This window comes from Cupressus sempervirens, chromosome 9 (genome assembly GCF_028749045.1).
Source record: "Cupressus sempervirens isolate cs-2001-9-10 chromosome 9, ASM2874904v1, whole genome shotgun sequence".
Taxonomy (NCBI): domain Eukaryota; kingdom Viridiplantae; phylum Streptophyta; class Pinopsida; order Cupressales; family Cupressaceae; genus Cupressus; species Cupressus sempervirens.
Window position 1 is genome coordinate 495,612,435 of NC_143126.1, and position 72,089 is coordinate 495,684,523.

Below are 72,089 nucleotides of genomic sequence, written 5' to 3' on the forward strand. Positions count from 1 at the left end.
CTGGATGATATTGATGAGGTCATATGGAGACCTTATAGGTTTATAGAGCCATGGGTAGAGGATGATGATGAGATGGTGTATTTCTTTAGTCCAATGTTTTTTCTTGGTTGGATTCCTTCTATACTAGAGTATTTTTTCTTTAGGTGAGTGGTGAGGTAGTTTGGTTGGTGATAGGGCATGCCATAGAGGACTTCACATTATGCCTAGGTTCAGTCAGACAGAACAGTGTGGGGTTCAACACTGGAGTATGAGGCTTTTTTGGACACCTTTTTACAAATGATAGACACACCACAGCCTTGGCCTTTATGAGATGGGGTAGCAGATGCTAGGATGGAGGGGGATTATACATAGTGGTTTCAAGATCATCCTTTATGCATGGTGGTTTTGAGATCATCCTTTCCTAAGGTACACAGATCCAGCCGAGCTGATGCCTAGTATTGATGAGCTGTTAAGTGGGGGAGAGGATGATGATGATGAGGATGGTCTAGGGAGAGGTAGAGGGAGGCGATGAGCTAGGGTTAGAGTGGGTAGAGTATGGGGGAGATGAGGCCAGGTAGTCATGATGTTACCATAGAGGGGAGTGGCATGAGGCCCAATGCAGGGACCATTGGGTGTAGGGAGAGCCAAGGATGTCTGCAGTTGAGATGGTGCATAGGTGAGAGGAGGGATGGTTGGGTGGGATGATGGAGCAAAGAGGATGAGGGCGAGATTGCTAGAGGATGTCATGTTTGTCCACTGATAGAGACCACAAGTGCAAGGACCTATCAGAGATCTACCAGGTGCACAACCGTAGGTGCAACACTAGGTACTACCAGAGGCATATCCACCAGAGAGGTCTAGGGGATTGATTGATTTAGAGACTCAGGTGAGCACCATAGAGGCTCAAATGGGTGAGGTGTTGAGTACCTTGCAAACACTCATAGCAGTGATTACACTAGGACCACTGCCGCCATTGAGGATAGATGGGGCATCCTCAAGTTAGATAGTTATGGTTGCACCCAGTACACCATCTACAGAGGTGACATAGTAGGCACGACGAGAGGATATAGGTGCCCCTAGTGAGCAGGGACCATCAGATCAAACAACCTCATAGGGATGAGGTTATATGATTGTAGTATGGCCTCATTTTTCATTGTGTATGAGTATTCTTAGGATGTTTACTAGACATTTATGCTGATGAAATTATTTGATCCTTGATTGATGTACTTGCATGTTATATGATCATGTGATTTTCACATTGATGTATGTTTCTATTGTTCATGTGATTGTATCCTTCTGTAGTACTATCTGATTGTCATGTGGCTTTATGAGATATCTGAGATTCTTTAATGTTTTAGATGTGTGCACTGATTAAGCCATGAACTTATGTTGTTATGTGATTGTTTGATGTGATGATTATGTTGACAGTGGATGCGAATGTGTATATATATGTGAATGATTAATGTAGATGATAGGTTACTGATGATGTAATGAAAATGTGATGTGATAGCATGAACGTAATAAAATGAAATGAAATATGAAATGGAATGACATGACATGAAATGAAATATGAAACTAAATGATCTGAAATGAAATGAGATTGGATAACATGACATGTAATGTAATGAAATGAACTGAATAGTGACATGAGATGTAATGAAATTAAATAAAATGTGAGATAATGAAATGTAACTCGAGGTAATAAAAATTATTGGAAATGCAATATAATGTAATGAAAGGAATGATGATAATGTGATGAAATGAGTAATGAGCTAAAATGTGCAATGAAATGGGTAATGAAAATGCAATGAAATGAGTAATGAAATGGCATGTAATAGACAACAAGATGAAATGAAATGAGGTGAATTGAAATGTGATATATAATGAAATGAACTAAAATGAGGAATGAAGCAAGGTGAAATGTAAGATGTCATGAAATGAAGTGAGTTGAAACAAGAGATGAAAATGGAATGAATGACGTAATGAAATGAGATGAGTATGAACTAAAATAAGATGGGTAATGAATGGGAGGGAATAGGAAATGAAATAAAATGATATGAAAAATGAAATGAAAATACAATAAAAATGAAATGGATCATGTAATGACATGAAATAAAAATGAAAATAAAAATGCAATAGGACATGGAATGAAAGAAAATAAGAGAGGTAACGAGATGGAAGATGGAATAAAATGAAATGATATGAGATAGGAAGTGAAAATGAAACGGATGATGAAATGGAGTATGGAATGGAAATGAAATGGATCATGAAATGAAATGAAAAGGAAATGATAATACAATTGTTTGAGTTTCAAAGGCTTTGAGTTGGTATGTCAATATTTGTATTTCAAAAGCCACTAAATGAATGGATGAAATGGTGAAATGAAAGAGAAGGAAAATGAGAAACGGTGATGCAATGAATCGGATGAAAATGGAAGGTGGTTAAATGAGATTGTTTGAGATTCAAAAGTCACATGAAGTAGAAAATGAGGTGGTGCAATCTAATGGTGAATGTATGACATGTAATGCTGGTGTGGATGAGGTGAAGAAACAAAGTCCATGAGTGCTCATAAACCTATTGATGGTGTTGCATGTGTTGTTTATAACTAGTCATGAAATTGCTAAGTAAATGTCAGTGAATTGTAACCTAATTGTGTACCAACCATTTGTTTTGCAAGGAACCCAAGATGAAAAATGAAAACTAGATGAATCCAACTAACTGTCACTTTTTTAAAGAAAGGTAAACTAATTGTCACCATAGAGTGTGTGATAAAAGTGACTAAGTACAACCACCACTAGCTCAGCTATAGTGATATGAATACTTTGTCACGCCTAGGAGTACCAAAAAAGAGGAATAATGTACAAGAAAACATGACAATCATTAAGAGACAAAAGCTATAACTGTAGAATAACAAAAATAGGCACGCCAACCAGTCACATGTCAAATAAAAGACCTCACCTAAGGTAATCTACAAAATTGGTCAAGGTACACATGGTGCTCCATCCAAGAGGAGGCTCTTATAAATGGATACCAATAATGTGTGAAACCAAAGGATCATAGGGATTAAGCAATGAAAGACCAACAAAATATCATGACTTTATCTCAATACCTCTAGTCGAACACATCATTAGGATACTAAAAGCACGTAATAGCATAGAAAACCATTACGTGTGAACCAAGCATGCTTCTAGTTGTGTGCAATGGTATCATTTTGTTTTGTTTGTTTCGTTTAGGTCTGTGAGAGAGTAACCTTGTTGTATCAGGTGGATGAAAAGGTGTGGGATGTGTTAGTGATGATCTAGTAGTAGAATCTGGTGGGCGGTGTGCATTGACAAAAATTTGGGTGACAGAATGTCAGAGTTGAAGGTCAAATGTACCAGGTACCAGTGTAGTAGGGTGCAAAGAGTGGATACGAGGAAGATTGGTGTAGAATGAGGCTTAGGTTAATGATGGCTATAAGGAGGTGGATAGTGTGATAATGAATCAAGGTAAAGTGTAGAGTAGAATGTGATTATTAGAGAAAACAAGAAGTGGTGGGAATCATGCAAGTTAAAGTATGTTGGGTTCACCAGATTAGTCATAGTGAGAGGGGGATTCTAACCAAGGAAGGTGGAGGAGGCAAGGGCAGAGATTGAAACATGTTAGGTGATCTTTCGAGGAGTGGGTGGATCAACCTAAACTCCAAGTGTTACTTTCGGGTCTAGGTGAGACAAGCTAGCTAGCACAAAGGTCAATTCAACCCAAAGAGGTGGGAATAGAGGTGGGAGAAATGCCCTTGTTAGCTTTAATGATGTTTTTTGAGACTGCAATGTAGCAAGCATTGCAAGAGGTAGTAGATGATGGGCCAAAGATGCAGGTGGAGGATAGTCCATCTAAAAAGACAAAGAGTATGTCAAGAGCAGAGGAGGAAGTGGAGGAGCTAAAGTCTACTGAAAAGTCTGTGGGAGAAACTGTGAAGGCTGTGGGAGGTGTTAGTAGTGGTGAAGTATTGAGTGGAAGGCAACAGTGGATTAGTCTCCAGACACCAGGATGAGGTTAAACCAAAGGGGGAGCAAGTGTTGTAAATGTGGGGGAGTTATAGCTAGAGGTAGGGGATAGTGATCAAGCATCACAAGACATGGAAGGATTACAAAAACTATTGGCAATAGAGAGGGTGTGAGCAGAAAATGTAGAACAAGAGGTCACATTTTTGCTAGGATTGATGGAGAAGGGTCAGCAAGATGGAGTGCAAATAGAGTCAAAGAAACTACAGGCAATGATAGATGCAAAGTGGGTGCAGGTGCAATCACTAGAGATGGAGTTGCATGTAGAACATGAGCGAAAGGAAGCAATGCAAGAATGCAGGCCGAACGATCAAAGTCATAATGGTTGCAAGAATCAATGAAGATGGTGCAAGTAGGTTTATAGAGCACACAGAATGAGCTAGTGTTATTACAGTCACAGTCTGAGTCATTTAGGGAAGCAATTGTGAAGGCTAACACCTTGGTGTTGAAGTTGTAGGAGCAGTTAGTGCTAAGTGAGGGGAAGGTGAGGTAACTACAATAGCATTTGGGTGAGGTGAAAGCAGACGTGGAGCATTAGTGAATGATGACTAATCAAATGTAATAGGAGTGGGATGCAGCCCAACGAGTGATCATCGCACAGGGGGTAAGCAAGATGGTGGAGAATGTGTTCATGGAAATGCACCAAGTGGCCAAGGTACACCAGGAAGCTACTTATTAGATAGGACATTACTATCAGGCATTCCCACATGAGGATTGATGAAAGATAGCTTATAGATAAAGAATTTACAGCTTTGTTAAACACGTTATTACGTGGCAAAAGGTTTCCAATTCCTATGGAAGCAGTATGGACATGCCAAGAGTTGACACCAAGAGCCTCTTCATGTGGAGCTAGGCCAGAAGAGACACCATTAATCGAACATCCTGTGATGCCACCTCCTCTGAGAAGCCAAAATAAATAATCCACTAGACATTTTTGGGATGAAACATAGTTAATGCTATCATAGGGGAATAAAAAAGTTGATGTTTTCTATTGCGGCATTTTCATGTGTATTTTTAGTATTTGCAAAATATATTTGGATGTTTTTGTGATTTGTTTGGCAAATATTTGGATGCTTTTGTTTTTTTTGGATAAATGTTGGAATTGTTTAACTCTCATAAAAATAGGAACAATACCATGCATAGAGTGAGGATAACTGTGATGGGCTAGCAAGAATGTCTATGTACATATGAATAACTAGTACAAACAATAATAATGCCAACAAGAGGACGTTTCTCTAGGGGTGTGATGAGACAGGAATTCTTGGGGCCTATGAAAAGGTGTTGGGGGCCCAAAAGAGGACACATAGGTCTCAAGTATGAAAAATAGGGCCTTGGAAAGATGTTTTAAACCCTAGAAAGGCATGTTGGGGCCTAAAAGACATCAAGGGTCTTGAAACATGGCAAAACGGGGCCTATAAAAAGGCATTTGGGCCAAAAGAGCATTTGAGGGGCCTAAAAATGTGCTAGAGGGGTCCAAAAGGATGCTTGGGCCTTGAAAAAGGTGTTAGAGGGACCTAAAAAGGGCATTTTAGGCCTAAAAAGGCACTAGATGGGTCGAAAAAGGATGCATGGGCCTTGAAAAAGGCACTAGAGGGGCCAAAAAAGGCACTTTGGGTCTAACAGGACACTGGAGGGGTCCAAAAGGATGTGTGGGCCTTGGAACAGGCACTAGAGGGACCTAAAAAAGGTGCTTTGGGCCTAAAAAGGCACTGGAGGGGTTCAAAAAGGATGCATGGACCTTGAAAAAAGCACTAGAGGGGCCTAAACAAGGTGCTTTGGGCCTAAAAAGGCACTGGAGGGGTCCAAAAAGGATGCACAGGCCTTGAAAAAGACACTAGAGGGAAGGCCAAGCTCACACGCTTATGCCTACTTATTCTGTACCACTAGTTGAGTGAGGATAAAAGAGTCTGACAGATATCTGGGCTTTCAAGGTAGCATTGACATATTTGTTGAAGGAGGCTAGACTAATCTTGACCACTGCAACTTAAATAAGACTAATAATTTGTGGGGAATTGTTGCTCTTGACAAGAGGAGGGAAGCAAGGGCACCTCTTGCACTATATGCATTGTGTCAAATTTTCCAAAGTCTGACAAAATGTTTCAAGACATTACGATGCTGCTTCTTAATATTAATGGGGCATAGCGGGAGCTTATGTCTTGTTGTATAGCCAAATTGAGAAATTGAGAGGAATTTTGGGGTGTTGTTGACAGGAATTGCCCCCATTTTGAATGCTTTGGGCTAGTTGTGAATTTTTAGATGATTTTTGAATTTTTTGGACATTTTTTATATATTTCTCAATTTTTGGATTTTTTTGGTATTTTAAAGCTATTTTTAGGATTTTTTGGACATTTTTGGAAACTTTTTGAATTTTTTTGGTGTTTTTGGATGATTTTTGGGTTTGCAGGGGTGAAATGGAGGATGTGAGCGAGATTTGGTGGAATATGGGGGTGCCAGGACCATGTGAGGTACCTAAAGAGGCAATGAAGGAGTTTATAATGCTGAATGGGTGGACTGAGGGCTATGAAAAGCATGGGAAATCATTGGGCGAGGTGGATGGCAGAGATGTGCATTTATTTTCCTACAATTCATGTCTATGGTATCTCAATACATAATTAGACTCTCTATGTTACTGAATTTTGGTGTTCTCCATTGTTGCTAAATTTGCAGTGATCCCCATTATGGCTATCATCCTAGCTATTTCCACCATTATGTATATTCACTCAAGGAAAAGGGCTTTGATTTGCTCTTGTTATTGTTATTATTATTGCTGTTATGAGCTCTATTTCCCTTACCTTACTATTGCTACCATACTGATTATTTTTGCTGCTATGAATCCACCCTTGATACCAAAAGATCTCAGAACTGTAACCCACAAATGTTTCTCAAGGGCGTATGTGTGAAATTAATTCTAGATCGAATACCAGCTTGATAGATTATACTAGCTTCTCAACCCCAAATAAAAAAATAGTTTTCTGCCAAATATCTCCAAATAATTCAACTGTAAATGCTGCCCCTTTCTCTTATTCCTATCTTCTATTAATTGCAATGGGAAGCCGCGAAGAACCAAAATGTGTCTCAATGATAGTAAATCAACCATTCAATTGTAGCCCTTTTTCAGCATTGAAGGCCTTGTGTTTCTTAGGGAAGCCTAAAAGTGCTATCTCTTGCCCCTTTTCAAAAGTGGCATTCTTACTTCTTTTGTACCAATTTTTTTATTAAAAAAATTAATTTTTTTTTTGGTTTTTTTTATTTTTTTTCAAAGCTTTTAGACATAAAACTGTTTGAGATGGATGTTGTTGATAGGTTCTACTAATTTAGTACCATCACAATATAAAAGTTGGTAGGTACCACTCCCAAAGGATTATGTGATAAGGTAAGGACCAATCCAATTGGCCTCCCATTTCCCTTTCTTTTCTTTTGTTTCTTGGTTATTGGGGTTTTCTCTAAGCACTAGGTCACCAGTCTGAAAGACATGAGGTTTGACCTTTTTGTTATAATGCCTTGATAATCTATTCTGATACACTTTGAGATGGTCATGGGTTGTACGTTAATGTTCATCTAACAACTCTAGCTATTCTAGATGGCCCACTCTATAACCCTCGTCTGATAGGACATCTTGAAGAGTAACTCTCAAGGATGGGATCTCAACTTCTAAAGGGAGACTAGCCTCATAGCCATAAACCAAAGAGAAGGGTGTCGCATTGGTAGGTTCCCTAACACTCATCCTATAGGCCCAAAGGGTGAGGTTTAACTATAGATGCCAATCCCTTCTAGTATCATTGACTATTTTGTTGAGGATGTTGATGATAGCTTTGTTCGTAGCTTCTACTTGGCCATTGCCTTGGGGATAATAAATAGATGAAGAATGGTGTATAATGTGAAATTTTTAACATAATTCATCAATTATTTGGTTTTTAAAATACAAGGCATTATCTATGAGAATTGCATGAGGTATGCCAGATTGACAAATGATATGGTTGAGAATGAAAGAGAAGATCTGCTTTCCCATAGAGTCTGCAAGTGGCACTGCTTTGACCCACTTGGTGAAGTATTCAGTGGTAGTGATAATCAAATTATGCCCACTAGAAGAGGGTGGATGTATGGATCCAATCAAATCAAAACCCCACTAATAAAAAGGCCATGGCATGGCCAAAGGATTTAGCTCTTGGGCTGGTGCATGAATAAGGTTGCCATGGATTTGGCATTTTTTGCAGGTTTTGGAAAAATCAATAAAATCCTTTTCCATGGTGGGCCAAAATTATCCCATTCTTAAAATTTTCTTGGCTAATGTGAACCCATTGGAGTGTAACCTACAAATCCTTGCATGGACTTCTTGTAGAGTGACTCTAGACTCATCTTTTTCAAGGCACCTATTGCTTATTTTTGCACCTTGCCAATATTTGAATTCAAATACAAACCCCACCTAACGGTCACTATCTAGTGTAATATTATTTTAAACGTCCCAAAAATATCAAAAAATTGCTAAATGATCAGACCTTATGATATATTTTTGTGGGCCCGCGAGTTCTTCATCATTGGATCAATCCAGATCGACGGATGGTGCTATGTCACTATTGAAAGTTGCACGTTGTTTTGCATTAGTGACATAGCACCTTTTAGCCACGTGTCAGGTGGGTCCTCCTTTCTTGCTTCTTCAGTGCCAAGTTTAAACAGATCTACGATGGGCACCATGGCACTATCAGAAAATCTCTATTCCTCATCGTTAGTGACATAGCACCCAAGCAAAAAATAACATTACGGCAACATCAGGAAGGTGGGTCCCAAGTATACCCCATCAAAGATCATGATGAATTTTTTTAGACAGGTTGACATGTGGCTAGTTTCTATTGGTTAGTATGCTAGTGGTTAGATCTATCTTGCTCATTGTCAGATCAGTTCAAATCTACGGTGGGCGCTATGTCGCTATAGAAAGCTACAAGAATTTTAACCATAGCGATATAGCACCTCGACGATGCGTGGCACGGATGACATAATCGGCCCACCCTTCTCCAAAGAAATATTATGGCTTGTCCTCAATGGCATGTTGTTAGGTGCATCATAGTATGATGGAAATTTTTCATTGGTCCATTTAGCCAGCTTGATGCACAGTTGTACAATGTATTGATCACCATAGATCTAAAGGAAATCCACGACAGGTGCTATCTCGCTATTGAAAGTTGTGAGGAAAATATCCATAGTGACATAGTGCCCTTTCACCATGTAGATCAGTGGGGCCGAGTGTTATGAAACTATAGGGGTGGTACTAGTTCGAGCCAAGTCAAGCGCCAGGTGCTGAGGTATTTCGTGGGCCCAAAATTTTGAGAAGAAAGCACAGTATTATGGTGAGTCTTCACGATCGTCAGATCTAAGAAGATCAATGGTGGGTGCTATCTCGCTATGAAAAGAAATGAGGATGTTAAGCATAGTGACATAGTACCTCGCTAACATGTGTCTCAGTGGGTCTAGTTAAGGCATTAATAGTTAGTGGCTGGTAGTTAACGTGACTGTCGTAGTTGGAGTTTGCAAAGTGGCACGATTAGTAATGAAAGACATGGTCAACTCAGGAGGACCCACACAAGGTGGCATAAAGAAATAATCTTGTTGGTCCACATGGCTCATCCTGCTTGTAGAGTTTAATTGACTTACTGACTCTGTTGATTCATGCACCAAAAATGATAAGAGATCGAGGTTTTGTGTGAATCTGATCTTCATGATCAATTCCAACCATTAGAAGTGAATGCGAGACAAGGAAGAACACTCCACCTTCAATCCAATCCATCTACTTGGTCAGAGCACAGTTATGGCACCCCTTCTATCTTCTCAAGGCCCTATTTTAGTTAAAAATTAGATTTCTTCAGATCCCCATGATTGTTCTCTACAGGACTTAATGGCAGGTGGTTGGGGAGTAATTACAGTTGGAGGGAAAATTTCATTTATGCCTAAACTATAAAGGCAATTTTTGTAAATTAAAAAAAGGTTAATCATTCTCTATTGTTCTCTATTGTCGCTCTGCAATTCTAGTGTAAAATTCCCTTTGCCTCTGAACTGCATGATTTTTGTCTTATCTCTTTCAGCCATTGGTGTGAAGTGCAAGAACTCTTTGCCTCCACTAGTTTTTTGTGGAAATCATTAATCTACATGACTGTATCTCCCTGACTTATGAATGATAATATAAGTGAATCTCTCTTCCTTGTGTCATTCATCTTGGTCTTCTGATTTGCATGTGATTATTAGAATAAAACAAGTCTAAATGTGTATATCCTTAGTTTCATTCTGGTTCAATAGTGCATATATGGGTAGAGATTGGTTTGAACACTCTATTTTGGTGCATCACCTCTTTAGACTAGATTAGGTAGATTTTCTTTTATGCTCTCCTTCTCCCTTTTCCTCTTTAAGAGTAGTTAGGTGCATCCTAATAGTAAGAGGAAGTTGGCCTTCTTCAGAGACTCAACCTCACAATTCAAGTCCCACAACTTGGAGGTTGTTTCCATGTTTCACGAGGTTGTCCTCATGCATAGGCTTTGGACAAGCATGCAAACCTAAGTGACAACAGTTTTTGGCATGCCTGGTGGGGTATTTAGTCAAAAAATTTGAAGTCCACTGGTTAGCTAGTTGATCCTGATACACTAAGGATTTGGGTGTTAGTCTTAGTGCTACCAGCCTTTGGAGGCATTCAATCAAACACCATGGTGACTCTAGTGCAAATCTATTGGTTTCAAGAAAAAATGGTGTTGGTATGTAAAGATCATCTTTGATCTTTTGTGATTTTCAAGTTTTCTATGAAACTGCAGCTTTTATGAAAACTTTGTTATGGATTCATTTCATAGAAATAGTCATTATTCCCACCCATATCATGAAAATTTATTCCTTAGCCCTCATATTTCCAATTTAAATCTCCACCCCAAGCTGTTTATAGCCAAGCTACTCAAAATTTTGACCCTCCACCTGCTTCTACTCCATTAGTCCCAACATCCCTAATTGAAGAACTTATTGGGATTCGAAAGAAAGATGGATTCATGGGATAGGAAGATAGATGAACAAGATGAGTAGTTATTGGCCTGGGATAGACAACTTGAGGAGATTGATGGGCAGCTTGATGAGGTTGCGAGGCATCAAGAACTTGAGAGACAACAGGAGGAGATGGCCTACTAGGCCTACCTCCAACATAAGGAAGAAGAGAGGGAGAAATAGAGACATTTTGAGGAGAACCTTGCAAGGTAAATTGTTGCAGCAAGAGAGGAGGAAATGAGGCTCCAATCAAATCATTTTCAAACCAAAGAGGTAGATACCCCCCCTTCTCCCAAATATGTCATCCCAAGCTTTAGGAAGCCCCCTCCCTTACAAGAGCCTACTATTGCAGCCCCTCCATCCCTTGTAAGAGAGACTTGGACTAGTCATGAACCTCCCAAGCTTATCACTATTAGGTTATTTCCAAGTGGGCTGGTTGTATGGACTTTTGATGGTTTGAATAGAGAGTTTTGGGAGAGTGAATCCAAATCCATAGAGATTCCATGTCAGGAGTTGCATTCTACTATGGAGAACAAAGAGGAGATTGCTGAGCCAAAGGAAGAGGACCCAATCCTCTTATTTGAAGAGCTTCCCTCTTTTGCTGAGGAAAAAGAAGAAGATAATAAGGTTGTTCCTCCCTTTGAGGAACAAGTCATGGCTTTTGAGCCCTTGCTAGTGAATGAGGATCTACTACAAGTTGAGAAGGAAGAGCATCTTTTGTTGCCACAGACAACCCTCTATGATGTGGGAGATCACACCATACCAGTAGATCCAAAGGAAGTGGTTCATCGGCAGCATCAACAAGATGTGGAAAAAAATCAAGAGGAGGAGCCACTTCCAAACCAGTTGAAGACTACCATTGTAGAGCACAATCAAGTGGTCAAGGATGATTCCTCTAGCCCTACACCATCAAGAGGGTGCCCCATAAGGTATCTAGCTCTACAAAAAATTAGCAAGTTTCCCCCAGTCATGCTCACTCCAGAGCATGAGGAAGATTATTACAAAGAGGAGCAGGTATGTCTTACTCCACAAGGTAACACCCCAGTGCTAGAAAGCTTCACTGTTTTAAGCATTGGGAAGGAGGTTTTTCATGTTGCAGTGTACTTGTCATACGTACTGATCCATTTGGCTACCCTTTTGCATGGAACAAGAAATCAATTGGTGAGAAAAGGAAGCTATTTTAGAAAACCAGTTAATGGGTTTGTTTGACCCCTCTCCTTGTATATACTTGTACATAGTTAGCATTGTTTCATTTCTAGTTTGTTTCCTACTTTTCCAAGAAGTGCATGAGAATAGGATTGTCTCTGTGAGATAGCAAGTTTTGAAGTTTTGAAGGCTGCAGATGGAGGAGCTTCGTCTCTAGTTCCAGTTGCAGAGGCAGGGGTTTCAGGGTTTTCCTCTCTGAGGTAGGGTAGGGTTTCATAGTGCTCAGAATCTGCATGTTTTCTTACAACTCTATAGCCTAATGGATGCTTCAGGCCACTGGCCATATGTGTAGCAGGCTCGTATCACCTGTGAGTCACTAGAAATGTTGCTTATTTTTGTGCCTCGCCAAAATTTGAATTCAAATACAAACCCCGCCCAACGATCACTCTCTAGTTTAATATTATTTTAAACATCCTAGAAATATCAAAAAATTATTAAATGAGCAGATCTTATGATTTCTTTCTACAGAGCCGCGAGTTCCTCATCATTGGATCAATCCAGATCGACAGAAGGCGCTATGTCGCTATTAAAAGTTGCAGGTTATTTTGCATTAGCAACATAGCACATTTTAGCCATGTGTTAGGTGGGTCCTCCTTTCCTTGATTCTTTGGCAGTGAGTTTTGATAGATCTACGATTGGTGCCATGACACTATCAAAAAATCTTTGTTCCTCACCATTAGCAACATAGCACCCAGATAGAAAATAACATTATAGCAACATTAGGAAGGTGGGTCCCAAGTATGCCCCATCAGAGATCATGATGAATTTTCTCAAAAAGGTTGATGCGTGGCCAATTTATATTGGTTAGTATGCTGGTGGTTAGATCTATCTTGCTCATTGTTAGATCAATTCAAATCTATGGTGGGTGCTATCTTGCTATGGAAAGCTGTGAGAATTTTAACCATAACAACATAGAGCCTCGGTGATGCATGGCACAGATGATGTAATGGGCCCACCCTTCTCCAAAGAAATATTATGGCTAATCCTTGGTGGCATGTTGTCAAGTGGGTCATTGTACGATGGTAATTTTTCATTGGTCATTCAGCCAGCTTGATGCGCAGTTGTACAATCTGTTGATCACTATAGATCTAAAGGAAATCCACGGCATGTGCTATCTCACTATTGAATGTTGCAAGGAAATATCCATAACGATATAGCACCCTTTTTCCACATTGATCAGTGGGGTTGAGTGTTATGAAACTGCAGGGGTGGTACCAGTTTAGGCCAAGTCAGGCAACAGGTGTGCTGAGGTGTTTCGTGGGCCCAAAATTTCAAGAAGAAAGTGCAGTATTATGGCGAGTCTTCATGATCGTCAGATCTAAAAGGATCAACAGTGGGTGCTATCTCTCTATGAAAAGCTACAAGGAGGTTACACATAGCAACATAGCACCTTGCTAACATGTGTCTCAATGGGTCCAGTTAAGGCATTAACAGTTAGCGGCTGGCAGTTAATGTGACTGTCGTAATTGGAGTTTGCAAGGTGGCACGGTTAGTAATGAAAGACATGGTCAACTCAAGAGGACCCTGCAAGGTGGCATAAATAAATAAGCTCATTGGTCCACATGGCTCGTCCTGCTTATAGAGTTTAATTGACTTGCTGACTCTGCTAATTCATGCACCAAAAATGATAAGAGATCAAGGTTTTGCATGAATCTGATCTTCATGATCGATTCCAACCACCAGAAGTGAATGTGAGACAAGGAAGAACACTCCACCTCCAATCCAATCCATCTACTTGGTCAAAGCATAGTTATGGTGTTGCTTCTGTCTTCTCAAGGCCCTATTTTAGTTAAAAATCAAATTTCTTTAAATCCTCATGATTGTTCTTTGAATGACTTAATGGCAGTTGGTTGGGGAGTAATTACAGTTGGAGGGAAAATCTCAGTTATGCCTAAACTATAAAGGCAATATTTGTAAATTTAAAAAAGGTCTATCATTCTCTTTTGTTCTCTACTTTTGCTCCACAATTATAGTGTAAAATTCCCTTTGCCTCTGAACTGCATGATTTTTGTCTTATCTCTTTCAGCCATTGGCGTGAAGTGCAAGAACTCTTTGCCTCCACTAGTGTTTTATGGAAATCGTTAATCTGCATGACTGTATCTCCCTGACTTATGAATGATAATATAAGTGAATCTATCTTCCTTGTGTCATTCATCTTGGTCTTCTGATTTGCATGTGATTATTAGAATAAAGCAAGTCTAAATGTGTATATCCTTAGTTTCATTCTGGTTCAATAGTGCATATATGGGCAGAGATTGGTCTGAACACTCTATTTTGGTGGATCACCTCTTTAGACTAGATTAGGTAGATTTTCTTTTATGCTCTCCTTCTCCCTTTTCCTCTCTGAGAGTAGTTAGGTGCATCCTGATAGTAAGAGGAAGCCGGCCTTCTCCATAGACTCAACCTCACAATTCAAGTCCCACAGCTTGGAGGTTGTTTCCATGTTTCACTAGGTTGTCCTCATGCATAGGATTTGGACAAGGGTGCAAACCTAAGTGACAAAAACACCTAAATAAAGTACCACCAAAACCTTTCCTATACAACATATCAGCCACCAAGGAATAATGGGAGGGTTGGCCAATGAAGTTTCATTTTTGGTTACATGAGAGGTTAGATGGAAGGGTGTTGTCACAGAGGTAAGTTAAAATGGAATCATATCAAAGGGAATTTGGTTGAGTAAATGCAGGTTGAACCACCTCTTCCACTAGGAACTCATATCGCTCATGCTATTCTAGGAGCTAAAGTAAGGAGGCCAAGGTGGCCATAGCATCCATTGCTCTATTCTTGTCTCTGGGAATTTGTTCAAAAGTAATGTGAAGAAAACATGGCTTGAGTGCATCGACTATATGTTTATAAGGCAACAATTTTTCATCTTTTGTCTAAAAAGTATCATTAACTTGATCAATGATTAACTAGGAGTCTCCATAAACTTCTAAAGCTGTTAGTTTCTATTCCAAAGCCAGCTTGAGACCCAAGACCAAAGCTTCATATTCATCCATGTTGTTAGTGCAAGGGAAGAATAGTTTTTATGATTTGGGGATGGTAACCTAGAGTGGCATGATGAACAAAATACCAGCGCCTAACCCATGGTGTGTGTAGGAACCATCAAAATAAAATTTCCATGTGACTAGCTCTGCTTGAAGGATGTGCATATCAGGGAAGTCAACTAAGATAGGATTGGAAATTTCTATAAATGCATCTACCAATTGATTGGCAATCACCTGTCATTTTATTTCCTTCCTATCCACATACTTAATGTCAAACTCACTTAGGATCATTACCCATTTAGCTAGTCTACCCGTTAATGCTATCTTGCTAAGAAGGTATTTGAGAGGATCAATCTTGGATATGAGCTTGACTTTGTGCATTAGGAGATAATGATGTAGTTTTTGGGAAGCAAAAAATATAGCCAGGCAAGCCTTTTCAATGAAAGAATAATTAAGCTCATAGTTGACTAAGGTGCAATTGATGTAGTAAATGGCTCATTCTTTTCTTTGGTCATTTTCTTGTGCTAGGAGGGCTCCAATTGACTTATCCGTTATAGAAATATATAATAGCAATGGTTTGTGTGATACCGAAGGTACTAATACAAATGGATTCATCAAATAGGTTTTAAGTGTTTCAAAGGCCTTCTAACATTGATCATCCCACTTAAAATTTGTGTCTTTATGTGACAGGTGTGTGAAAGTTATGCACTTTTCTGCCAAATAAGAAATGAATCGGTGCACTTATTGAAGCCTACCTTGAAGAGAGCATAACTGATTCAGGTTCTTTAGAGGTTGCATACTAACTATGGCTTGTACCTTCTCGAGGTTAACTTCTATCCCTTTAGCTGAGACAATATATCCTAGGAGCTTACCTAATTTGATGCCAAAAGCACATTTCTTGGGATTGAGCCTGACCTCAAATGCTTTAGGCGAGTGAATATTTTGGCCAATATGGGAAGATGTTCTTCCCTACTATGGGATTTGGCAAGAATGTCATCCACATAATCTTCCATGAAGATATGCATCATATCATGGAAAATAGTGGTCATGGCCCATTGATAGGTTGCCCCAGTGTTCTTTAACCTGAAGGGCATTTCATTGCAACAAATTGTGCCCCATGCACAAGTAAAAGCTATTTTCTCTTGATCTTCTGGTGCTATTCTAATTTGATTATATCTTGAAAACCCATCCGTAAGTGAAAACATGGAATGGCCTACTATGAGATTGACAATGGTGTCAATATTAGGGAGAGGAAAGTCATCTTTAGGGCATGCTTTATTTAAATCCCATAAGTTGATATAGATGTGTATGTTGCCATTCTTCTTTGATATTGGGACAATGTTGGAGATCCATGATGCATATGCTAGAGGTTGGATGAAATTGGTATTGATTAATTTTTCCAATTCTACTTTCACTAATAGGGCTATATGCAGATGCATCTTTCTGAGTTTCTATTTTACTAGCTTAACCTCTAGAGATATTGATGGAGGATTAAGGTTGGGTCTAAGCTGGGCATGTCTGCATAAGACCATGTGAAGTTGATTTTTTTTCCTTTGAATAATTCAGTGAATTCCCTCCTTTCTTATAGACTCAAAGATTGTCCTAAATAAATGACCTTTGGTTATTGTTCTATGTCGATGTTGATTGGTTCTATAGGCTCAATCAAAATAGAAGATTACTCCTCAGAATGTTCAAGTAAGGTATCAATTAACCCATCTACAGGTGCCACACTTGGGTTTTCACCTTGAGATACATCACTTCTATTTGTTTCCATTTTTTTATCAAGATTAGCCACAACTTGGTGGTGGTCAATAAGATTGTGGGATGCTTGCCCTACTCTAGTGTAACTGAGGTGATTGATACCCGACCCAACCATATGTTCTTCTTCCATTCTTTGTTGACAAGATAGTTCAACTATGTTAAGTTAGATGAAAGCTTCACGGTTGATGTCAAACTAAGGGAGGTGATAGGGTTTAGTCATATCCTAGTTAATGAGCTCAGAATGGACTAGGGAAAGTGATTCGTAGTATGGGAAGGGTTCGATGGGGTTCAAAGACATAACATCATTAGATGGCTCATATGTTGTATCTATTATATATATGGCATGGGCTTCTTCTAGAGTGTCAAGGAAAGTAGAGCTTGCAAGATGATCATAGTAATCATCTTTGACTTCTAATGGAAAGAAGTTGGGGAGAAAAGTTTGAAAGTGAAACCCTTCAACATGTTTGGCATTCTCTAAGCCACCTTGATGTGTTATTTTTATTGGGGAAGTGGTTCTTGGACTTTGAATTGTTCTTTTTGTAGCCAAACTATTACGGGTGCTTATGTGGACAACATCACATTCTTTGTCATGGAGAGATTCCTTAGATAGTGACTCAAATTCTCACTTAGTGAAACCATCATTGTCTTTGATATAGGAAGTATTTATGGGTGGTTCTTCTATAGAATGTTAACTAGAGAGGACCAAATTCTTATTTATGTCATCAGTTGTTACTGGGGTATAATTTTCCTTTGGTTTGGGTACCCACACCAAGGTAGAAGAGGTTTGTGCCTTGTCTTGTCCATCATACCCTACCCCTATTTTAGATTTATTGGACCTGAACTATGCCATCAAAGGTTCTATGATTCCTTTCCCTTTCCCTAAGGGACCAACTCCCATATATCCCATCTTTTTCATTAGATCAAAGCCCTTCCCATGCAGGTGGGAGGAGATGTCAATGTTCTATTGATTGATGTCTTCCATTAAGTTTGGAGGTGTGCCACTTGCTTTGACAAAATGTGCATGATATGGTTTGGTGGAAGTCAATTTTCCATGAGACCTTAGAGAAAGTGGGGCATCAAATAAGGAGATTGAGTACTCACCTACCCCTTTATAGTGCAACTTACATTTTCTATTAGATTCCTTTATCAGTTTATTCATTTCTTCATAGTGTAGTTGTTTAGGATCTTTTGATGATGATGTTGAAGGAGTAGAATGACCTAAACAAACCACTTTCTCTTTACCCTTAGTTAATTTTGATAAGTGGTTACTCATTAGGTTAGTTGAGTGTAAAGTTCCTATAACTATGGACTGATTACTGGCATCTGTTGGTGTATCTGTTTCTTCTCTATTCTGAGGGATGAGTGAGTTACAATACTATGCAAAGTGTTGATCTCTACATATGGTTATCTCTTGACTCATGTATGGAAATTTGAGGCACTAGTGGTAGGTGGAGGGAATGGCTTGCATGTCATGGATCCATGGTCTTCCCAATAGGATGTTGTAAGTTAATTGTAGATCTAAGACCTGTAGACAGTTTCCTTCACAACTGGCCCTACTCTAATTGGTAATATGACCATGCCTTTGGAGGACATTTCTTTATCATCATATGCCTCGATGGTAATCTTTTTTCTTGGGTCAACAACATCCTTTGTGTACCTGAGGGCTTTCACTAAACTAAGTGTGCAAATATTCAGATAGGCCCCAACATCGACCAATGCCCTTTTAACTTAGTTCCTATGGATGAATACTTCTATGTTCAAAGGAGAGTTTTATGGCTATATGATAGACATGTCATCTTGTGCTAAAAATAACATGCAATGGGGAGAAACTAAATTGTTGACCATGTTTTAGAATCTACTCACGTCTAGGTCATTTGGTACAAAGGCTTCAATGAGTATTTCTTTATGCTCCGAGGAGATTTACAATAGTTCAAAAATGGGGATGTGGGCTGAAGTCTTAATCAATTGGTTAACCAAGTTATATTTGGGCATGGAGGAACTTGGAGTTAATCGGTCAAGATTTGTCACTAGTCCTGGTAGGATAATTTTGGAGGCTTGACCTCAGGTAATGGCATTTGAGGACTATTTTTTATTTTATCTTTGATTATGATGAAATTTATGGTGTCATCAAACCTGAAAATCATGCCAATGGTATTATTGTAGTGGTGCGCATAAATAAATTTGGTTTGCAGAGGCATGTTTTGATTAGCCTTGGAGGACTCCCCCTTTTCATGACTCATGAAGGGGTTCTTAAAGGTTGTATGATCTTCATTATTACTGAGATTATTTACTTCAATGGTTCCATCATTTATTAATTTTTGGATGATTCCCTTAAGGGCAAGGCAATTGTTTGTTAGGTGCCTCTAGTTGCGATGATAACCACAAGTGTGTTTCTTGTTCCACCATTTCAGCTTGACTTGGGGTTCATATGGTTTAGCCTCGGGTAATATGATGAGGTTATTGGCCAAGAGTGTTTTTAAAGCACTCTCATAGGACACCCCTATGGGTGTATACTCCTTAGATATATCAAACGACTGATATCTTTGTGGTGGAGGAGCTTGATTGTAAGCAACTTGCTGGTTGGATGTTGAGGGAGCCTTTGTGTTATGTTAGTAAAATGGGACGGTATTATTTTGTTGAGGTGTGACACTGGGACCTAGTTGATTTAAAGGGGGTTGAGTGTGAATTTTGACATGATTAGCTTCAATTGTCCCCTCATTTGTGAAGTTTTTATTATTGTTTCTCCACCACGATTTCTGTTTGTTTGTGGACCAATCAGAGGAATTGTGTGTTTGTGTGGAGTTGTTGGAAAAGCCTTTACCATCTTTAGATAATTTGATTATGTCATTGTTTACCAAGGTTTCTTCCACCTTAGCTACATTCTCTAAAGTGGTTTTAAAATCTTTAAGCCCTTGGACTTGGAGCTAATAATTCATCAGTTTGGAGAGACTATTGATGAAGATGTCTGTCTTCTCCATATCTAGTATGTCTCTATGGTATTTAGCGAAAATGTGCCTCCACTATTGTAGGAAGGTTTTGAATGACTCACCTGGGATTTTTTTTGTGTTACACAAATCAATCATCATAACCTCTCTTTCAATGTTGTAAGAATATTGAGTGATGATAATGGAGGCCAATTGGTTGAAAGTTTTAATATTGGAGGGTAATTTGGAAAACCACTCCATGGCTTGCCCCCCAAGGCTCTTAGGAAATAGATGCATCAAGTACATTATGTCATGGAAAACCTCCATGCTTAGCATGTAGAATTGCCTCAAGTAATCTTGTGGATCTAACGTGCCAAAATATTTTTCATACTTTCGTATTTGCACATTTGAAGGAAAAGGTATGAAGGTAATGTTTTTGTCAAATGGTAGGGGACACACTTTTTCAAGGCTAAACTCCCCGGGTTGTGTTTTTCCTCTTTTCATTTTTTCCATTTCTAATTGTAGGTCTTGCAATTTCTATGTGACTACATCTATAGGCAATTCTTCTTGATCTCATTTCAAATTGGTCACATCAAAATCAGATGGCAATTTTGCACCTTGTCGTGCTAATGTGAGTATGTATCGTTCTTTGTTTTTTTCCAAAATCTTGTCCATGATATCGACAAGTTTGAGATTTTTCTAAAAATCTTCAATTTTGGATTCGATGCTTCTATAATCCCATGTGTGAAATGAGCCCATTGTGGCTAGGGATTCTAAATTTTGATCAAATAAGGGTGACTCAAGAGTAACTTCATTCTGATTGTAATCCGTTACTATTGTAGATTTTGGGAGGTTTAAATTTTATTTGCATTTGACGGTTCTACTTGCTATTTTGGCACTTACTCATATGGGTGACCACTTCAATTTTGTTGGTACACTTGTTTGGTGCGGTGGAATGAAAAGTGAGTTGGATCCTTTTAGTGTTTAAGCATTTTTCAAGAAGTGAAAGTTTTCATTGACCGTGACTTGTTTGTAGCAACAAGCTAATTTGCATAAGGTGTTTGCCAATGTTGATAGGATGAGGTCCACTTTTGTGAAGTCAGGTATAGATGTGTGTTTCTAAATGTTCCCAGCTTGATGTGCAAAGTGAGGTAATAGTGATTGTTGGGTTGATGATGATGTAGCTTTGCTTGTTTTCAAAATATGTTTTTGGTCAAATATGAAAAATTTCAGTTTTTGTAAAATGCTAGCATGGAAAAAGGTATCCAAATTTATAGTTTGTTTGCAAGTATTATGTTTGTAGATAGCCTCTATTTCATGTTTTTTCTTGGATGCGTCATAGGAATGTTCAGATGCACTATTTTAATAATCAAATGCATTGTTTTAATAATCAAATGCATTGTTTTGTTGCTCATATGTGATATTCTAATGCTCAGATGCACTAGTTTAATTATTCTATGTACTCTTAGCTAGATTAGATGCATTTTTTTAATTCTCAGATGCATTTTTCTATAGGTATATGCATCATAATAGCTATCAGAAGTGTTACAAGAATGTTTAGAAGCACTATTTTATTCAGTGTATGTGCAATTTAAGGGATTGTTTAGCAATGTCTTTGTTTTACACTTGATTTCTGAGTATCGGTTTAAGGTTTGTCTTTCTGGAAAGTTTGTGATCCACATTGGTGTTCATTATTAAGTTTGAAAACACTCAAGCAAAATGGTAGTGAGATCAAAAAAAAATGAAAAATCACACACACCTAGAAAACAAAAAAAAAAGGCTTCCTAGCAATGTTATCTAAGGCTGGTGACTAGTAGGTCTTAGTGTTCCAACTGTGTTTGGATTTACCTCTCCTCTAACAGAGAGCTTCTCAACAATGCCAAGGAGGTTTGGCACAATCCCTTGTAGGACTACTAGAGGAAGGCTATGCACTGCACATAGATGGCTTGCATTCAATTAAGAATACAAGATTGGGGGCAATCCCTCTCACTATCCCTACTAAGGTGACTCAGGAGGCAACCCTTCTATGGCTAGATTATTCTACCTAGTGAAAAGTGAGAAATGGAAGTCAATAGACAAGTCTAGGAATCTAATCACTCGAAAGAGTGAGAGCATATCCCTACTGCTTTGGCTTCCTAAACACATTAGACACAAAGGATTTATTTCCAGCCCTTATACTACTGAAAATAGGGGGGCTCCTAATTAGACTATGTGTGGATTCTTTTCCTCATTCAACTGTAATTGATCTTTATAGAAGGTCACGCATTTTGATCAACTCAAAAGAGTTGAGAGCATAGGCCTACTTCTTTATCAGATCAACAAGCTTGAATGATCTAATTGAACTATGTTTGAAAGCTTAGAAATGCCACATTTTTAATTGACAAGAGCAATGGTCCACCTGCCTAATTTGAAGCTAGCAAGGGCTAGGCACATTTATGAGGGTCTTCATTTTTGTTGCATGCTATCTGCAGTTTGAAGGCTTGTTTGTTGATACAGAAGGGACCTGTAAGAAAAAAATATTCATATGTGGGAGTTAGATTCAAGAAACTACAACTTTCATCAAATGCACTATAGAAATGCTCATATACATTGTAGGAAACCTCAAATGCACTATTTTATCATGCAAATGTGCTAACAGAAAGTCAAGAGCACTATGGGATACTTCAGATGCTCTGCAAAAATGGTTAAATACATTACAGAAAACCTCAAATGCACTATTCTATTATGTAGTTGCACTATTAAAAAGATAAATGTGCTATGAGATGCTTCAAATGCTCTATAGAAATGATTAAATGCATCACAGTACTCTTAAGAGTGCTACAATAATATGCAAATGGGTTACAATATAAAGCAAATGTGTTACATAATGATGTATAAGCACTACAGTAAGATTAAATGTGCAAAAATAGAGTTCATAAGTGTTAAAATATTGCTCAAAAGTGTTGAAATGAAGTGCAGAAGTGTCAAAAGACCTAGATCCATCTCTTCTATGCTCAAGAAAGACTTTGGAATGTTATTCTTGCTGATATGAGGCCTCTCGGATGGAGTAGAACCTATATCAAATTATATCTATATAAAAGATATCAAGAACAATGCAGATCTATACTAAAAAAGAAGGATTATATTGAAAAACTCGAAAGTAGATAAGCTTTTAGTTCGGACTCATGGTGGGCGCCATTTTGTACATGGCAAAAGAACACGTATTCATGAAATTTTAACGTAGAAAGAAAATGGACTGATGACAAACTATACTAGACCCAAGACATCATCAACAACAAGTAATCTCTACAAACGTCTCAAGTCTCCCTAACTACAATAGCTAAATTAGCTCTTAGACCAACCTTTTAGTGATAGTTCTAGAATGGGATATTGCGAAAAATGCAGATATATGATGAGAAATGCAAGATCTATGACTATAATGTAGATTATATGTGAAATGCAACTCCTAGAAATGCTCTTGAAATGATCATGCCATGAGCTAAATATGCAATCAATGAAGCTAAATGATACAAAATGATACTAAATGACATAAAAAGATACTAACAATGCTATGAAATCACTATAATGAAAATGCTAGAACAATGAGTCTAAATATGCCTATAGTGTAGATGCATAAAAACTTGGGTCCCTTGTCTCTTAGATTTCCCTCCTATTTATAGGATTTCGGAAGGGGTTGGGGTAAGAACCAAGATTTTCACTTTTGACTAGAGGTGAAAGTGAAACTCAAAATATCTCATAAGAGGCCAGGAGGAAGAATCCAACACACTTAGTTTTGAGGATAATATGAAGATTTTTCAAATTCTTTTAAAAGGTAAAAGGGAGATTTTCATCTTGTGAGGATAAAGTGATTTTATTGATTTACTAAATGATTTATTTTCAAACACTTTGTTTTTTTCTTCCTCCCTTTTTGCATTTTATTTTATGAATTGGAATTGTTTTCTTCCTCTTTTAAAGTTGATTTAGGTCTTGTTGATTTAAAAGGTGATTAATGACCCGATGCAATTTTTAATTTAAAAGTCTGTTGTGTTTCTTCTGATTTCCTCTTTAATTTGGTCCTAATTGGTCGAGATTGCATGAGTTAAATCTTTGGCAAATTTTGGGTGTCTACAATTTTAATTGTGGGAAATCAATGTTATGAATGTTTCCACTTTTATGGCATACTAGTATGTAGTTGTACTTTCTTATTATAAGCTATTCAAGGAACTACTATATATAGCATGTGCATACTTGATGAAGGGTGCTCCCCTTAATACCATAAACATATAATAGAAACAAAGAAACAACAATAAATGTGAGAACAAAATATGGACTTCTTATTTGCACCACAAATGTAGAATTACAAAATTCACAAGTACAATATGCTAACCCACATGGGCACCTTCATTACAGTAATCTGCAATACTAAGTTGTGAACTACCACCTAGGGCTATCGTAGACAATGTTTGGGCCTTTCTTAAATAGGAAATTTTATGCCACCCAAGAAAATTCTAGACATTGAAACTTAATACTTAGGGTCGACAAACCGTAACAATACATATAGAGTCAACCAAATACATCTTTGACAATTATTTTAGATATTTGGAGTAGCCCAACTTTGAAAGGCCATAACTCATGAACTATTCCTCTTATTGGCTATTATAGCCACTTTTCAGAAATGTCAACTCCTAAACTACAAGACCGAATTAGTGTAAGCACCCTTTGTCAATTTTTCAGACCTCATTTGGGTACTCTAAGGCCTCCAACGGTGAGCATGAAGACTTTTTTGCAAATTTTTCAACCAAAAATCTGCAATAATTTCTCTAATACTTAAGTTGGAGCAATGAAATTTTTATGGTAGGCTTATAAGTCTAAAATGAACCTTCATATAGAAAATGAGAACATTTTGAGCTCGTATAAAAACTTACTAAAACTTGCAAGTTCCCATAAATAGTAACCACCCTGTCTACTAGTCCTTATTAAAACAGAAAAGATTGAAAAGAAAATATTTTTGGGTGATGCAAGATTGCTCTTACACCTAGGATGCTCCTACATTAGACACCTGGGGTAATTTGAGAAGTGACCACATCACATCTCAGGTGTTTAGAGGAAAACCAAGATGGTTAACCTCCTCCCTTGCTAGCCATGATGAATCCTCTATTGTCCTCCCTTTCCATTTGACCAGGTATTCCTCATAAGTTTTTTTCCTTGTACTTTTACCAACATGACTATCCAGTATCTCCTCAATCTCCTTTGTAGCCAAACTCGTTACTAGAGTACTCCACTACACTTTCACAACTTCATCTCCATCACTGCCTTCATAATACTATATCAAATCTAAGATATTAAATACTATTTAAATTTTCAATTTAGTAGGCAACTCCACTTCATAAGCATTTCTAGAATCATACCTTTCCACTATCTTGCATGGTTCAAACTTCTTCATCTTTAGCTTATTATATGTACTCACTAGAAAATACTTCTTTCATAAATGAACCATGACTTCATCTCCAATTTGAAATTCCTTATGCTTTCTTTTCACATCTACCTTAGCCTTGTACTATGTGTTCATCTTTATGATGCACTTCCTCACCTCCTCATGGATGTTCTTCAAATGTTCAGAAAATTTTTCAAATTCAGCACTACTTATCTCTTTTTTATCCAATTTCCATAATTCTAAAGCATTTTTGGAACTACTCCTATATACAATTTGGAATGTTGATTTACCAGTACTCCTATTGACATAATTATAATACACAAATTATGCATGTGGTAAAATCATATGCTATGTTTTTGGCTTGTCCCCAACCAAACATATTAGCAAGTTTCCCAAACTGTGATTCACAACATTTGTCTATCCATCGGTCTTTAAATGATGTGATGAACTAAACTTCAAATCTATCTTCAACTTCTTCCACAATGTCACTAGAAATAGCCAACAAATTTGCTATCTCGATCTGAAACTATAGTCTTTGGTATACCATGCAGTCTCACCACTTCTTTGAAAAATAACTCTATCACATGAACACCATCAGTAGTCTTGTTGTAAGGAATAAAATGTGCCATCTTTGAAAACCTGTCAACCACCACAAAAATAGAATTATCCCCACATTGTGTCCTCAGTAATCCAAGAACAAAATGCATGCTAACATCCTCACATGGCTTCTCTAGTACAAGTAATGGCTAATAAAACTCTATATTATGCTTTACTCCTTTCACCATCTAACATACTCTACAACTCTATACAAACTTCTTCACATCTTGCTACAACTATAGCTAGTAATAATTATTAGCAACCAAAGATATGGTTTTATCTTTGTCAAAATATCCATCCAATCCCCCACTATGCTTCTCCTTGATGAGATTCTCTCTCATTAAACTTCTTGGAATACACAACTGGCTTCTTTTGAACAACATACTATCCTAGATCATGAAATCCAACCAATTTGTCCTATCAAGCATAATAGGTTCTATGCAATCCTTTCACACTTCACCAAAATCAAGATCATATGGATACAAAGTACTGAGTTCCTTGAACCCAGCCACTTCTATCTACATTTCTATCAGCAAAATTTGTCTTCTAATAAGAACATCAGTAACTTTGTTATACTTCCCACTCCTATGTTTCAAAACAAATGGATAACTCTACAAAAATTCAATCCACTTCAAATGCCTTTGGTTTAATTTTTCTTAACTATTCAAATATTGCAAAGTTTGATGATTAGTATACAAAACAAAATCATTAGGGAGAAGATAGTGTCTCCACTTCTTCAATGCTTGAACTATAGCATAAAATTCCTAATCATCAACAATTTTTTTTCTTTTTGCATCATTCAACTTCTCACTAAAATAAGCAATAGGTCTACCTTCTTGGCTTGAAATAGCTCCTATTTTAGTACCACTAGCGTTACAATCTACTTGAAACATCTTGTTAAAATCGGTAAGTGCTAAAATAGGTTGCTCAATAAATTTCTATTTCAATAGATTAAAACTCTTATCTACTCCTACAATCCATTTAAATTCTTTCATATTCCCTCTCATTGTTTCAGCCAGGGGTCCACAAATACTACTAAAACCTCTTATGAACTTTCTATAAAAACCAGCTAGTCCATGAAAAGATCTTATCTCTATCGCACTTCTTGGAGTAGGCCATTCAAGGATAGCCTTCACTTTCTTTGGATCCATTTGCAAACCTTCTATTAAGTACACCAACTCCTTCTTTACAAAATTGCACTTCTTTAGGTTTATCAACAACTTTTCTTTCCTAAAATTATCAAACACCTTGCAAATATGAATCAAATGCTCCTCCAATGTCTTACTAAAACTTAAAATATCATCTAGGTAAACAATAACAAACTTACTCAAAAACTCTATTATTGCCTCATTCATGAGCCTTGTGAAAGTGCTCAGTGCATTGGTTAGCCCAAAAGACATGATCAACCACTCATTCAATCCTTCTTTTGTTTCAAAAGTAGTCTTCCACTCATCACATTCTCTTATATGAATCTGATGGTACCCACTCTTCAGATCTATCTTTGTGAAATACTCAACTCCACTCAAATAGTCCATAATATCATCCATCCTTGGTAATGGAAATCTGTATTTGATTGCGATCTTGTTGATAGCACAAGAATCTCTGCACATCCTCCATTCTCCATTCTTCTTTGGTGTTAATACTACTAGTACAGCACATGGACTCGTACTCTCTTGAATTAATCCCTTCTGCAACAACTCATAAACTTGTCTATTCAACTCTTCACTTTCTACTAGTGTTATTCTATGCACTGCCTTGTTTGGAAAATTGGCTCTTGAAAGAAAATCTATCTAGTGACTAATCATCCTCATTGGGGAAAATCCATCAGGTACATTATTTGATACAATATAAAAAAACTCTCCCAATATATTTGAAACTTCTGCTGGTACATCCTCTACTTCTTTTTTGTTGTCTTTTAGAATTATAGCCAAACACATATACTCACACTTCATACCTCTAAAAAACTCTTTTCCATCAATAAAACATATTTTGGTAGCACTACATATCTTTTCTTATTTCTCCTTCAGTGGCTTCAACTTATGTTTCACTCCATCCTTGGTCAAAATGTAGATATTTTCTCACCCATCATGTACAACATGCATGTCAAATAGACATGGCCTACATAGCAACATATGACATATATCCATAGATATGATATCACATAGTACCTCATCCTACTACCTTCCAATCTTGAACTTCACTAAGCATTGCTCATTGACCATAACCTTGTGGTCATCTTGCACCCAAGCAATACAATATGGACACAAGTGTTTCTATCTCTTCATATAAAATAGTGTGAACATCATTGTTGACACTAGATTATCAGTACTTCAACCATCAATGATCACATCATAACACTTATCTTCACATCTGTACCTCGTGCAAAACAAGATCCTTCTTTGATCAAGTTCACTCTCACCACTCAACAGGACCCTTCTATTAAATAGGACTTCTTTTTCAACATCTTTAGAATGTGATGATATGGCATCTTCATCAAAATGTGCCACTCTAGCCTAGCCTTCTATTCTTTGATCTATCCTTTCTTGGTGTCGGGTACATTCAAATGCTCTATGCCCTTCTTCTCCATAGTGAAAACATTTCCCACTGAAGCTTCCTCTTCCAAATCCTTTTCCTCTACGTCTTCCTCTCTAATCTTTATTATTCTAATCATGGAAATGATTGTAATTGTTTCCCCTCTAGTTCTAACTACTACTCCTAGACTCATCCTTGTTCTCTTGATCATCATTATGGCCTCCATAAGATCACCCACCAGATCTTCCACCATTACCTCTTCCACTATTCTTGTTGTCAATCTTCTTGTTCAGTTTTTCCTCAACTCTTAAGGTAGACTGGTATGCCTCCTTAATACTATTAATTTAAACTAGACTTAGCTCATCCTAAATACTTGGCCTTAACCCATGGGATAATGGGAAACTCTCCTTATCATCTTTTGCATGGACTGTTCTAGTGAGAACTTGGTAGAACTCTTTAATATAGTCTAGAACAAATTTTCATACTTGCTATAACCCTTGCATCTTCTTCACTGGATCAAGCTCATAATCCATTGGAATGAATTATTTCTTAAGTTTAGCTTGTTGGTCTGACTTTTTCTGCAGTAAAAAATTTTTCAGTTAAACCATAGAAAAGTTAGATGTTCTATGTCTAAGTGAAGTATAAGGTTTTGGATAAACCATCTGTAAGAAATATTCGCCATATAAGCCCTATATTCATCCCTATTCATAAATGGTCGGGCACGAAATTTTCAAATTTTAAAAGAAGCGAATATGCTTTCGTATTCCTTTTCCTTTCTCCCAGGTTACCTTTTTTCTTATTTGTCCTAACCGTTAGATCCGATTAGATCTACCGCTGGCGTTACCTCGCTATTGAAAGTTGCATGCTCATTAAGTATAGCGAGATAGCGAGTGTTGAGTTTGTAAGCGGTGGGACCATGAAGTGAAGGTGCGGCGATCGGAGATTTGCTTATTAATTGCTTTATTGTGCAGGTACACTTTGCAATTTTCCATAAAAAGGGGGAGAAGGACCCACTAGAATATCTGACATCAGAGCCGGAATGTTGATCTTTCCGGAAGTTTCGCCACCTCGCTATTGAAAAATTCAGGCACTTCACCGTTAGCGAAGTAGCGAGGCCACGTGAAAATCTAAAAATGATGACATTGCATCCTGCTTGTATCATGATTACACCAGGTGGCATGACTAGTCATAAATACCGTTGTCAGAATTAGTTTTAATTAACAGAAGTAATTACTGGGTACCCCTTGCATTTTCCGGCACGGAATCCTTTAAAGTGTCGAAGCTCGCTACCTCGCTATCGGAAAATTGAGATGCTTCACCATTAGGGAGTTAGCGAGGCCCCATAAAATGGCAAAAGATCGGCAAGATCTATGATGACGTGTAATGACAGATGACTGTGATAATTTTGACATGTGCCAGCTATGCAGAGATCTAATTCTCATCAATACCTACCTGACTAAATGTACGAGAAATCTGGAACGTCAGCTTGAAGTGAATCAACGGAGCTCGCTACCTCGCTATGAAGAGTTGCAAGGAAGATAATTACAGCGACATAGCGAGATGGGCCCACCGCCTTCTTTCTTAAGAAGTCCTGTAGCGTATCTTTTGATCATTTCTTGATCCGATCACCGGTTGTCGCCGCCTCGTTATGGCAAGGTGCTAGTTCTTTATGCATAACGAAGTAGCGACATGCTGACACGTGTTCTCTGTCGTCAGTGGGTCTAAAGGTAAGCACCATCAAAAGAAAGAATTATGTATGTGGTAAGCTCTCATTGGGTGATATAACTGACATGGCAAGTATAACTCCTAGTTGTTCTCTTTGTACCGCATGATCGTAGGATCTTTGAAGATCGACGGCACAGTTTTAAATGAAAAATGTAGTGCCACTCTCTGTATTAATTAGACAAGAAAGCTTCATCCGTGAGAAAAAATAGAGTATAATACAGAGAGATTGCATCAGTTTCATTTCACGCGAGAAAATATTTGAAGCCATTCTTGTGCAGAAGCTATTACTGAAAGAAAAGCATGCCAAGGTTGATAAGAATTGTCAAGTTATCTGTTCGCTGAAATTTTGCAGGAATTCAAAGGAGAATTGAGATAGAATTCAAGTAAGTAAAACTGCCATCATCTTTGTGAGCTTTTAAGTTTTAAAAAGGATAGCCCAAGATGCCTCCTAAGAAGGGATTTACAGGTGCAGTAAACTACCTGGATAGAAATGTGCATGATGATTTGCTTGAGTTACTTCCTGAGTCCACTGTAGAAACGGTGCAAGTTAAGAGGTTAACCTCACTCAATCCTAGGCTTAGGGTAGCTGATGGATTGTATGATAAGGGTAATTGGGTCCAGGATGCTCAAACAACTCAGACTGGTTTGAGTTTATTCAAGAAATGGTTTGCAGAGAGAAAGTTATATGCCCCTCATGCCAACATTTGGAATTTTGATCTTGGGAAGCTTGTTGTTCTCAGCGTGTTTATGGATTTTGACCTGCTTGAAGCCATAGCAAAAAACTATGACCAAGCCACTAAGGTAGTGAGGAGAATAGATGGTGAGGCTTTAGTTACCATCAGTCCCGAGGAGATTAGGAAGGTTTTCAGTCTGGGACCCCTCACCATGTATCATGTGCCCATTAATCTGATAGATTTAGAAAAAGAATATATATCCAAGATGGATGTAGTTAGACAGGGTGCACTGAAAGCCCACATAGGCCGGATTGGAGGCCTCCCAACCATAACATCATCTTCTAAAGAGCCCTTCAAGAAATCATGTTTTAATGCCAGGGCAGTGGAGATATATAGGACCCTGTGCAGAGTCTTCGGAGAGGGCGAAGAAGATTTTATTCTGGTGAGCTTCATGTATATGATCACCCAAATCTCTTCTTTTGGTGTGGAAATAATTTTTTATTTTGCATCTTACTTGGCAAATGAGATTCATCATGGATTGGTGGGGATTGCACAGGGCAAGGTGGAAAAGGTTTGGGGTCAGTATTCCTTACTGATGCATATGTTTCTTTTTAAAGGGGCCACTTATTTTGGTAAAGAAATGGTTTTAAATAGAGAACAAGAAGGGGAAGCACTACCAGTCCAATTATGGAGTGCAGACATGACCTGGGAAGCAGAAAATGCTAGCTTCGTTAGATTTGATAGGCACTTTGCCTCCAAACTAAGGTGCTTCTTATTGAGTGACAATCCCAGAATCCCTAAGGCATTAATGCACCTTATCAGGCCTATGGACAAAACCCACAATCTAAAAGTTTCACATAATTGGGGAGATATTATCCCATATTCAGTCTCAACGGTCATCAGGGTCTATGGTTTCAAAGGAACACCCCATGTGTTACCCTATCAGGTACCTTTAAAGGTAGGGATAGCTGAATTTTTGTGGCAGTTGGGAGGAGTGGAGGAGGCCTTTTTGCACAAAACGGGGACAGGATCAATTTTTCCTACTTGTACTATAGCCCACCAATTTGTGATAACTAAAGAAGGGTGGGTATTTCTCCATAAATTTTTGGATCAATACAAAATGGCAGTGTCTCACTCTCATTTTTGTGATACAGAAGGTTTCTTTAACTCTGCCCTTAGATTGAGAATCAAGCTTCGTCCATTTCAGCATGAATTCTATTTTCCTAAAGATATAATAAGAAATGAATACTCTCTCCATGAGCAAGAAATTAAGAAAGAAAAATGGAGAGTCTATTCAAAAGTTTTGGAATTCATTAATTGTTTTGATAAAAATTTCAGTCCTCTTAGTAATGCTGCAAACAATGCAGATAAAATACATAAGCTCATGAATAATTTCTCTGAGATAATGGAGGTAATGAATGAGAAGAAACAGCATTTTATTAATTCTTTTCCAGATAAAGCCAGAGAAATTATGAGAAAATTGGGTTTCACTCCCAACATTGGAATAGGTCCACTGGTGGTACGAAAGAAAATAGGATATACTATTGTCCGACAGCAGGCGCCCGTTGTGCATAAAGAAAAATAGATTGTTGGATCCACCAGCACTGTCCTAGAAGAAAGACCCCCTGAACCTTCCCCCAAAAGAAGGAGAATAATAAGGGAGGAAGAATCCCCTGATGAAAGTGGCTCACCTTCTCAAAACCCAATAAGAGTTGAGGAAGAATAGCTCACCAATGAGCAATTCGAACAAATGGGGTCACAAGGAGAAATTTTTGTTACACAAGCAGAGATTGATGAAGGGAACCCTCAGGAACCCCTTGTACCAAGTTTTGAATTAACTACAGCAGATTTCAGAGGAAGGGAATTGGACCCTGTTTTGGAACAAGCCAGTCAGCATTTTTTGTCTGATAACAATTTTGTAAGATCTAGGGCTTTCCATCAGTTTGCGTGGAGAGTAAACATGCACATTTTTGAGCAAAGGTGCAATAATATGAGAGCAGAACATCCAGAAATGGATGAGACCTCCATTCAAAATCTAATAAAGGAACAAATGGTTCAAGAGTTCCAAAATATAACCCCTGATGAGGGAAGACAGATGGTAAAAAATGCTAATGTTTTATTATTGCCCAATTGGGACATTGCTGACGCATTAATTTTTAATTCTGTTTCAAATAATTTAGGCCTCCAGGATCCAAATAAAGAAGAATTCTTGGGTACAGCATTCAGCAATGATCAAGCTGCCCTTGTTATGTGGTCCTTGAGAAGAGGATCCAGAATTACTTCATCACAGCCTGATGATTCAGGATTGACAGGGAGTATCATTGTAAGAAGAGTTGCTGACACTTCCAATGTACAGGCAGCCCACATGAATGTGGATTATTCTAAATTTGCCCTGGCTACTACGGAAAGAGAAGAGAGGGAAATGATGGATATGCATAATAAATATGAACTAGTGGTGGAAGCCTATAATCAAGAGGTAAAGAGGAGAATTGAGTTAGAAAACAGGGTATCTCAATTGGAAAAGGTACTTGGAAAGAGAAAAGTGGGAGAATCCAGTACACTAAGAATTGCATATCCCCCACAGTCATCTGTGGAGTCATCTGTGGGATTAACCCCTATTATTGAGATACCTGACACCCCTGAAAGACCCCAATTCTATACTGCAGAGGAATTTGAAGCAGAAAAAACCAAATTGCATGAGTGGCAGATAGAATTTAGAAATCAGCAAGAAGAGAAATGGAGGCAGGGTGTGACATACTTGAGGGATAAAATACAATGGTCAAATTTTTATGACCAGTTGACAAGGATTGTAGCCCTCATAGATGAGTTAAATAAAGAAAAGAATGGACTAGACCCTCTTGCACAGAAGTGGAGACAGAGGAATAATGATGTTAAAATTATTTGTATATCTACAGTTCAAATGCCTTACCATCAGGTTGAGAGGATTTTTGATTTATTGAATCAATTAGATAATTTTGAAAATAAAAGAGATTCTTTACAGAGGAAATTGACACTCTGTTTTTCAAGATATCTTGCTAAAAAATTCACCCTATTTCCTTGTGCCTTAGAATCTGTTGATACAGTAAAGGAAAAGGACAAATGGAAAAAGGAAATGGATGAATTATTCGATAACAGAATAACAAACATCATCAGTGAGACTGGCTATTGGTTTTGGGCAAAGACAAATGAAGAGCTGGTAAAGATACAATTGTATTATGCTGATATAAGAAAAGAATTCGATGATTTAGAAGAAAATGCCAATTCTTTAATAAAGATACAAAGAGAAACCCTAAGTTTTGATTGGCCAGATGATGATACTTTCAACAGATGGAAAGATCAGTTTAGTGAACAGATGTCAGGAGAAGATGACGAGGAAGATGTAAGAGTAATAGTTACTCTTGTAGTCAGCAATGATGACATAGAAAATCCCCAGGTTAAAGTGATTTTGCATGTAACAGAAGATGATACATCACTTGCAGACCTTATGGGTATGTACTCTGAAGATGAGGAATGATTGCGAGAGCAGATCATAACAACCAAGAAGCATAACAGAAAGGGACCCGCCAAGAGGTGCTGTTGTAATCAACCTTTCTGTTATTCTTGTTTTTTGTTTTTCAAAAGAAGGACACCTGTCACCTACTGTAGCCTGAAGCTTGTTGCATCTCACGTTATTTAAGTGAGATCCCAAGGCTAAAGAGGGGTCCAAATTTGGTTTTCACTAAGTATTGTGCTTAGTTCTTTTTTGGTCCAAACATTTTGGAAAAGAAATTTATAGTATACTTTTTCTGTCAAAATTTTTGAGATAAGGATGAATGTAGAAAGAACTGTGCTTCTTCTATGAAGGTTTTTCTGGGTCTTTTGTAAAGGATATACCATGTTCAAAGGAAATGAATACAAATTATGAACTGTCCCCATATCTATTCTTCTCTGAATTTTATCTCCTTTTTAATACTGAACTACCTTGATGTTGTGTGAGTAAAAGCTTATGCAACTGATTGCAATTTAGTAAGATTGTACATCCATTTGTTATTGCTGTTAATTCAATGGATTAAGTAAAGGCTTTGATGAATGTGATGAGGTTGCTTGGGTGTTAATAAGGATTTTTGAATGATAAATTCTGGTAAGAATTGCTGATGAAAATTCGTTGCAAGGCAACAAATTAGATCTAAGAATTTACTTGACTCTGAATTCCCAATGGATTAGGCACTGATCGAAAGTATTTCAGCCAAAAGAGAAGTATATTATAACTAGCTTTTTTCAAAATACATCATAAAATCAATTTTCATTTGTCTTTCCTGTAAGATTTTCAAAGTTGGCCAGCACTTGCCTGCCTGGATTGTTTTAGCTTCATTTAGCCATTGTTGTTGGAAACATCTGCAGAGCTATAGAAGATTTCTTGGCCATATCTGTTCAAGGGATGTGTTTATCAGTTATTTACCTATATGTTTGAGGATTTAGAGATGAGAATCAAAATGAAACTAAGGATAATTCTCATACAATTATTCCATCTTTGAACCATCCCCGGGTGTACCCGCCCTGGTTTTACAGAGCCAAAAGAGTAGAAAACCGTCTAAGGTTTTGTTGAAGTTGGGCCCTAATACTTTGCATATGCAAGTGATAATGAGAATTGGCTATTCTTTAGGTTGTGTATGTACTGATATCTAGGTATTAAGCCTTTTTGTCGCTTAGTAGTTTTAGTACTGTTAACATCAAAATAAAACACCAACATAGCTATCATTCGATCTCATCTAGTGACTTTTTTTCTTTCTCTTTCTATTTTTCTCCAATTGAACCTCCTTCCACTAGATCTTTGCATGTCCTTTCAATTTTGCCTTCGCAAACTTGACCCTATCAGGATCCTCAATATTGTCATATGCAAAGTACTCCTCCAATTGATTGATCCAATCGATTAGCTCCTCTAGCTTAAGATTTCTTGAAAATGTGGGAACCTCAAAATTAGGACTTTTTCCAATCTTGGAGATGGCCCTAAAAAGCCTCTCTTCCTTTGGGTTTAGAACCGCCTCTACTTCAACATTTTTTTTTTCTTTGTCCTCATCCTTGATTTCATTTCTTATGGAAAGATTTATTCCTCTATGCATTTGTTATTCCAATGCTTGCATTTTTCTTTGGGGAGCTCTAAAACCCTCAAGTGTAACACCTACAACTGTTCCACCATGCTCTCTTTATGGAGGCATTTTTGCACTTTCATTGAAACCCTACTATAAATTGCCTCACAATCAATGATCTATCTACACGCTCAACCTAAACCATAGTCCTAGTGCAAACTACCTCACAATCAGTGATATATGCATACACTCAACAACTCTAGCCCTAGTACTATAGTGCCTACCCCTAGTTTACATTTTGTTTATTGCTAAACTCTTTTAGGCCAGTTTTATAATTGATGATCAGTAGCATTAGTTATGAGATTATCAGATATTGTTTCATATTCAGTTGATTTTATGATGAGATTACTTGGTACTCTATACCTCATGTATGTATGATGATTATTATAATAATTTCAATTATTGATGATGATTAGTTAGATGGATTATCATATGTGTTTTTTTATGGATACTTACCCCATATTGCATGTGTATGGTGTGTGTTTATATTTTCTTTATGTATGACACTTTTAATGTGGTTAAGGATGGGATTCATGGTCACCTACTAATCAGGATCTACATGATGCACCACTTCCTACCATTTCCTATTTAGCTTAGTATATATGTATTTGTACATGCATGGATTTTATGCAGATTGTAGGTACCAGGTATCAAATTTCTTGAATTGCCAGGATGAGCATACCCTATCATATTATCTCAATGGTAAGAGAGGGGATATAAATTATTGAGTCCAAATCCTAACCTTTAAACCCATTTGTCCTAGAAAATTAGTACAAGTATCTAAGTTGATTACCTTCTGAATGCATCTTATGATGTAAATTCGTGATTATAACCCTTTAGTTTGATCTTGTATGTGTTTTTCTATGATGGGTTTTCATATTTCATCCTATAGATCTTTGGTATTTTTCTATTAATTAAGTCAAATTAAATGATTTAATTTAATGGAAATTTGTTATGATATTTAATTATATTTAATTAATTTAGAAATTAATTAAATAAAAAGAATTCAATTTAAAGATAAAATTATAAGTTTAATTTTAGAAAATGATAACATATATTTAATTTAATAATAATATATTTAGGAGTCCATTTTTAAATAATTGCTAAATATTATTTTTCTTTAATAAATATTTTATCAATTAACATTTCAAAAATAAATTAAAGCATGGAAAAGATATTAATTTATTAAAGAGTTTGAAGATTGCATAAAGTATGCATGAGATTAAAATTTAATAAATTAATTAAAAAGAGAAGTGAATTTAATAAAGATATTTTAATTGCATAAAGCGTGCATGAGAACATAAAAAGAAAACTTAATAAGGAGTTAAAGACTAGTAAGCAAGGAGTCCTATGGGATGATTGCACAATTAGTGCCCTGAATTTAGGAGAGAACTCCTTATCAACAATTGAGGGTTCATTTTCAAAGGATGGAAGTTTTGGGAAGGAACCACAAATTTTGGGAAGGAATTTTCAAAGAGGAGGTTTTGAGAGAAGAAGTTTCTCTCACAAATCTTTTTGGGTGTTGTGATTTCAGCATCAGAATCCAAGTATATTCTTATGATCTGATTTGGACAATTAAATACGTTATTTACTATTCTTGTCTTCTTCGTGACTATGAAATGTTTATCTAAAATGTATTTTTTATGAATATTTCAATAATATGACTTACTAGTATGGATGTTGATTCTTCTATATACATAAAGATTAAAACATTGTAGAATCCTCATTCAATAGATTTAAAATTGGAACTTAAATCGAGAAGGGTTTTGAATGGAAAAGAAAAAAATTTATGGAAAATTTAACTGGTTGGCCATATTTTTCTTATCAGGGTATTGTTAGAATTTTTATTAAAAAATTATTATATGGGGATGGAGGTTTTTTTAAAAGAAGAGTTATAAATTATTATATTCATAAAATTTAAAAAATAAAATAAAAATAAATAAATTAGGGAGGAGGTGGGGCCACCAAATCCCCACCTCCCCTTTCTTCTTATCTCCCGCAACTTTGAGTCGCAGCTACTGCTCGTAGCAATGCTATGGAAGCAGTAGTTAATAACTATTGTTGTCATAGAACGGTCGCGACAGCAGCCACAAGCTTTATGGCCATAGTCATTTGTTAAATGACCAATGGGCCTTAAAATGCCTATTATATATGCATATTCTTTCTTTAATTTTGCTTTAAAAATTTTATATTAAAATTTAATTATTTGATTAATAATTTGATTAATAAGTTTTTAATTATTAATTTAATTAATTAATGAATTTTAATGTGGTTTATTATTAATTAGTTATAAATAATTTTAAATTTAATGTAATTAATTTTAGTTCAAATAAGATAATAATTTTATTTTTTTGGAAAAAGTGGGCAAGTCACTAGATATATATTTATATAAGTAAAAATTGGTTCAAGAGCTCAATTGAGAAAGAACCAAAAAGAAAACCCAGCATCGTCGCAATATTTACAATTGTCTTAACATTGATATTTACAATCCGGCTATATCGAAGAATAACCAACAAAATTCAAAATTTATAGAGTTTTACAATTTCATCACATAGCAGGCATGGGGGACTTAAATTTAGTCAAAACAAGATTTTCAACATTCTATAAAACATGCCTGAAGAGAGGAGAAAAAGCCCAAAAAGATAGAAAGATACCACTATGCTATCTCTCATCCATATCCTCGGTGGAAGCACCCATTACAGAGAAGCCCCATCCAAAATTTAGACATGATACCAGAGCAATGTCACAACTTGAAATCAGACCCTCAATAGCAACATTTGAAGTGCTAGTAGAAATACCAGTGGATGAAGGCATGCCCCAACCACTAGGTATAGTGACATCTGGATGTAGAGGCTAAATAGGTTCTACTAAGACATGGTGACCAAGACTGGGATCTCTGAGAGCCGAGAATGACTAGGCACCAGGTTCACTGATCAAATGAGTTGGGGTGGGTAAAGGTGTCTTCACTTGGGCAGCTTTTGCATAAGCATTAGAAATTGGAATCCTTAAAATGTCAATCAAAGCAAAAACAAATTTCTTCACCTCCTTAGTGAACTGGAAACCCAGAGCACAAGCCATGAATTGCATGGTATTGAGCAGGAACCAAGTATTATGCTTCTTAAAGGTTTTCTGCATCACCTCAAAGGTCATCATGGCCTCGTGGTTCTTCATGAGCATGGTTCTTGATGATATGCCACCAACCAAGGCATTATCGATCCAAAATATGTAGTTTTGTATCGCACACTTCAATTTATTATTAGCCCAAAATTTTGGCTGAACCACCTTGATGGCAATAATTTCTAGTCTTGATGAAGATTGAAGAAGATCCATGGCATTGGATAGAAAAATGGAGACCAAAGTTGAAGGGAATAAAACATTCCTTGCGGATGCAGAGAAAATATCCTCCCCAATTATGGTTCGAATCACACGCCGAGTGTTATAGGAGTGTACAATAAACATATTTTCTAGAACTGCATCTTCAAGAGGGTGAGAAATTACATCTTCATCAAATACCAAATGAAGCTTGATTCTAAATTTTTTTGGCAAGATGTTGCAATGGAACTAATGGCAAGAATTGCATTTCTTGAATGCTTCTTATGAAGATGACATTTTGAAAGCAATTTGAATGATAAACACAACAAGGTGGATAAATAACTTGAATTGAAGTCCATTCTACACCTTAAATTAAATCCCTCAACATACACACACAGGAAGTGGAGTACTTGCACTCATGTGTGTAATAAATAGGGTACCATTAAATTAGAAATTAGTTGCAAATTGAGAAGGGCAAAGTACAAATCTAACACCCCCAAAATTGAAGAATGAGCAAATTGATCTGTAGTCGTATATGTTGAATTTAATTTTGCTGAGTACAAAGTGCAACATGACCAAACTGAAACAAGATCATACTCAATTGATGTCAGCCAACAAAATTTTTCTTAATGATGAAGATTTATCATGATTTTACCTTAATCTCGCACATGGGAACCTAATTTATGAAAGCATCAATAAATGTTCAATGACCAATTTGGATAATGCCCAATGACCATTGAGTGATGTTAGAATGTCCACTATAGCATACTCAGCACATATGACATTCTGGCTTGCTCATCATCATCTACAATTCAACACATATTGATCACTAGGCACATTAAGCACACTCATCATGTCACTTGAAGTATCTTGGCTTCTAACCTGGCACCAAAGGTAACTTGACACCTATAAGAATTCTAGCTCAGCTTGGTGGCTATAGGATAACTCATTTACTATTTTGATTTACTCGGCACATATAGCATACTCATTTGCACAACACATGAAGCATACTAGCACACTCAACACATATGGCATTCGCAACCTGAGGTCAATGGATTGGATGGCATCAACTGTGCCTCAACACATATTGATCACTCAACACATAAATCATGGTTGACACCTGAAGTAGCTTAGCACCTATAAGAATTCTAGCTTGGCATCAGAAGTAACTCAACCTATATTGATGCTCAGCACATGCATGATACACAACACATGAAGTGTGTTAGCTTGCTTGACACATGTCATATGGCATTCAAAATCTAAGGTCATTGGCTTAGTAGGTATTAGCTATGACTTAGCGCATGTTGATTACTCAGCACATGAAGCACACTCGACACCTGAAGCAACTCAACACCCATAAGAATTTATCAGCACACATATAGTCTCCTTAGCCCCTGAAGTCCTTTCCTTGCCTGGCATTAGCTATGACTCAAAACATATTGATCCCTTGGCACATGAAACACACTCAACACCTAAAGGAACTTGGCACATATAAGAATTACTTTGCACATATATTCCACTCAACCCCTACAGTCCCTACCTTGCCTGACATCATCTATGACTCAACACATAATAAATGCTCAACACATGAAGCATGCTTTCCACCTAAAGTCTCCTAGCACCAAAAGGAAAAATAGCTTGGCACAAACAATAAACTCTTCTACTAAAGGTTAGGGACCATTAGTTTCTAAAAATCTTTATAATGCTCCATGAGTGAAGAAGGGTTTAGTGTAGAAGTTGTAATCCCATTGCATCTTGAATTGGAAAGATAATTCACCATTTTGTTTCCCTCTCTATATGTGTGTAAAACTCTGATCTCCTAAAATTAATCGATAATATTCCAAATTTGTTGGAGCATATATTTGAGTTTCCAGGAGGATGATTACCTCTTAATACAAGTAGAGATTATAAGTTGAGAATCACCTTCAATCTGCACTTATTGGAAGTTCCCTTTCTTAGCAAGAATTAGCCCTGATAGCAATGACTGAGCCTCAGCCATATTGTTAGTTCCTATAGGAAGGGGAGCAGTTGTGATTGCTAGGACTTTACCAATACAATCTCTAATGCATGCTCCCAATCCTGATTGTCCTGGATAACCTTTGGATGCTCCATCAAAATTGAGTTTGACAAAGCCAAGCTAAGGGGGTTTCCATTTGACTATAGACCTATCTATATGATTTTGCAAATTTGAAGAATTACTAGTACCAAATGGGATGAAAATTGATTTCCATTCCTAAATGATACTTCCATCCCAGGAAGTGATAACTGAATTAAATCTGCATCTACTGACACTTGCATTAGTAACTTCAGAGATTGATTTTTCAATGATTTGGAGCACTTTTCTAAATATGATAATTTTTTTCTAAAAATCCTCTTTTTTCTTTCCCACCAGATAGCCCAAATAACTAGAGTAAGTGTGCACTTCTAGATTCCTACAAAAAGGGCATTGGGGTAAAGAATTGGCCAAGCCTGAAAAATGTCCCAGATATTGTTTTGTAGTGGGGAGTAGTAATTTAATTTTTTTAAAACAAACATCCAGCATTGGTATGCAAACTAACATCTTGCAAATAAATGGTCAATTAATTCATCTTCCTCACCACATAAAACACACTTGAAGGGAGAGGCAATATTCATCCTAGCCAATCTATCACTTGTAAGAATTATATGCTTGATTGCTAGCCATGCAAAACAACTAGCCTTGGGAAGTACTATTTTATTCCAATATGAATTCTCGAGATGGTGGTTTTTCCAACTCAAGTTTTTGAAGAAGTTTGTAACCTTCCTTGATTGAGTAGTTACCATTTTTGGCTGGGATCCACATTAGTTGATCCTTAGCCATTGATACAAAAGCTTTTCTTTCTGATAAGATAGATTTAAGTTTTTGTTTATGTTGTGGATCTAAAGGGAGTTGATCTAGATCTTTCCATATTACTTTCCTTGAGAAGATGCAAATTGCATCCATATAATGAATAGCAAGGTCACCTGATTCTGCTTCTATAACTGAGATGATATTTTGTAGGTTTAACATTGTATTTAATGGGGGATGGCCATTCCATGAGTCACCCTAGAATTTAATCTTATCCCTATAGTTTAATTCCCATGAAATGTAGTTAAGCACAATATCTCTAGATGCAATCATGAAGTCCCAAATGATTGATCCCTTAGGGGGGTCTAGCATAGAAAATATTCTGTGTGGCTCATTGTTATCTAGATATTTTTGTTGCATAATTTGACACCAAACTGATTGTGATTTAGTATACATCTACCAAACTAGCTTACCACCAAATTCTTTGTTCCTAGTTGTCAAATCATGGATTCTTGCTCCACCTAGTGTTGGATGAAATGTCATGTTTTGGAGAGAGATGAGTGGAAGTTTCTTTTCATTAGTCAAATTTTTTGATAATAGAAAGCCCTTAATAAGTTTTTGAATTTGTGAAACAACAAAAGATGGTGCTTACATGACAACCATGTAATAATTAGGTATTTTAGAAAGGACTAACTTAATAAGTAATATTCTACTAGATAATGATAGCTATCTAAATTTCCAAGAAGCAATTTTTCTCCTAATTCTTTGATATACCCCATCCCAAAAAACTTTCTTGTTTGAACCCATAAAGAAAGCAATCCCAAGATAAGTGGAGGGTAGAGAATCCTTAGTGAACCCTAGAATATGCACAATCTTATCTGAGATAATATTTTTTGTATAAAATAAGAAGATTTTTGACTTTTGAGGGTTAATTTTCTGCCCTGAAACTTCTAAATATAGCAAGAGAATTTTCTTAATCTATTTAGCCTCAGAAACTGATGAGGCACTAAACAATAATGTATCATCATCAAAGAAAGAGTGCACGACTGAGATTGTTGTACCTTAATTTTTTTCTCCTTTCCACTTATTAGATAGATGATGGTGCTTGATATTCCTACTAGGTGCTTTTGCCATGATGATTGTTGGTGTAAATAAGTATTTACTTATTACACTTACTTAATTTTTACTTAGGTTAATGCATTATTTAATTATTTTGTATTATTTTATTATTATTTTAGGTGAGACACTTAGGAGATTGTGAACTCTCATTGAGTTACACAACTCTAATTAGTCACATGGTGTCTACAACTTTTCATGATGACAACACAGTTTTCTGCACTCCTCATTTAGCACATGTTGTGTACTCCACTAATTTGCATGCTACACCACTGTAGGCTTATCCTCACATCATCACACTTAATCCCATGCTTAATGGAGGATAATCCATATCTGGTGGACATGTGCCTGGTTGTATGACATGTCATGGTGCTAACTTCTAGGCATTCTACAAGCTCTCCTGAGGCCTTTATATTCAGGCACTCCTAGTGTACTCTCATGTTGGTTGTATCCATTATTGAATGAATATCATCATTCTGATCATACTCTACCTATTTTGGTCTACTGTGTGCTTGTGTTGAGTTCTCTTGTTCTTGGGTGAATTCTGGCCTACGCCAAATTCTTACATGGTATCAGAGCTGAGGAGGATTCTCATCACGTAGCCGTTCAAGACCGTTCATGCTTCAGCACCTCGATTCTGGAGGATCCACAAAAATTGGGAGTGTCTGGAGCCAGATCTGACCTCTCCATTGCGTCTAGAGTGCTAATTCGGTGAAGATTGACTATAAATTTGCCTATATTGGATGAAAGTTGATCGTGAGGCAAAAAAATTTTGCAAACCGGCATCCAAAGGCACCAATTTGCAAATTGGGTATGGTCATTTTTGGATCTATATTTCATTAATTTTAGATCTGAATTATTTATTTCTCTGTAATTATTGGCTTTTTTGAAATTATTTTTCAGATTAAGAGCAGAGAATTTTTTTTGCCAAACTGAGTAGTGACACCCCAACTCGGCGCGCTATTATTTTGGTGGATATATATTATTTTACAGTAGGGTTTATTTTAAACTGCAGGCTAAATAGTCGCTCGTACCTTTTCCCAATCCGGTATATATTTAACAGGTGGCGTAAAACTATCAACAGCTGAACATAATTCCTGGCAACCGGCATCATCCCGGCGGCCCAACTCAACCAACCGGGGGACAGCACAGAGTAATTCGTCGATGACAGGCCTACATTTGACCGGCCATAGGCCAAGATTAGCCAGTTCAAGCCCTTCCTTGATAGACCTCATTTTACTTTACTGGCTGCGGACTCTATATTATATATAGTGCAGACATCCCACACCTCTACAATGTGGGATCATTCCCACTGAAAATAGGAGTCAACTTTTCAAATTTTGGCACACTTCTGGCACTGCCAACCTATGCCACATGGTGCTTAAACACAGGCCCATATCCCACCCATAGACAACACCTCCTGTGACACACAGCTATACTAGATTCGCCTGATCTGCCCAGTCATCCGTGACTCAGCCTCCTGCGTAGCGCACAGTCAGCATCTGAGTCACCGCCTACTCATTGCTCTATCAGCATTCATACTGACACGTAGGCAGATAGCTGGCAATCATGTCACAGGGCCATGCAGACCTTTTCCATACATTTTCGTATAGTACAAACAGACACGACAGCTGCCATGTCATCCAGGTGGCTAATTTTTTTGCTGATGTCATCATTTTGTGAATCTAATAATTGACGCCTGTCTAGACGTCATCACGGGCCATTTTATAACTACTACGATGGTTGTATGACCATCAAATTTAACCTCATCTTTTGCTAGTGCAACCCCTCACCAAATTGATTTTGGTTTTGGTAGTCTGACTTCAAGAGGCCATAACTCACACATCCGGACTCCAAATCAGGTGCAATTTTTTTTTGAAATTGGGTAGAATTTTCTAAATTTTTAGTGGTGCAGCTATTTTTTGGTTTTGGTGCACAAATTGTTTAGAATTTTCATTTATTGGTGACTATACTTGGATAATCCTGCATTTTGCAACTTCAAATGCTCCGTATGGGCACATCTGGAGTCGAAAACAGGTTCCATTTTTTTTGAAAGTGCATATTTTTTCATCTACTTTCTAGGTCTAGAATCATATTATAGTGTTGTGTGGATAAAATTGTCACTTTGAGAATAGGGCCTTTCTTTTCTTTGTAATGCTTTAGTATTGTAGCACATTGTAAAGTTTTAGATTTGTAGTCCATTAAGAAGTTGTAAAAAGAAAAATCAGAAGTCCATGAAGGCCTAAATTGGCAAGTGGCCCATTGTAATCACACTACTGATAAAGTGCCCAAAGCATCTATTTTGGGGGGGTTTCTTGATTTAGTGAAAAGGGGGGATATTCTTGGTGTTGTGTTCTCTCTTTTCTGCACTTTTCTTTCATTTTTTGCATTATGAGCAACTTTAAGTTTCCTAAATTAACTCCTCATAACTATGCTTCGTGGTCAATCAAAATGTTGTATCACTTAATGCATAATGGAGTTTCACAATATGTAGATGGTACTCTTTCTAAACCAGCAGGTGATAATGTATCAACAAGTGAAATTTTAAGTTGGGTAGCCATGGATAGAAAAGCCCTAGGTGATATATGTTTGGGGGTAGATGATAAAATCATGTATCAAATCAAAAAATGTACTACATCCAAGGAAGCTTGGGATACCCTCGAAAGCCTATATAGTAAAGTGTCTAAAGAAGATGTGTTCAAAATTGAAGATTAGCTAGTTTCCTTAGATCCTAAGTCATATGACTCAATACAGGACTTCATCATCAAGGTGAATGAATTAAGGACAAAGCTTACTAATTGTGGGAATTCTATCAAAGATGACAGACTGATCTATCTCATCCATAACAAGCTGCCATCTGAATATTCCACCTTTGTATCTTCTTTTAACACCTCAAAGACTACCTTAGGGTCTGCCTAAAAGAAAGTCACTTTTGATTAATATGCTGATCTATTGGATGATGAAGAAAATAAGTTGAAAACAATGGGGATTCTCAAATCACCTCAGTCCAAAGCATTGGTGGCCAATTAGGGTTCTCAACATTCAGCTGGACAGTCTTCAAATAAAGGAAAGGGTAAGAAGAAGTGGAAGAAAGATAAATCTAAGGATGCAAAAAAGATAACACCTCAATCTAATCAACAAGGCAAGTCCTCAAATTCCAACAAGAAAGGGGACAACAATAATAAGGAGAAGAAGAAGTGTGCTTATTGCAAGAAATCGGGTCATGAAGAGCATGACTGCTATCTTAAAAAGATTGATGAATTGACCAACATCATGAAGAAACATAATGTTCCATTGTCTAATGCTTACAAGCAGAAGGTATCTTCTTTAGATTCAAAGGGAAAAGGGCAAGCACTCATGGAAAATGCAAACTCTTCAAAAGAATGGATATTTGACTCAGGTGCCTCATATCACATGGGTTCTACAAAGGAGGATTTTTCTTCATTGAATTGCTCAAGGGTACCGCACATCTTCATGGGGAATGATAGCAAAATGGAAGTTGAAGGAAAAGGAAATGTGGAAATGGAAAATGGAGAGTTTCAAGAGGTTCTCTATGTTCCAAATCTAAGTTCAAATCTCCTATCAATCTACCAAGTCACTCACTTTGGAGATGGACATAGAGTTGAGTTCCTTCCCAACTCAGTAAAAGTGCATAGTCTTAAAGATAATTCCTTGGTTGTAGTGGGGAAAGTGAATGGTCACAAGAGGTTGTCCTCTTTCTCACATTTTGTACCCAAGTCTCCTTCAAAGGCCTTGTTATCTCAATCACATTCAAACATGCAATTATGGCATGAGCGGTATGGTCATCTTGACTATCACTATCTTCAACAACTTTGCACATACCACATGGTGAAAGGTCTACCTCAAATAAACTTTGGTAAGAGTAAGTGTTCATCAGATTTAGTGGATATGCATCCAAAAGGGAAGTTACAAAGAGGGAAGTCTTCTAGAGCAACAAGTGTTCTTCAGATGGTTCACATGGTATTAGCAGGTCCTTTTGCATTCAGCCAAGGTCGCTACATACTTACCTTAGTTGATGACTTTTCAAGGTTCACTTGGGTCTACTTTCTGCATAGTAAGGATGAAGTTTTGGATGCATTTCTACAATTCAAGGCTCATGTAGAATGATGATCCAAAAAGGCCATCAAAGTACTCTGCATGGACAATGGAAACATGGATGTGAAAAAAAGACTTAAGGACTTTTGTGGACATGAGAGCATTGATCTTCAGACTCCTTCAGCATTCAGTCTACATAAGACAGATGTTGTAGCATTGAAGATCAAAACTCTTAAGTCTATGGCAAGTTGCATGATTCATGCCGTCTCTAGATCCATCATTAGAAGTTGAAGCAATCTCAAGTGCCACTCACATTCTTAATTGTTCTCCTCATCCAGCCTTAGATGGAAAAACTCCTTTTGAGGCATGGTGTGGCAGAAAACCTATTGTGACACACTTCAAAGTCTTTGGTTGTCCTGCATGGGAAAATAGATCTTCCAAGGGTCGCAAGGCACAGTCATCTCAGCCTTGTACTTTCATTGGTTATGAAGATAGTGTGAAGGCATACAGACTTCTAGATCTTGAGACACATCAGATATTTACGGAGAAGGATGTACATTTTGAGGAAAGTTCACCCAGCTTGTCCTCTACTCCTCTTCACAGATCATACAGTGTGGATACTAAAAGTGATTTCAGTGATAGTGCTTCAACAGATTCAGATATGTGGAGTTCTGTCGACAGATACAGTGAGAGGTCACTTCATCAATTCAGTCCACATGCATACATCGCCACAGTGATAGGTCCAGAACAGCAGGGTACATTCAGTCTTCCAGATATAGGTTCAGTAACAAATTTGGGGGACAGTATTGATGATCTGCCTCTTCTCCTTGATTCAGAATTACCTTCTATAGTTTTCATGAGGGTTTTAGACTCTCTTGTTCATTCTCTGCAGGATCAATCCTCACAGGTTGAAGTGAATGTGGATACTTATGATCAGCAGTTGCAGCAGGGTTCTTCATTAGTTGCAGAGACAGACAGTTCTTTGGGACAAGTTCTTCAGCCATTTGAGCAGGTTTCAGAGAGATCACTTATTCATGGGATTCTTTCCATGCACAGAGGAAGTGTCTCATTTGTACCTTTGGCTTTGTTTCTTCCTAAGGGGAGGAACACCATTCTACAGTCTTGGATCAGCTTCCTCATTGGAGCATTCACTGTTCGGCATTCTTCTTTGGGAGCGGGAGCCCATCCTGTCTCTCTTCCTCTTCTCATCATTCTCTTTTGTATATATTGGATGTATGTCATAATGGGGGGGTCTTGATTACTCAATCCATCCATGCATCCTCCTTTATCTCTCTTTTTGGGGGAGGGTTTTTCCCATGAGGTCTTCCATCTTTCCTCACTTTATGAGAGATTTGCATATCATTATGTACATGGGTACCTAATATGGCCTAATAGCCAAGACCCATCTTGCATTTTATCCTAGATTGTGTAAGCTTAAGGGCATTCCCCTAACTTGCACTTAAGGGGGGGGTGTTTGTGTAAATAAGTATTTACCTATTACACTTACTTAAGTTTTACTTAGGTTAATGTATTATTTAATTATTTTGCATTATTTTATTATTATTTTAGGTGAGACACTTAAGAGTTTGTGAACTCTCATTGAGTTACGCAACTCTAATTAGGCACATGGTGTCTACAACACAGGAGTATGCATCATTCACTGAGTTGTCATGATGACAACACAGTTTTCTGCACTCCTCATTTAGCACATGTTGTCTACTCCACTGATTTGCGTGCTACACCATTGTAGGCTTATCCTCACATCATCACACTTAATCCCGTGCTTAATGGAGGATAATCCATATCTGGTGGACATGTGCCTGGTTGTATGACATGTCATGGTGCTAACTTCTAGGCATTCTAGAAGTCCTCCTGAGGCCTTTATATTCAGGCACTCCTAGTGTACTCTCATGTTGGCTGTATCAATTATTGAATGAATATCATCATTCTGATCATACTCTACCTATTTTGGTCTACTGTGTGCTTGTGTTGAGTTCTTTTCTTCTTGGGTGAATTCTGGCCTAAGCCAAATTCTTACAATGATGAATAAGGCTGGTGAAAGAGGGTCACCCTGTTAGAGACCTGGCATGGAGGAAAAGAAACCAGACACTAATCCATTGATAATAACTGAGAACCAAGCCCCAAAAATGCAAGCTTTAATCCACTTACAGCATTTCTTATCAAAGCCCTTTTTTTTAAGGACTTGAAAAAGGAAGTTCTAGCAAACCCTATCATAGGCCTTTTGAATGTCTAACTTGATAACAAAGTTAGAAGATTGACTATACTTGATGGAGTGGAGAACTTCATGGGCTACCATTGCACCCTCCATTGTTTATCTATGAGGAAATAAGCCACCTTGTTTAGGAGAGATTATGGATGGAAGAAGTTTTTGAAGTCATAGATAAATGGATTTTGTAATAATTTTATAAGTCGGGTTGTAGAGTGAAATTAGGTGAAAGTCTGCAAAAGTTTTGGGCTTTATATTTTTTGGAATAATTGTTATATTTGTAGAATTGAAATATTTTGACATAGATTTGAACTTTTTGGATTCCTCCATAACTACTAGAAGGTCCCATCCAATAAAATCCCAACAGCTCTAGAAGAAAAGTGTCATGAAGCCATCTAGACCTAGGGCTTTCTCAGGAGGGAAAGAGAAAACAACCTCTCAAATTTCTTGAATGGTAAAAGGGGCCAAGATGTTGGAGTTCTCTACGGGAGAGATCATTGTAGGTATATGCTAAATGAAATCCTCTACTTGTGAAGGTGAAGGTGAGGGAAGTTTTTCCAGTGCAAGAAGATTCTTAAAGAATTTGACACCTTCATCTCTGATTTGGAGAGGATTGGTTAGAATATTACCTGTTTCAACATTCAAGATTTGAAAAATTGATTTAGCTGCCCTTTTTTTTTGGGTAAAAGCATGAATTTTTTTGTGTTTCTATCTCCTTGTTGTAGCCAGACTTCCCTAAAGTTTTGTCTCCAATAATCTTCCTCCCTATTACACAATTCCTCCCATTCAATCTATAACTGTTTTTGCTTAGCATACGTGTCACTGTCCATCCCCAACTTGATAATGGAGAAATGAATCTCCTCCAATTGTAGCTTAACAATCTCTTTCTATTTGAAAACATTTATAAAAACTTATATTTTCCCAATTTTGATATGCTTCTTGACATATTTCAATTTACTAGAAAATTGATGCATTCTAGATCTTGGAGCAAAGGGAGCATTGATCCACCATTGTTTTAAAAGTGGGAGGAAATGTGGGTGACACAGCCACATACTTTCAAATTTAAATGATGACTTATGTTGGTTTTGATTTATAGGAGTAGCTTGATCAATGTCTATAGAGATTGGAAAGTGATCAGAATCTGGGGTAGACAAAATCTCTGATTGGAAGCAAAAATTACCTAATTTCTAGTCATGAGACAATAGAAACCTGTCCAATCTAATTGCAGTTTGAGGAAAGCCAGATCTCCTATTTGTCCATGTAAACTTTCCATTAGATGGTCAAATATCCATTAAATCATTATTCTTAAGAAATTAGGCGAAGTCCTGAATTATTTTGATGGGTGGACAAATACCACCAACTTTCTCATTTTGATTCAAGATCACATTAAAATCACCCCTGAGGATGACTTGATGGTATTTTTGAGATTGAATCAACATTTCTATTTGGTCCCATGTTTTCAACATTTCCTAAGTGGAGGTAGGTCCATACACATGGAATAGAGTAAAAGAGACATCAAAGTCAAGCACCTACAACATTTTCCAATTAGCTTGTTGTTGAATAAGATGATGCTAAATTGTTAATGGGTTCCAAAGAATGGCAAGACCCCCAAAAGCACCCATACTGGGAGAATGCACTGAGGACCACCTTGGCCATTTGGCCAGGGACTTCTAAAATGTTTCTTGTGATAATTTTGTCTCTTGTAGCAACACAATGTTAGCTTTTGAGGATTCTAAAAACTTTTGAACCCTACCTCTCTTGTAAGAGGCATTTGTACCTTTGACATTCCATGATACAATTCTCATTGCTGACAAGGAGAATAGGTTGTTCTCCTTGTCATTCTATTGTTAACAACAAAGTTGTCATCTAGTGTGGTCTGGATAACTGAAGCAGTCTCAGTCCTGGTTTTAGAACTCTTTGGACGTACTCTAGATTTGGGTGTCTTAAAGGTATGAGGGTGGAGAGAGGGAGACTAAACAATGGAGTAAGTGTTTTGAATATCAAAATCTAACAAGTTGGCTTGGAACCCAGATTTAGGTTGAACTTTAGAGACCTCGGACTCTTTCAAATTATCCTCTTGAGGTTGAACCTCCAGTTGATCAGCCACTTGTGGAAAATTGGAGTCCACCAAATGCTTGGGATGTTTTGAAAGTTAGGCTCAATTTGGTCATTATCAATCTCAAGTTCCTTCAAATTTATCACATCAAGATGAAAATTTAAGTTATCTGCCACATGTTGAAAAATACTCTTCTCAAGACCTAGTGCGTCCAAATCAAAGCATGCCTCCAACATCAAATCCAATTTATCTTCTTGTTTTGGAGTTTCAAAGTCATCAATGGCCATGCAACAAGATACTTTTTTCTAATTTATCTGACTATTCCAATATTGAAATTCTTTGAGTAGTCCATCAAGATCACTATTTTCCTAATTAGCAACATTGAATCCTTCTTCCTGTGCAATGCCAAATACTATATTATTAGCAATTGTGGAAGCAATTTGTTCTGTAATGTGAAGATTTTTCCAATCAGCATAGTGATTTTTGACAAGATCCTTATCTTTGAAGCAGACTAAGGGCATATCTAAGATGGATGGCTATCATGGGGATTTTTTGGTTCAGCTAGCAAAAACAAGATAATAATTAATAATGAAGTATTAGTTAATAATATTTAAGTTACTTCTTTGAAAATATTTATATATTTAATATTTAATAATTTTGATTAGCAATAAAATCGGAGTGATTTTTATTAAAGGTCAATTATTATTATAACAAGTTATTGGAGATAAATATTAATCATCTAATGATATTTAATTGTGAACGTAAAATTTCATAGGATAAGAGTAATTGTGCACTTTGTTTTAAAACAAGAAATGGATTAAATAGTAAGGGTTAAAATGTAAATCTTAGGTACTCACAAACTTACATTGAAACAAATATTTAAACCTTACTATTAACTCAAAACTATGTTCTTTTAAAATCAAACCAAACTATGAAACCTACACTATTATCTATGTGTTGTCTATGCTTTGGGTTTGGGTTGACTAAGAGTGTTGACTAGTTTTAGGACATCTACTAGAGGCTTAGGGGTTCTATGACTATGATGTTATGATGAACTTATCTTGATTTTTTAAACTCAACCATGGTAATGTATCCGGTATGCTCTATGATGAGTTTGTATTTATTGTTCATTATTGCTTTCCAGTATTCTTATGTGAAGATGAGGTAAATGTATGACATACTTGACTTAACCATTTTGAGTCTTTGATTGGTATTTTGGGATGCTTTCCAATTGCTCATAGAGAACTAATGTGTTATTGTGAATTATCTTTTGATTTTTTCTAGTCACTTGTATAGGGCTAAGGTGAAATTTTTTATTCTTTTATTTATATTTTTATGAGCCTAGGGTAGGTAATCTATACATAAGTTGGGAAATGGCTTGCAATGGAGGTCAGGGCCCAAAGTGGCTGCCAAGGTAACCCATTTTAAGTGATTTAATAAGTGATAGCATTTCATTAAATAGGTTTAAAATGAATTAACAAGATATTGGTACCACAAAAAGTCACTAAGGGGCTGGAGGATTAAAAGACTAGCTGGGTAACCATAGAGTTGACTCGTTAGTATGCCTTGTCAATATAAAATGATACTAGTATTGCATAGAGTCTCTAGGGGGGCAGAAGATAAAAAGACTAGCTAGGTAACCCTAGAGTTGGCTCATGTGATGACACTTGTCCACTAGCAGTATAGATTTTCTACATGTCTATGTGTGCCTCTGGGTCTAGATGTCAATTTATCTTGGAACCTTTGAGTTAGATTACTTTTAGGGTTTCCTTGACTTAGATATTACTTTTTATTTTGGTATTGATATCCTATTTGGGACTTGAGACTATCTCCTCAGCATGGTGGGAGTGGGCCTTTTTGGGTTACCATGCGGTCGAGTGGTAGTGCTTTTTACTCTTACCATTGAAATCCGTTCATTGATGTTGTGGTTGGAGTTCATTGTCTGCATTTCCTTTCATTCTATTCTTGTGTATTATGATGGATGATTATATCTTTATGATGGATGTTTATATCTTTATGATGGATGATTTCACTTATTGTATTGTACTTTGTTTCATTGATTTAGAAGGGATGATGTAATCTACTTTTATAAATGTATATTCTTTTAGCATTTCATACCCTATGAAATGTACAGTGGATGATTGAGCATTCCAAATTTTATTGCCAAGTAGCAATTGGAACAAATGTATATTATTTAAATAGACTTGGACTTTAATTATTCTTTGATGTGGATGTGGTATTTTCTAGACTTAGTATTAACTAAATTTGAATGTGACTCCACATCTTGGGATCCTTAAGGAATGTAATCTATGATGTATGCTTAATTATGATTGCATGTTATTGCTTCCACTACTTTGTGTTTGACGTGTATGTTATTCTTTTTTTTTTTTTTTAAGTTTAGTAAACTTAGTAGAACTTTAGGTTAATTCTTTTGGATCCCTTGGCAGGGCATTATAGATACCACTTGATGAAGGATGCTCTCCTTAATACCATAAACACATAATAGAAACAAAGAAACAATAGAAAATGTGAGAACAAAATATGGACTACTTATTTGTGCCGCAAATATGGAATTATGGAATTCACAAGTATAATATGCTAACCCACATGGGTACCTTCATTATAGTAATCTACAAGACTAAGCTACAAAATACCACGTAGAGCTATCCTAGACAATGTTTAGACCATTCTTAAATAGGCAATTTTATGCCACCCAGGAAGGTTCTAGACATTGAAATGTAACACCTAGGTCAAAAAACCCTAACAACACATATAGAGTCAACCAAATACATCTTTGACAATTATTTTAGATATTTTCGGTAGCCCAACTTTGAAAGGCAATAACTCATGAACCATTGCTCTAATTGGCTATTATAACCACTTTTCAGAAACACTGACTCCTAAACTATAGACTTTTTATTGCCTAAGCACCCTTTTGTCAAGTTTTTAAACCTCATATGGGCACTCTAAGGCCTACAACAGTGAGCCTGAAGATTTTTCTGCAAATGTTTCCATAGAAAATCCATAATAATTTCTCTAATACTTAAGCTAGAGAAATGAGATTTTTATGGTAGGCTTATAAGTCTAAAATGAACCTTCATGTAGAAAATGAGAACATTCCAAGCTCGTATAAAAAACTTACTAAAAATAGCAAGTTTCCATAAATAGTAACCACCCTATCTACCACTCCTTATTAAAATAGAAAAGACTAAAAAGAAAATATTTTTGGGTGATGCAAGATTGCTCTTACACCCAAGATGCTCCTATGTCAATACTGATCTTAGATGACTTTTTAGGGTGCTCTTATTTCCCTTCAATTGGTATCAGAGCTTAGTTTTGTGAATTACATGTTGCTTGCATGTGAGGATTCACATAGTTTCTAGTTTTGGGTATATCTTTTGTTAAGATTTCTTAGCTTATAGAGCTTGAAGATTTTTTGAAGAAATTGGCTAATGATTAATCCTTTGATAAGTGAACATCTTGCAGTTGATTTAGTTTTTTAGGAGACAATAGAAATTTCTTGAAGGATGGTGAGGTCAAAGAAAATAGAGTTGGTCATGTTGAAATGGCATTGAATAGATCTCTTGGTTAAAAACTGAATAATTCATAATGCATTAGTATTGGAAGATGTCTCTTTTGTTTCCAAGAATGCATATAGGCTATGGCATTGATCATTGGATGATCTGGAAGCTTCTAGATAGCCTATCTCTGTTAGATGCATGTACTAGTGCCTAGAGTTCCTAAGCTATGTTTTCATCTTGGATTTTTATACATGCATGGCTTGGGTTCTTGTTTGTTGGATCTAAGGGGTTTATAGATTTTCCTTACAAATCTATGAAATCAATTATTCTAGGTTCAATTGTTTGGTGTTTATTTTTAGACTTTTGAGTCTTTCAGATGAAAAGTGGGTGTGGATGTGCATGGGTGTTCTTAAACACAATGTTTTTGCAAGTTTTGCATGCCAAAAAAAAAAGTTATGGTTTTTTGTGGATATATTGAAGAGTTCTTTTCTACACTCTAGTTCCTTAAGGGTGTTTTTGGATGAGAGGAGGTGTGTTTCTTTCTCTTCATGGAGATGTTGGTACGTGATCAGCCACTCAACATTTCTATGGTGATATTTTGTTTTATTCTTGGACTATGGTGCTCGATGTGGACATAATTGGAAAATCAAATATATTCTTGATTTGTTATTTGAGTCATGTTGTCTACATTATTATTCTCTTTGATCTTATTTATTCATTTCACTAATGTTATATTGGGTTTTCATGTTGCAATGATTGGATCTACAAGTTATTCAACCATGTGGGTAGGCCACCCATTTAATTGTAGTGGGATAACTTGGATTTGGATTGTGTATATCCACTAAATTTGATACAGTGTTGGTGTAGGCTTGTTAGTTGGACTTGTTTGTGGTCACTTTTGCATTGATGTGGTTATTTTAGGATGAGAAGATGGATGATAAGTGAGTACTTGGATAGTTAGTTATGAAATCTTATGGCATGGTGAATTTCCTTAGCATGGAGATCTTGTTTTCACTCAGTGTAATGTGTGGGCCTGGATGATTTTTAGATTTGGGGAATGGTGTGTCATATGCTTAGGTAGATCAATATCATGTTTCAATGGTAGCTTTAGCAATGGCTATATTTTTCCATCACATGGTGATGGATGATCTTCTTTAGTGTTGCAGATGTTGGAGGATGCTTTAGATGTTGTTTTTGTAGAAAGGGTCTTTCACATTTTTTGGTTCACTAGTTGGAGATAGTATATTCATGTGATTGGAGATTTTGATATCTTTACAATTCAAGGGGTCCTTGGTAGAGATCTTTATGCTTTTAGTTGATACGTTATCATGGTGGATTTTATGTCATGGTTTTCTCTTTATTAATAGTTTAGAATTGTGACATGATATGATTATTTGATATGATCACATGGATCCTGTTATCTCTCTGGGAGGAGATGGTTTAGATCATGATGTCATGTTTACATTATTGATTCCATGGTTGGAGCTTTAACATTGATCTTGGTTTAGTTTCTTCATATTGATTACTTTGATCATTTGGTTGATACTTCATGCTAGTGCTATGTTGTTGTGGAGTTTTGCATGGAGTGATTGCAGAAACTTGGAAACCTAGATGAGGCTAGAGTTCTCTTGATATGAGAAACATGTTGTTAAGATCTATACTCTTGATGATATTTCAATAGAATGTCTGAGGAGCCTACACCTTTGTTGGACATGAATTCAATAGAGACCTATGAGGATATTGTTCTTGGATAAGTCATAAGGTGACTTTCATATCTTAGAGGGGTTTTCTCATTCCCCACTCTTGGTCTACTCAAAAATTTAATGCTTGAGAGGTATTTCCCTATTAGTCTAAGAATGGTTTTGACACTTTACTGCGAACACACATAACCACTTTCTACATTAAAGTTAAGTACACTATGTATGTCAAGCCACAGCTTCTGCTGAGTCAGGAAAGACATCAGGTGCCAAGTGATCTTCAGGTGCCGAGTGAAGATCAAATTTTGAGTGACTACAGGTGTTGAGCATGATCCAAGTGTCAAGCAATATTCAAGTTTTGAGTCATAAACAATGTCGAGAAAGATAGGAACAATACAGGAGCTGAGTTACAGAAGGTGTTGAGCATCAGGAAGCAGTAAGTGCCAAGTAACTCATAATCAACATACAAGTTTGTAACTTCACAAATTTAGATGTAAACCATTTTCATGGCTGACATATGATGAATCTCAAAGGATTTAAGTGATAAGATCAAATCATTTATATTTCCTATGCAATCTACATGCAACCAATAAGAAAAATGGAGAAGGCATGCAACCAATGATAAAAGTGCAAGGAATGAGTGAGAATCAAAGATTCAATATGTATCATAGATCCATGTCTAACCCTAAGTCTTTGAATGTCTTTATAAGGAAGATGAAATCTCATTGAATCATGTAGATGGATGAAGGAAAAACAAAAACTCTAGTGGAGTACAGAGTGAAGAATAAAAAGACTTAAAGGAAGAGATCAGCAATAAAATATCTAGTTAATCAGAACAAAGCAGGGGATACAAACGAGTATCAGATCTTAGAGGATCAAGGTCAGAAGAGTCTATATTCAAAAATCAAGGATTGTAAGCTATCAGGTTTATTATACCTAATACTCTTTAGTCATTGTATTAGAAAGGAAATCCTATTATGATAGGTTAGCTTAATAGCTATTTTATAGATCCCTTAAATAGGTGATTAAATCCTTTGATAGGGTAACACTTCATGTAAAGTGTTTGTAAATCCTTTAACCAGGTCACTATTGATACAGTGTAAAGCCTTTAATAGGGCAGGCCTTTAACAGGGTAGATCATCAGACGTGGTCAAACATTATTACTGTAGTGATTTTGTGGGTATCATCGCCACCCCTATTTTACCTTCTTATTCCTGGAGGGTTTTTGGGTTACCAAAATCTCAAGTGTTATGTGGTGATGCATATTTGTTTCTCATGATTGCTTAATGTTTATATGCATGCATGTTCATTTCAAAGATATGTTATTAAGGATTTAAAATAGGTCAAAAGCTAGTACTTCTGATTCACCCCCCACCCACCCCCCACCCCCCACCCCCTCTCAGAAGCATTCTTTCCAATAAGATATTACAAAATTCCCAATGTTACTTTTAGGTGATTTATGTTTTCTTTCACATTCATGGATCTTGATTTATAGTTAGATGGTTCTAGAGGATTCATTGTGAGAGATGGGTAACATAATTATCAACTTGAGGTGTATTTTCATTTATGATCACAATAGGAGATGGTAGTGGGTTGATTTCTTGAAATGGGAAATGGATTTGTTTGATCTTATTTTAGAGGCTTACATTCATATAGATTCATGAATCATGTTACATTTGATATCTTTAGGTTGAACAATTTTGAATGTTGTTGTGGCTTTTCTCTTGAGGTTTTGATGGAGAACATACTTTCCACAACTTACATTTAGAAGTGTTTGTAGGAGGACATGGTACATGCTTATGATATGTAGGTTCTCTCTTTGGTCTTGGTTATCTTCTTGGATGTTTGCATTCACATAAAATTATTTTTTGAGATTTTTGGAGCTATGGTGGTCACTTTTTTGTGGTGACTTTTTATCACTTGTACATTTTTTTTTGTGATGACATGGTGGCTCATTTATATCTTTTCTTTGTTGGATGTTGAGAACATGGGATATTTGTGGAGATTGGATGAGAGAGATGTTTCTTGGAGTGTTTTTTTTTCTAGGCATATCTTTGTGGGTGGTCCTTGGTACTACATGGTTAAACTTTATTTTTGTTGTTATTAGTAGACTTGGTATGCCTTTTGAGTTTTCAATTTTGACATTACCTATGTAGTGGGAGTTCTTCTATGTGTTTGATCTTCATCAACTGGTTTGCATATAGAGCTTGAGGTCATATCTTATGGGTTGGTCATGTTGTTGGCATGAGTTTCCTAATGTTTGATACCTTTTATGTATGGGTAGTTGGATGGGTTAGCATTTTTTGTGGATTGTATTTTCAATCTTGTGGTTTATCAATTGAATTAGAGCAATCGATTTTGTTGTTGTTCTGCCTAATATTTTATCCTATTTTCTTGAGCATTACTTCACAATTGTGTTGGGATAAGAAGTTGATGGTTTTGATGCTTTTGTATAGCTCATAAGAATAGTGGAGTGGTGGAATTATTGTGCAAAATTTGTTATCACTAGGCTCTTATGCTTGTGTTGGTTGGATAGGTGTCTAGTAGGAGCATGAGAGCATGTGTTGATCTTTATGTGGTTTCACAAACGGTTGTGATGATATAGTTTCATCAGTTTGAATCTTGTAAGGTCTTCATCAACTGGGAGATTGTTGGGATATGGTGACTCAACATTATCATGTTTTATTGGTATTTTATTTATGCATTTTTGGAAGTTCTAAATGAGACCAAACCCTCCACAAGGATAGACTTGCAACAAAAAATTAGAAATTTTGTTTTTGGGCTTTACTCTCTTTGCTTTGTTTGTATGCAAGAGTTGTGCATAATGAGTTTCTGAAATATTTTTTAGATGCTTTAGAAATAATTTTCTCTTATAAAAAAGATCTATGAGTACAAGGAATTGTTTTAGAGGATTAAGAGAGAGATGAGAAGTTATTTGTAAAAGGTTATGTTGTTGGATTTTCTCTAGAATGGAGCAAGATGTAAATCTCCATTTGAAGGCTGAAAATGTATTGTAAATTATTTCTGAATAATACATTAGCTTGACATTTTGGAGGGTGCGGTTTTTACCTATAAAGGTTTTCCCCACATATATCTATGTCCTCTATCCTATCTCATTCTTCTAGTTTCATGATTGTAGAATAATAATGAATATGTTGTAATGCTGGTGAAATTTATTTAGATTGGTAAATTACAATCACTTTCCTTTAAGGTTTTAATAGTGGAAAACCAACAATCCCTATCTCCACTTTTATGGCATAGTATTATGCACTTGTATTTTCTTATTAGAGGCTATTCAAGGAACTATTGTATATAGGATATGCATATTGATCTCATATGACTTTATGGGGTGCTCTCATTTCCCATCATAATAAACTTGGCATATGTGTTATCAGTGGACATAAAGTGGTCAATAACATCATAATAAGCTTTTTCATTAAGAATATCTCATTCTCCTAGTTTTCTAATGACCACATTAATGATATAGTTATATTATTTTAAACACTCTTCAAAGTCTTTTATTATAGACTCTTTATCAATAATTGAGAGAATAATCCAATGTCATGAATCTTTAAACATCCTGAGATTCACTTTTATTATTATAAATTTTTCCTGCAAGTAATGCATCTTAGCTATCAACATATCATTTTTCTTGTAGGACTCCTAAAGAAGATTATAAATATATTTGACAACAATCTTGATATTTTTAATCTAATTGTGTGCCAATGTAATGAATTGACTTTTCTCTCCCAAGTCCTTCAAAGATCTTTTACCATTAAAAAAAAATTCATAAATAGACGAAAAAGATAAATAAGCGTCAGGAAAATTATAGGTAACCCCTTTGATAAAATAAGAGAAAGTTACTCTAACCATAGTTTTAACTCTATACTTAGCTACAAGCCTCTCTTGTGCTAATTTTGTCGATATCTATTTTCTAATTTTGCAATATCTTTCTCAATCTTTAAACTTGCATTTTCCAAATCCTCACTTGAAGAAGAGAACTCCCTTTTGTCAAGACCGCCTTGATGGCCCTAATTGTAAATTTTCCAATGAATCTATCAATTGAGAATTATGTATAAACTTTTGTGTGATTATAATGGATTTTTACTCCTTCATTGATTTACATGTACAATTACATCTCTTGAGACTTAGTTGTATCCCTTGTTATCATGAAATCGTATACTAAAAATGGGGTTTCCTTTACAACATAAGTATCCCTTAATGTCCTAATTATGGAATCATCTTCTCTAATTTCTTTTATACCAACTAAGACTTGAGATCTTTGCATACTAGTCACTTAGATCCATCAGGATAGTGCCTTTAAAGTAAGGTGATGTCCAAAAAATGTAAAACTTCCACCCTTTTCAAAGCTAGCTATAAAAAAAGGATCAATTTCTTCTCTAATCTGATCCTTCAAGAAAATTTTCTCTAAGCTTCATCTAGGGATTATAAACCATCCCACTTTCTAAGTCACAGTCTTCCAATTTTCAGCTAGACTCATATCGTTTGGGTTAATGTTATCAAGAAGAGAATTTTATGGAATACTAGAAGATGGAATTTTTACTTCCAACCAAAAGGTCTTAAAATTGGGTTTGTTCATAAATTTATGATCACCCATGAAAATGAAGGCAACTATGTCCCTTTCAACATTTTCCTCCTCAAGAGGACCTTCTTCATTATTCTATCATCCACATTGATATCTAACTTCTACTAGAAGGCCATTCCCTTGGGTGTGAGGCCAAAGGTTACTCTACCTCATTCTCATTCATATCAAACCTTTTTAGTGGTCAAATAAATAGATAGGAGAATTTAATTTAAATAATATAAACTATGTGAGATAAATTCTGTTGGTGTAAATAAGTATTTACTATTTACACTTTACTTAAGTTTACTTTGTTTAATAAATATTCATATTAGTTGTTATGTAGACACCTAGGAGTTTTCATATTAATATGAGTTGTCATGTTGACAATATAGTGGTTTGCACTCCAATTGAGCACATGTTGTCTACTACATCTCTTTATGAGATACACCTTTACATTCTTATACTCTCATTATTGCACGCACATTCATGCACAATGGAGGATAATCCACTCTTGGTGGAAACATGATTAGTTATTATACTTATTTATTGTATGACTTCTAGACACATTATTTTCCTTTGTATAAAAAGAACTTCTACTATGTAATCATCCAATTATCTAATTAATCCATTTTTGTTTGACCATATCTTGTCTCTCTTGTGCTATCTCTTGAGCTTCTATATCTTGGCATTTCATTCTTGCCTTAGAAAAATTCTTACATGTTATAAGAGCTATACCAAATTCATACATGGTATCAGAGCCATAGGAGCATCATTGCATAGCCATTGCAAAGAATGTTTTTGTAAGTCAAGAATTGGAGACTATTGGTGCAGATCAGATGTTGGCATCATATTTAGAAGGTTAAAAAACCCCTAAATCGACTTTTGTTTCATCAAAATTAGGCATCTAAGGTGAAATCTAGAGTCATTTTATTTTTAGAGGTGCAGCAGTGGCGATTCAAGAAAAATAATTACAAAGGTGATTTTCGAACAATGATATCTCCCTCATACGGACTTAGTTTTTCAAATATTTTTTTTTTTGGGGTAGAATTTTGTGATATATACATTGTTGTAGGTTGTTTGTAATCGTTTTTCCTAAATTTTTCTAAAAATTGCAAATCCTAATTTTTGCAACTTTGAAGGCTTTGTTCAAGCTCTTATGAACAAATATTCAGGTGCTATTTTTTTTAAAGTGCATAATTTTTTGTCTACTTTCCTGATCGTGTATCAGTTTGGAGTTATTTTGAGTTGACATAGTAGTTTCAAATTTTGGTCATTTTTGGCCTATTTTGACACTTGTAATTAATTAGATCCTTGACAGGTCTTGTGTCTTATCATGTTGAGTCATATATAGCTTCATATTTGGTGTTGTAACTATCAAAATTAGAAGTCCACTTTGGTTCATTTTGACAAGAGGCAATTGTACATGCACTAAGTATTAAGTGCCAAAGCATTTATTTTGGGTGGGTTTTTTCTTTTTTCGCATTTTGGAGAGTGTTTAAATTTATTTTTCTTGAGATAAAAACATCATGGGTAAAGTCATGGAATTGACAATCCATCCCACAGTTGTATCCTTTACTAGGGATAATTATGCATCATGGGAAAAGGGAATCATTACATATTGTAGATGGATAAAACTCTTGCCTAATCTTTATGGACTTATTCCTAAGCCCAAGTTAAAGTTCAAAAAATTAGCTTGGTGTGATAAGAATATGCATATAAGGGGATTGATTTCTTATAGCCTTGGTCAATCTTTCTTCTCTAAACTTGATAGCAAGCTAGAAGGTATTAAGTGCCTACATACATGTTGGCTTATTATTTGGGAACACTTTGGAGATCCTAATTTTCCTCCATTACTAGAATATCTAGTTGTAGATTGTCTCCTTCCACATGATGATGTAGATAACATTCCCTATGATAAGCATACCTTATGGAAGATTCAAACTTTTGTTGATATTGAGAGTCTTGATGATCCAAAGACTCCAGTTGTAGCTCTAATTATCTTGCTGATATTGTATCTATTGTTTCTCTTGATGATGATTGTATTCACATAGCTATGGATTTAGGTGATTCAGTGTAGCTAAACACTCAATGTCTTCTAGACTCAGTTCCATGGAATGCCTACTTGGAAAACATTTCTAGTTTGTTTTTGGAGTCCTACATTGCAGATTTGGGAGACACTATTGATTATATTCATCTTCTCTTTGGTGAAGATGATCCTTCTTCAATTGTTGCCTCATCTTCATTATCTAATTGATCATTATTTTAAGGCTGACCTGATGGTGGATACTTTGATACAACAATTGGAGGAGGCCACTTTCTCTTCAAATGAGACACTTGTGTCTTTGATTCATGTTCTACATTCATCCTTGTTAGAGCTTGATTTGTCTTTTGTAATAGAGTGGCATAATACTCATGATTTGGAGGAGGCACCTTCTAGTATTGACATGAGGACACTTGAGCAGGTTTTAGAGATTTCATACATTTTGAGGTTTCCTCCTACAGATGGGAGAGGCTTCATTAATACACCATTGGTTCTATTTCTTTATAAGGGGAGGAATGTTATTCTACACTCATGGAGCATTTTCTACATCGATCCTAGAGCATCTATCATTGGTGTACATTATACATTGAGGAGAGGCTACTTTTTATATCTTCTTATTCTTCTCTCTTATAGGGGGGATCTTTTCCTCACATGAGGTCTTCTCTCTCATTTTCTTTTATTTTACTTATCTCCCTTTTTGGAGGGGAGGTTTTCCCATGTGGTTTTCCCTCTTTCTCCATTTTATGAGAGATTGCATTGCATATATTTTGCACTTTCATTTTGTACATGGGTACCTAATATGGCCTAGTAGTTGGGACCCATCTTGCATTACTATCTAACTTTTGTGAGCTTAAGTACATTTCCCTAAGTTTTACTTAAGGGGTGGTGTTGGTGTAAATAAGTATTTACTATTTACATTTTACTTAAGTTACTTAGTTTAATGCATATTCATATTAGTTGTCCTGTAGACACCTAGGAGTTTTCATATTTATATGAGTTTTCATGTTGAGAACATAGTAGTTTGCACTCTAATTGAGCACATGTTGTCTACTACATCTCTTTATGAGATACACCTTTACATTCTTATCCTCTCATTGTTGCATGTACATTCATGCACAATGGAGGGTAATCCACTCTTGGTGGACATGTGCTTAGTTTTTATGCTTATGTCTTGTATGACTCCTAAACACATTAGTTTCCTTTATATACAAGGCACTTCTATGATGTAATCATCCAATTATTTGATTAATCCATTCTCATTTGATATCTTGTCTCTCTTGCACTATTTCTTGAGCTTCTATATCTTGGCATTAGGTAAATTCTTACATGGTATCAAAGCTATACCAAATCTTACAAATTCATTAATCAATCATTTACACTAATCTATTTGATACAAGAGAAAAATGAGATTCTAAACACAAATCTCAATATAACTCAAGTTAGATGAGAAACACTCAAATAGGATGAAAGGATGCCAATAATAAACCTAGATTATATCAAGGGAGTATGCAAGAAATTTCACTTTCATTTGATCTTCATTAACTTTAAAATTTGCAATGTAAATTGAACTAATTGATCTAGAAAAGCATGATCATTACATAGTTCAAGATAATGTATAGGATGTGGGCACAACTACAAATGGGAAAACAATGAAATCTAATTTTTTGGTATTTACTATGTTTTAATTCTTTGACTTTTTTAATGTGTCCTAAGGATATTTTAGGGTTTCACTTAAATTTTCCAACATTGAATGTAGAGCTCTGGGAGATTTTTAAAAGAAAAGCTAATGGTTTGTGATTTTGACCTACGAGTAGGAAGTTATGACTTCTATAAGTAGATATAATTTTTTATATAATATTTCAAGGTTTTAATGGATTTGATGGTCTTTATAGTTTATTTTTTAATTAAATAATATGTGTACTTTACATTTTCATTTCTACGGAAAATTGGTGAACTATCTCACTTCTACACACTACAAGAAAAATTGGTGGAATTATGTTGGGGGAAGGGCTTTCCTTGATCAGGCCCTAGATTGAAGAATCAACCTTGAAAGGAAATGAAATATAAAGCATGAAAGGAATAAAGACAAATATAAATATACAGCTTTCTTGATAAAACCCATTTCAATAAGGATCTTGCAATGCTTGTATTTTGTAGATATTGAATTTGCAATGAAGGTTGTACAGAATCTTTACAAAAGTAATGGATCTACAAAAAATACATCTTGGAGCCATGGATGTAAGTGTACACAAAAGAAAAAGAATATGAATGCCACAATGTAGATTTATCTCCTTGATGGCCAACAAAACACTAGATCTTGAAGCGAAAATGCTCACAAAGGATCCTTGAATCTTGATGCTTGACAAATTCTTGAAATGACTTAGAAATTTTCTTTTCTTGAGTTCTCATACATGCATAATTATTTTTGTTGATTCTATAATTGATGATGGATGTTCATTATGTAAAGATGAGGTGCATAATATTCATTTTATACTTTTTTTTTGTGCACAAAATAAAGCAAGTAAAAAAGGTCACCCAATTTTAAAATTTAAACCTTAGAGACAAAATAGGCCCTAGAACTCAATGTCCTATGGGAATAGATAAAATTGGTTCATCCTATTCTAGAATAGTTTGATTTGGGTTATCCTATTCTATAATAGGTTCACCTAGGTCAACCTATCCTAGGGTTATCCTGAGAGGTGGTAACCATGAGGTCTTAGAAACTATGTAGATGAAAATAGAAAAGGTGGAACTAAATGGGAGAAATAGTTGATTGAGTAAAAATCCATCCATGGTCAATAAGTTCACTAAAGGGTGGGAGCTAAAAAGTCTTAAATAAAGGGTGCTTTCTTTTTAAGATGGTACATATTTCCTACATTTTAGGAGGGGAATGTATCACCTTATACTCTTAGTAATGTAGATCAAAAGTAAGATTTGTTCTCTTCATGACTAGAGAGACAAAAAAAACTACCACAACCCTAATATACTTGAGTCTTCATCATATCCAAAATCAAAATTAGAGAGATGTCACTCTACAGGAAAAAAAAAAAAAAAAAAACCAGAGAGAGAGAGAAACAGTGTAGTCAACTTGGTGTGAACCCAAAATAGTGGGTTCCACTTATTTTGAGGATGAAATTCCTCCAAAAAAGCATGGGGGAATTTTTTTAGTAGGGAATTTTCAATAGAAACCTCCCAAGACTTTGTATTGAAAGTGAAGGATTTGATGAGAACAAATCAACAAATCTAGTAGAACACCTATATGCAAGAAACCATCACAAAGAAGAAAAAGACAAGAGAAGGAAAGAGTTTGGCTCTAAAAATATGGAAGAATATATTATCAAACTAAAATAAGAATAAAAATACAATGGATCAATCCTAATAAAGGAAATCATAAAACCCTAATAGGGAAACCGTGAAAGGTAAATCAGATTTTATAATTAATATTCAATCATTACATGTGCATAAAGTGAAATATTAAGAAGGGAGTAAAGGTAATTTAATAAATTAAATTAAGTTAATCCTTTTGTCTAACATCCCCTTTAAGATGAGCAACAATGTAGCTACAAACAATGCAGAAAAAGAAAGGAAACTATAATGCTCAGCAGTGGGAATGTACTCCAAGCTAAGAGAGACATCTTGAATTAAATTCTTGATTAAGTGCATGTTAAGCTCAATGTGCTTGATCCTCTAATGCTCAATTGGGTTGTGGGAAATATGTATAACATTCTAATTGCATACCAAAGAAAGGTGGAACTATCAAGAGGAAATCCAAACTTTGTCATCAACTGTCGAAGCCATAAAACCTCCTTACTAGCTAGCACAACTACCTTGTACTCTACCTTTGTAGATGATAATGTGTGAGCATGTTACTTCTTACAATACCATGTGATAGGACTAGAACCAAGATAGAAAAGAAATCCAAAAGTAGACTATTGATCATCAATATCACTAGCCCAATCTAAGTCTATATGACCAACAATGTGAGGATCCCGTGATGTGTAGTGAATGCCATAACATGTAGTACCATAGATGTACCTCAAGATATATTTTGAAGCTTGCCAATGACTCCCATGTGGATCATGTGAGAATCTAGAGACAAGTCCAACCACAAAGGAAATATCAAGATGTGTATGTATTAGGTACAACAAACTTATACCCACAAGCTGTCTGTATAAAGTGGATTCCATTGTAGGAGTAGTACAAGTGGTAGATAAAAAAACACTTAGCTAAAAAGGTGTGGGAGCAAGCTTTCAATCAAGCATGTTGAATCTTTGAAGAATATCAAGAGCATACTTTTTCTAGAGTATGGTTATCTTATTAAAAGATTGAACAACTTGTAGGCCCAAAAAATAATGCAAAAGTCCAAGGTCTCTCATCTCAAACTACTCTCTCAAAGCTCATTGAACACTCTAAATCATAGAGGATGAGCTACCTATAATGATGAGAGCATCCACATATAGTACAAGTATCAATAAGTTAGCCCCATGATGTTGAATGTACATTGTAGGATCAGAATGACACTGAGTGAACTATGCAGTGAGAAAGAAGCAGTCCATCTTCTCATACCAAGCTCGAGGGGCTTGTTTGAGACCATATAAAGACCCCTAAAGCCTTCATACCATAGAAGAGTCCTACACAAAACCAAGAGGCTGCTCCATATAGATTTCCTCATGTAAGTCTCCATGTAGATTTCCTCATGTAGGTCTCCATACACAAAGGTACTCTTCACATCCATTTGAAATATTGTCCATCCCTAAGAAGCTACAAGATAGAGTACACGGTGAATAAAATTCATATTGGAAATAGGAGAAAAGGTCACAAAGTAATCAATACCCTCAATCTTTGAAAAATCCTTCACAACATGACGTGCCTTGTACCTATCAATAGAACCATCTATATCATAAATGGTATGGTACACCCACTAGCACTAAACTAACTTTCTTCCTTTTGGAAGAGGAAAAAGATCCCATAGATGGTTCTTCATCAAAGAAAGTTACTCCTCATCCATATCCCTATCCCACTCTAAGTGTCCTTTAACTTGTGAAAAACTCTATGGATTATCTGAAATGGAATGACTCAATAGTCTAGTACTAGATGTTTAAGCATGAGTGCGATGATAATTTGAAGGATCTTTTGTCATAGGTCCTATTGCATCAATAGTATTAGAAGCTTTCTTGGGCACTCACTAAATATCTTGTGGATGTGGTGAAGGGGGGTCAACAGCAAGATCTTCTCTAAAGGATACATAATCATGTAGAGGAGAAGAGGAAGTAGTAGATAGTAAGGGAGACGCTGGTGATGGAGGCTTCATCTAAGGATTACGCTCATCAAACAAGACATCTTGCTAAAGAAAGGCCTCTCTAGCATTAGGATGAAATAACTTTTATTCATTCATATCCTCAAAATAGCCAAAAAATATGAGTGGTTGGCTCTTCCTCTCCATGGATTTCCTCTAAGAAATTAGAATCAATTCCCAAGCCTCACTACCAAAATTTGGAATGTAGAAACATTGGGCTTGACATGATTCCAAGACTCGTCAAGTGTCAAATGTTGTAATTCCTTGTGAGGCATTTGATTATGAATATAGTTGGCATAATTGATAGCCTCGACCCACAATTAAGAATGCATAGCTTGAACCTATATCATATAAGTGGTCATCTCCTATAATGTCCTATTCTTTCTCTTTGCAACTTCATTCTACTAAGGGGTATGGAAAACTGTGAACTGATGTTGAAAACCATCCTTAATGCAAAAATATTTGAAATAGTGATTCACATATTTCCTATCATTGTCAGTGCATATATGTCTAACAAAAAAACTAGACTACTCCTCCATAAACTTCTTAAAGATTCAAATTGAATCAAAGACATCAGACTTGTACTTCAAAAAGTACACTTATGTGCATCTAGAGAAGTCATCTATAAAGGTAAACACATATTGAGAAACTTTTTGTGGTTCCACAGTGCATGCCCCATTTCAATCAGAAATGGGGACCCCCTAATTATTTTTGGCTTTACAAATCCCTAGTTTGGGGTCTAAGTCCTTTTGAGGTTTTATCTAGTCTCCTAGTTCACGCCCTTGGATCCTGACTAGAGAACCCAATTGTCAAAAATCAAAGATTTTGGATAAGAAGGCCTGTTTTGAAAATAAAAGGTGCACCAACGCACCTTAATATGTGTGCTAGTGTGCCAAATCCTTTAAAAGAAAGAAAAGGTATTTGTGTTGCATAGATGGGTAGCAGCATAGCTGGGCACCTATGTAGCACCAAAGGTGGATGGGATCTATATAACCCCAACCCCCTTTTTCCTCACTACTTTTCTTTTATTTTGCATCCTCCAACTCTTTTCCTCCATAGCTCTCCAGGACACTAGGTGTGTTGTCTTCGCCCTTCACCTGCAACACACAGACAAAAACAACAATGTTAAAATTAAGGTGCATAGTATGCACCTAATTAGGTGTACTACTATGCACCTTACCCTCTTGCAAATCCTTAGAAAACAAACTCAAAAACATAAAAAAGAAAATAAACACCTAACCTATGTGTCCTAATGCACACCTAAATTCTTTGAACCCTTAGCACAAACCTTTAAATGGGTTGCACATCAGTGCACCCCATGAGCTATGTTGATGTGCAACACTTAATAAAACTTGCAAAAAATAAGAAAGGGTGCATCAAGCATGCTTGTTAGGTGCACTTGGTGTGCTATATTTTTTAATTATTTCTAGCATTTTAGATGATAAGTTAGGTTTTTTCATATTGCTTCGAGCATCCAGTTTTTTAAGGTTGTGTTCATGATAATCTAGGGTGTCATTAATCCAATGTTCTTCAATTCTAGGCTAATAGACATGCTTTTTTTTTTATATTCAATGGAATCTTCATCATCCTCTCTGAGTGAGAAAATGGCACTTAAACTAGTACTATTCAAGTTTTAGGGCATTCCTACAAATCACAGTTTCAAGATGACTACTCGAATATTAGAGACATAGATTTGGGTCACACAGATTTGGGAGATTTCTTAAATCTATGCAAAAAACCAACTGAGATGGCTCAAATGATCTCTACATTTATCCAATCAAGGCTCGTTAAAGCAACATCACATTTGGTGTTAGTATAGTCTTCAAAACTAATCATGACACTTGCAAACCATTTTGTTCCTAAAGAGAGGGTAGTTAAGAGCATAACGGGAGAGATCATTCTTGACCTCTGACCCAAGAACATTGAGGAAGTGTTCCATCTCCCAAGGGCATATCAATTCATTAGACTAACCTATGAGCAAGCAGAAAGATGGTATCAGAAACATATTGATGAGGCCTCTAAGATCATCTGATCATCATACCTTATAAAGAAGACTTCACTAGGAAAGAAAATGGGCAAAGTAGATATGACAAGAGGATATGTGAAGAAAGATATTGGATACTCAATCATACTCTTGAGTATATTTATGGCTTTTCTGGTAGCTAGACACCTAAATATTTGTATGGTGCATTTTATTGAAACAATAAAGAAAGTAGAGATTCAAAATTTAGGTGAACAGTTGGTGGCAGCAAAGAGCAACAAGAAATTTTACATGACATCATACTTGGTGTGCTTTTTAGCTATGAGGGTGAAAGATTATCCAGGGCTCTACAAGAGTGGTAGCATGTAGGATGAAAATGCATGGGTGTATATTGTATATCCTCAGTTGGTGAAGAAGAGGCTTTCTAAGAAAAGAAAATAATATAGAATTGTAAATGATGCTTTCATAGTCACCATAGTTTGGTTCATAGAAGGGGATTATGTGAAGAGAATATTAGAGGAGGCAATTGCACAAATATCACAAGTTAGAGCTTATTATATCCAGTTCCATACATTCACATATTTAATGGTATTAGGTACAACTATCAACCCTAAGAAGTGCCCTAGGTATCCCAGTGACAAATTAATTCTCCTAGAGATTTCCTAACAACTCTCATCTACCTATGATAGAGTTAGAAAGCACCATAAAATATGTTGGACCTAGCCTATGACTATAGAACCTTTCTAGGTGGATTGAAGGCAAGATATTCCTTCTTTTGAAAGTGAATGGGATAAATATCCCTTGGAAGAGTATAATTCTCCTCATCCATATTTTGATAATATCGGGAGAGTGCAAAATTTAGCAGGTAAAACATTCTAGCATGAAGAAGCCATTGAAGATCATTGGATGAATGTGACAAATGAGTATGATGTTTGCATAAGGGATTATTGTAGGATGACTTTGTATTTGGTAGATAAGGCCTTGAAGATAAATATTCCATTGAAGATAGTGCAATAGGACATGGAGGAGTTTCTTGATCCATCATTTAATAGAGATAAGATTGGTAAATGACCTATTATGAATGTCGAGATTGATAAAGAAGAGAACTTAGACATTAATCATAGGGCAAGGCACATCATCAAATTAACAAATGATTATATCAAGAGACCTTTCAAACTTGATCAATTCTAATGACAATAATCTTCCATTTGCAAGCCTATCCAACTAGAGGTAGAGGAGCAAAGGTCATTGTGCCTATGTTTACAACTCGATCACTAGTAAGGCTAGAAATGGTGCACCAACTTGATAGGCTAGTTGGTTATTATTGAGCTCAAAAGGGTAAAGGTAAAAGAAAGAGAAAGATTAATTCTCCTCAATAAGCTAAACTAGAAGAATGAGAAATTCTACCACCTCCATAGCA